This window comes from Phyllostomus discolor, chromosome 14 (assembly GCF_004126475.2).
Source record: "Phyllostomus discolor isolate MPI-MPIP mPhyDis1 chromosome 14, mPhyDis1.pri.v3, whole genome shotgun sequence".
Lineage (NCBI taxonomy): Eukaryota > Metazoa > Chordata > Mammalia > Chiroptera > Phyllostomidae > Phyllostomus > Phyllostomus discolor.
The window spans coordinates 26766139-26835185 of NC_040916.2; the positions used below are offsets into that span (position 1 = coordinate 26766139).

Below are 69047 nucleotides of genomic sequence, written 5' to 3' on the forward strand. Positions count from 1 at the left end.
CGTCCCCTTGGGTGGGTCTCCTCTGGCAAGGGCAAGGAAGGACGAACAGACAGATGGGACCATGACCAACTAACAAGTGTTTGCACAGCACGGGAACCATCAACAAATGAAAAGACAATTTACTAAATGAAGAAGATGTTTGCCAATAATGCAATTAAAAATGTTTAACCCTGCCTGGTGTGGCTCAGTGTGTTGAGCGATCTAGAAGGTTGCCGGTTTGATCCCCAGTCAGCACACAAGCCTGGATTGTGGGCCAGGTTCCAGCTGGGCCCTGTGACAGGCAACCGGCTGATGTTTCTTCTGAACTTCAGTGTCTCTCTCCTTCTCTTTCTCCCTCCTTCTCCCTTTCTCTACAGATAAGTAAATGGATACTTGAAATAAATAAATAAAATAAAATGCAGATAGTGATTAGACCTACTTTCTAAAAAAGGCCTTCATATGCAAAATGTATACAGAACTCATATAACTAAACACCAATAAAAATGACCAACCTGATTTAGAAAATGAGCAGTGGACCTGAATAGACGGTTTTCCAAAGAGTCAGTGCAGACACCCGGGGATTGGAACCCCCTCTGTGGTCAGACAGTGTGTGTGGATTCTTTCTCCAACTGTCCTGTATGTGGGGGGTTCAGATTTTTCATTTTACAAGTAATTTTGTAATGAACCTATTTACATATAAATCTCTGTCTTCTAATCCTCACCCGAAGGCATTTTTTTCATTGCTTTTTGAGAAAGAAGAAAGAGGGGGAGAAAGTAGGAGATGAATACAGAAAGACAGTGGGAGAGAGAGAAACATTGATTGGTTGCCTCTCATAGGCTGCCTAACCCATGGTTGTAACCCAAGATGTAGGTTTGTGCCCTGAATAGGAACCAAACCCCATCCTTTTGATGTGTGGGATGATGCTCCAACCAACTAAGCCGCGCTGGCCAGAGTTTTACAATGAATCTTTAAGACACACACCTGGTAACCCACCCCACTATTCTCTCCACATTATTTCTGTAAATGATGACTGGCTAACTTATACGTAACTCAGATAAACAGCCGGTTTGCTGAAGAATTCCAGACACTGACTTCAGAAGGAGCTCACTCCACCCTCAGACATTCAGCTCTGGGAGGTTTGCTGACCTGACCAGTCCCCTGAACAGATTGTGCTGTTGGCACATTGTCCCCTCAACACAGAACTGTCAACACCCTCCTTTCCGTGTCTTTGCTGTGTTTTTGTTTTCCTCCTTCTCCCTCCTTACAAAAACCCCTGCCTGTGTCCATTGTTCAGATGGTCTTTGAGCTGAGACCCCCATCAACTCAAGGAGCAGGACCTTGAATGGACCTACTTTCCTCCCCCTAGTCCCTGTCTCTCCACTATTGGCTTTCAAACAGCAGGAAGGTGAACCTGGTTTGATGTCAACCTCTCTTCTAGAATCTCCTAGAACAGGTTCCCCGAGACAAGCAGGAAAGACTGTGAGGGGCCTTGCCCCTCTCTGACCACAGGAAGTTCCCAGGGATGGGCAGGCATCCAGCTCCCTGGTTCCCATTGTCTCTCTCCCACAGGTGTCCCATGCAGACCTTACCTGCCCTGCTCCACGCTCCCCCTGTGCCCTCACCTGCAGGCTCACAGCCCCACACTCCTTCTCTAGGTGAGGGACACCCTGCAGGCTCCTCCAGCTCCTCAGCCTCTCTCCCAAGGGGCCCTGGGGCACTGGCCTTCACCAGTTCCCCGTAATTAACCTTTGAACTCTCAACTGAAAATCACAGAGCAAAGGTATTCCAGGGCTCTTTATCATAGGTGCATCTATGATCTGGAAGGAAGGGTGGGGAGGAAGAAAGGGTGTTCACCAAGGGAAACAGGGCAAAAGTCTCTCTATGAAAACACTTGTTCTCTGATTGGCTCAGAGCCTTGTGTCTCATCAGTGCCTGGGCAGAAACCAGTAGGCAAGGTTGGCATGAACAGGGACCCCGAGATGGATGGGGCAGTGCAGACCAGCTCCAGCTCTGACTCCCTCCCTCTGTGTCTCTGTGTGCTCACCTGCATGAATCAGTCCTGGGTGTGGGGGGGTGTGAGCAGTATCTCACTGTACACACCTGCTTCATGTCACTTGTGTCACAGTGTGTTTAGCAGAGGAACCAGGACAGAGCAGCAGAGGGCAGTGTGGGAGGAGAGGAGGGTGCAGGATTACAGGGTCACTGTGGTCGTTGGCTAACGTCTTTGACAGCAGAGCCCAGTGCAGGTGGGACAGAGAGAGGGCAGGCCCACACCACCTGTCCTGGCCCCTGTGACACTCAGGTCTCAGATCCACTCCCAAGCAGCACCGTGTTCAGGTTCCCACGGGCGGTGCTGTCAGGGACCGATGGGCAGGTTCCAGGTTTTCCAGGGAAGGTTCATGGGGGCGTTGCTGAGAGGGTCCATCCACCCTCTGCCCCTCACCTGAGCTGCACCTGGGTTTCAGGTGTGCTCACCTCTCCTCTGCTGCAGGGTCTGTGTTCTCTGAGGCTGGACAGGAGAGGCTGTGAGTGTGTCTGTCAGGGGACTTGGGGACCAACAGGGTCCACCTGTGGCCTGGGGCCTCCAGAGACACTGTGTTTAGGTCTCAAGGGCATGAGTTGAGCTCCCAGGGCAGAGTGTGACTGTGGCTGATGGACTGTGATGCATCCCATCGTGTGAATGTGGGTTCTGGGGTGGAGGAGGCTGCTCCCTTGTGCCCCATCTGTTCCCTGCTGCTTCTCAGTGAACAAACCTTGTTTCTGGGAGGAAGGTACTTCGTGTGTCCATCCCTGTCAATGACGGGAGTATCTAGGGCACAGGAGGCAAGCACAAGGCCCGACGACCAAAACCGACCCTCTGCTTCGTTTTATCCCGCCCAGCAGCTAGTTTCTCCCCAGCAGCAGTGCCGAGCTCCTTGCCCCTAATAAGGCGCAGTTACATTTATAAGGTCCTAAAATTACATTCCACCCTTTGAAGGCAACCGTGAGGCTGATGTTGTCTCCAGTGAAAATGAGTTTGACACCCCTGAATTCTAGGGACTGAGTTTGAGCTGATGGTTTCCAGGTGGGTGCTGTGTTGTGTTTCTCCAGAGAGTTCCATGCTGCCCCCACTTCTTCCTTTCTCTTGGGTGGACACCATCTCTGGAGCTGGAGCTCAGCAGCCATCCTGTCACCAAGAGGCCACCTGGGGATGGAAGCCACACACTGGGAGGGCAGAGAATGGAGACAGGTGGAGGCTGGGGCGTGGATGCCTCTCTGAGCTCTATGACAGCTTTGGACCGCCGTCCTCTGGGGTCATCTCACGTGAGAGGAACGTGAACCGTGTTTAGTTGAACCCCCGGGCACCTCTGGTCTCTGTTACCAGCAGCAGAACATGGTTCTTCCCGCCCCACGTCCATCTGTCAGCGGTTTGTCGGGGAATATTACAAACACAGAACATAGTTTAGAGAATGTTTCAATGAACACTGAATATACCTACTGCTTGTTTTTAATAGTTTCTCTTTTTCCTTTTATAAACTGCACTATAATTTTAAAAATTTGAATGTATTGGGGTGATATTGATTCACAAACTCATAGTTTTGGAGTGTGGAACCCAATAAAACTTCATCTGCTCACTGCTTTGTGCACCTGTTGTTGCAAGGAAAGTCCCTTTCTGTCCCCATTTTTTGCCCCTTTCCCCACCTCCATCCACCCCCAACACCCTTTCCTTCTGGCTTTCACCACACAGGTGTGTGCGTGTGTGTGTGTGTGTGTGTGTTTCTGGCTCATGCCTTCACCTTCTCCCACTCAGCCCCCCACCCCTCCCTTCTGACGGCTGTCAGTGTGCCCTGTGCCTCCAGGCCTCTGCACACCTGCTGTTGAGAGTCCACAGTGCACGTTTATAACACACGCTTACTTCATAGTCATCCATCCTTCTGCTGATGCCCCTATGCTTACTCATCTGCAGCCTTTTAAAGTAAGCTGGGAGCGTCAGCACACCTTCCCCTGGGAGCGTCCACACACCTGTCACGCAGAACAGGGTGCTGAAATCTGTGAAGCACCAAAGCTGTGTTTAAAGCGTGGATGTAGGAGTAATTTTCTGTCGTAATTTCAAAACACTCAGTGGGTATCCCTCGCTTCTAAATGTCTAGTCTCCCTCCTTTCACGGACAGTCTGACCCAGGTCCCTGGCCCCTCCTGCTAAGGTCAAGGCCACCTCCAATGACCTGTCAGCAGGATGCTCCCCACAGCCTGACACAGGACAAGCACCAACTCAGGCCCCTTCCCTTGGTCCCCTGGCATCTGATGACAGAGGTTCTGGCTTCTCCGCTGATGCCACAGCAGGGGACTGTCGTTCCTGGGGACCTGTAGGATGCGGGGCCCCATGAATCCCTTCAAGATGGCAGTGTGAACCCTCAGAAAAAAAGACACCCCTAACAGGGGGTCTTGGTGGGTACCTGGGCTCACACATCGAAGAACAGAGCCTGGTGGCCATTTCTGCTCAGGGTCCCTCCCACAAACTGGACGTCACAGAGAGGCCTGCACTGGGCTGCGGGCCCCGCACTGACCCTTCCCGCACCTGATTCTTCCCGCGGAGCCCGCCCTTCCCGGAATCCCGCTTCAAGCAACAGGACCCCGGCTTCCAATTCCAGTCACAGGAGTGCAGCCCCGGCCAATCACAGCGGCTCAAACAGGACAGTGGCCTTCGGACCAATCAAATTGTAGATCTGGAGTCCTGGTTTGCTTGACGGCGGACCAATGAGGGACGAGGAATGGAATTTCTGTCCAGGTATCCAGCTCCCCTCAGTGTGAGAGATGCAGTTTCTCTTCCCACCTGGGACTGAACCTGGGGCAGAGGGGGCACATCTCTCCCGGGGCAGAGCAGGGGCGCAGAGCTGACTGGGGGCAGCTGTCCAGTCACTCAGTGGTCTGGTCCCTGGGCCTCCTGTCCCCAGGACAGTCCCGCAGCCCCGTTCCCACGTCCCTGCTCCGTCCCAGTGGAGCCGGTTTGCACGGAGCAGATCCCTTCCCTGCCCCCCAGTCCGGGGGTCACTGTTGCTGTTGAATCGGCCGGGACCGTGGGCGCCGGCAGGGAGCTGCGGACAGGCCCGCGGTTGGCTCAGAGGGTAAATCCAGCGGGAGCCGGGCCCTGCGGCGCAGAGCACCGGGGCTGCACGCGAACTCTCCCTGCCCGTGGTCAGGCGGGGCGACAGGCGCGTCCCTCCCAGCCAACCCCGCGGGGGACAGGGCGTGACTTTCCTGCCCAGGTCAGGCTGCAGCCACAGAGTGGGGGGAGCCCCTTCTCTGAGGGCCCCCTGCTGTCTCACCCACAGATTCATCCACCGAAAGCTTTGCTGCTAGAAGTCGTATCAGTAAGCGGGACACATGCCAGTCTTGTCGGGAGCACCCCGGTTTCTCTGACACAGAGAAGCCGCCTCGTCCCCACCTGGACGGGAGCTTCTGGGCAGATGGTTTCTCACCTCTTTAGAGTTTCCCGGGATCCAGGGCCCCAGGTGCAGTTCTCTCCCAGACCTGTGGGTGGCGCTGGGAGGGGAATGGGTGTGAAATGGGTCAATATACTCAGGAAGGTCCATTTTCACTAGAGAAAACTGGGCTGTAGGTGAGGCCCCCTGCTCTGCACGTGGGTGTGTGTGTGAGGGTGTTGTCAGCCCACGGGGAGGGGCCGCCCAGCAACGCTCGTCCCCACGGCGGCGAGGACAACGTCCCACTGAGTCGGGCACCGGGAAGGCCGGTCCGGGCCCGGAAACAGAGAAGCAGGTGCCTTCCGATCCGACCCGACATGACGAGGAGGAGCAGAGCGGGGGGAGGACCGCCAGGGCCACCGTCCAGGCAGGGGGGCTGGGGATGAAGACTCCTTCTGGAACGAAGACTAGCAAAGTCCCAGTCAGTGAGACCAGGGAGACCCAGGCGAGAGCACCCCTGGGTGCACCTCTGAGGAGCTCGCCCAGGTCCCTGCTCTGTCCTCTTCCCTCTCAGGAGCCACAGCGGGGGCCACGGCTGGGGCTGATGCAGACAACTCGCACACGTGGACCCACAGAGCAGAGGCCGCCCCAGTGGCCCACACAACGCACCCTCGCTGACGTCTGCTGGGCGCGCTGGAAACACCCCGTTGTCAGGGAAACGGACAGACGCCCAGGGCAACCCTCCCGGTAGCTCAGCCACTCACCTGCCCCCCCCCCCCCCGCCCCACACACAGGAGCAGCTGCCTCACCAGGACAACCTGCCCCCCGAGACAGGCCCCTTTCTGCCTCTGCATCCCTTCCTGTCACCCCAAATCTCTCGGGGGGAGGCTCCCCTCCGGGTGAGGCCCTGCAGCCCCCAGTCCATGGACGGTTTCCCTCAAACAGAAGCCGTCAGCTGGTCACCAAGTAGTTCTAGGTGTGTCACCTGTCAGGGCTGAGGAGACAAGAGCAGCAGCACCTGCAGTCCCCGTGGGAAGGACCAGACGAATGAAAACCCACAACCGTCACCGTCCCCGCTGAGCCGCCCTCACTGTGGCCTGGTCACTGCAACGCCCTCCTTCCGGCTTCTGCTCCTGTCCCTGCCATGGCTCCTGTCTCACCGAGACTCCACCACAGGCCCCCTGGGACCTGCTTTGCCCCATCTGGTCTGGGCCCCTTCCAGGTCCACACTCCTCTCCTCCCCTTGTCCCTGCACTCAGTCCCTCCACCCACACCTGCCTCCCGGGTTCCTGGAAACTGCCAGACGTGCTGCTGCCTCAGGCCCCAGGCACCTGCCCCTCCTGCTCCCTGGTGCTCACCCCCCACGTGCCCTCTTGCCCCCTTCTCACAGGAGCCTCCCCTCACCTTTCCGGTTCCATCACCGCTCCCATGCTTTGAGCCCCCCCCCCTCATATATCCTTTCCCAATTAATTTTTCTATAGCATGTCTCACCCTATAATATATTAGTTTAATTAATTATTTTACTCCAGGCTTTAGTTGTTTTATAGATTACTCTCTGCTTTTGTAGAGGGGGAGCCCCATGAGGGAAGGGATCTTTATGTATTTTCTTTACTGATTTATTTCCTGTTTCTAGAACTGAGCCTCAAACATACGTGATCCTTGTTAGGTGTTTGTTGAGTGACTTTATGAATGTTTGTTGGTGCATCTTTCCCAGCTAGGTCCCTGGAAAACCCCACGGAGGGGAGGGGAGGCTTCAGCATCAGCACCACCAGCTGCAGACAGCCCCCTGCCCCCACCGCTCTCCATGGCGTGTGATTGTCCTGAACACACAACCGTAGCTGCAGCATCAGAACCACAACAGGGAAAATGAGCAGATTTACCCTCAGAGACGAGACTCCTCCTCCTGGGATGGGAGACCCTCTGATGCCCCCTGTGAGGAGGGGAGAGGCCTCAGCTCAGCTGCAGCCTCAGCTCCTCAGGGCCCAGGACCCTCCCAGCCCCGCCCCTCCCCCAGCCCCACTCAGGCTCCCAACTGTCTGCTGAGGGTCCTGTGTCCACGGGCCGGGCCCCCAGAGGGCAGGGAGCTGACCTGGAAAAGAGACCCCAGAGCCCCTCTCCTGGCCCAGCAGGTGTTACTGACGGAGCAGGGCTGGTCCTCACAGAGCTGTCCCTGATGGTCATGGCCATGGTGACCCTGCAGAGGCCGTCTGTGTCCTCGGTGTGAGTGTCCTCTAGGGTGGGCATGAGCTCACTATAGGGGTCCCCCACACTGCATGGGGCTCTGGGTACCACCCTATGGAGGTGCCCTCCAGCCAGATGCCCCCATCTTCATGGCCCTTCATTTCAGTGACGGGCTTGGACCCCAGGTCTGTGACAGAAAAAACATGTCTAAAATGTCTGATCCTAACGCATGTTACTGACAAGGACCCTTAGAGATCTCTGAGCAGCAGCAGGGGCTACTCCGTGGGGTTCCACCTTCTGCCCTGCTCACGGCCCTACTGAGCTCACTGTGCTTCTCAAACTCATGCCCACAGCTCAGCAGGACACACCCCCTCACTGGGCCCTCGGGCAGGAGGAAGCCCCCCCTGCCAGGGTAGACAGGACCTTAGACAAACACCTGCTGGTCTGTGGGGGCCTGAAGTGCTGAGAGAAACTATCCCCAAGGGTCACACTGTGAAAAAGTCACCAAAGAGAAACAAGGGACCTGCCACCCTCAGGCACATGATGGCCTCATCTCAGGATGAGGCTGGTTGGGAATGACAGCGGTGGATGGCACTGTCCTGGGCTGTGACACCGTGAAGGAGCAGGGCCACCCTCCCCTGCTCACAAAGGTTGTTCGTCCTCGGCACCGTCTCCACTGGACACTGCAGGTAGCTCACGAGCAAGGGCCCCACCAGCAGTGACTCCGCTCCTGGGACTCTGTCCTCATGTCATTCCCTTCACCTGACTTGTCCCCTCACGTCTGTCCCTGCGAGAACGACCCCAGGTGTTCCCAGCCTGGAGGGTCTCAGCTCCTCTGACAGCAGCAAGAGGGGCCCCCTGGGTCCCGTCACTGCAGGGAACTCAGCTCTGCCAGCAGCCAGAGTCAGCAACGCAGACTCGTCCCTGGGTCACCCCCAAAACAACAACAAACAAACAAACAAGAGAAATGGCAGCCTGCAGACACTTTAAACACAGTCTGGCGAGAGCCGTGCTGGTTCTGACCCAGAGAATTGCGAGATAACAGATTTCTATTGCATTAGGTCCTGAAATTTATACTATTACAGCAAAATAGAAAATTAATCCAATAAAGATTGGGAAACAATGTGCCCAGGAGGTAAACTGTGAACCTGGTGAGTTATCCATGGGGTTAGATCCAGAAAGAGCTCTGTCAAAGGGTGACAATGATTGACACATTTATTTACACATGTGACATGACACCCACATGTGGGGTGAGGGGACACATGGTGAATAGTCACAGGGACGATGATGATGATGAGGAAGAGCGGCCTTTCCCCAGGACCCACAGGTGACAGGGACCTCGGGAACCTCAGTGGGTGGTCAGCAGTGGGCGTCCCTGTCCTGGACGTGGGTCCCACCGTGTGATGAACCTTCCACTGACGTCCGTCTGCCCCCTCCCCCCACCCTCCTGCTCACAGAGGACCTCCAGGTGGGAGGTGGGGGGGTGGGTCTGCTCTGTGCCCACGAGTCACAGGCTGCTTCAGAAAGTGGCCGCTGGTCCCTTCTCAGCCTGTGTGATGGGGTCACTGTGAGTTCATCCCCTGGACCACGGCGTCCTGCAGAGCCTGTCAGTGAAGGGTGGACCATGGCTCTGACAGTTGACCTTGAAGGATCCAAGTGGGTGTGGCCTTCACAGTCACCTGCAGTGACCTTTACCCTTGGTGCCCTGGGAGGGACCCTGAGGGCTGCCCATGACCCTGCCCAACAGGACAATCAGCTGCAAAGGTGCAGACGAGAGGGAGGGGGAGGGGCAGGGGATGGACATCATTCGGCACTAAAATCTGTGTGAATTATGTACCTCAGTGAACTTGATCCTGCCTCAGTTTCCACACTTTCATAATGAGGCTGTTTCACAGGGTGGTTGTGAGGATGACTGAGATTCACCTGAAGCATTTAGCACAGCACCCAGCACATGCGAAGTCACCTATAGGTGTCAGCTCTGGTTGTTCGAAGCCCCTGACTCACCTTTGGAAAGTTAACTCACTGTCTGCACCCTGGTCTCCTTGTCTCTCGTGTGGAAAAATTGAGTGAATGTTAGTGAAGTCCGTCACTCAGTGTGGTTTCAGTGAGTGCCTTCCTGCTGAGAGGTTTGCTGTCCAGGGGGCCCTCGGCTCCAGGCTGGGCAGCAGGAAGCAGAGACGTTTCTTCAGCCTGAGGGTCCCCACTCCCACCAGCTGAGCCCGGGGCCACTGGGGTCTCCAGGGAAGGGTCAGTTCCTGGGTCAGGCACAAGGGTTGTCCTCCCTGTATTCTGTGCTGGGCAAATGGTCAGGGGAGTGGGCTCAGTTTTCCAAATGAAGAAAACAGGCCTCAGAGGCCCAGAGAAGGAGGTGGGTGGGAAGGTGAAGATGCGAGACCCGTCGAGGGCATTGTAGAACGAGACCTGCCCCAGCTCACAGTCCAGGAAAACTGCCACCTTCTCAGGGGGGCTCACATTGGTCAGTGGGATCTGCGGGTCTGTGAGAGCCACGCATTCATTCCCAGGTTTCAGCCCCATTATCCAGAATCCATTCTCGGGGGCTATTTTAACCCACTCTTTTCTCATCACGTCCTCCCTGCACACCCCAACACGCCAATCTTTTCTGTCCCCCACCTCCAGCTCCCAGAAGTGTCTCCCTGAGGTGAAGCTCTCACAGCCCAGCACACAGTGACACCCATAAAATCTCTCGGGGTTTTCTGGCAGGTTCTGCCATGTGTCTGTCCACTGCAGGCTCCTCTTGTCCTCAGACACAAGGAGGTTGGGGTGCGCCGTGTCTGGGTCCAGAGACACATCCGCTGCAGGGGGGTCAGAGGGCGTGGGGTCAGCCATGGTTCCTGGACCTCAGAGCCTCAGCCTTCCAGGCCTGGGTCTGGGCAGGAGGCCAAGCCCACAGTCTGGGGTCCCCAGCCCACCCTGGACATGACCCTCGGCCGTGCCAGGGACGCTGTGGGGGTCTCGTAATTGGTGAGGAAGGGGAGGGTGAGGAGGGCTGGGATCTACCATTTTCCTGTTTCTGCCCCAGAATGTCCGAGCCCACCTGTGCTGTATAGTCACATGGGTTAAACGTCAGCCCTGGCTCTGCCCCCTGAGCTGGGGGACGTCCTTTCCTGCACAGTCTCTCTTTCCTCAGACACCAGCTATGGAACATCTCAAGTTCAATATCATGTCTGAGAACTGGGGGTAAAACACTGGTCTCTGGGGAGGAAGAGGACAAATGGGTGGTAGACTGAGCCCCAGGCTGGGCACAGAGGAAGCCCCTGGTGTGACGACAGACACCGTGTCCCTCCTGTGCTCGGGGCCAGGCTGGGGCCCCATGTGCTCTGGGGTCCACTCCCCACCTGTCCCCCCACTCTGGCCCAGGACTTAGTCCTCCATGGACAGCACCCCTGGGTCCCTGGCCTCTGGTTACTGTGGGGTTTGGCCAAGGGGAGGCTCAGGCTGCACACAGGAAGGAGGGAGGAGAGGGGACACAGCGCTGACCCCCACATCCCCCGGGGAGATGCTCTACCCCAGCACCTCCCCCGGGAGCTCCCGTGAGCCCCTGCTGCCTCCTCCAGGTCCCAGTGAGTCCTCCCTGTCCCTCTGCCCTCGGCCCAGGGGGGTCACAGCTCCCACTGCTGGGAGACCTGGGGCCCAGTCATCCTTGTTGGTCTCCCTAACGTTACCCCACCTGTCACTGTGAACACACCCAACCCCGTCTCTGTGTCAGGGATTTCCTTCACCTCTTCCTGCTGTGACCTTTGACCTGCCTCACTGTCCTCAGCCAGCACACCAAAGCCTCCAGGTGATGGTCATCCGTGTCCCTTAAACACAGCCATGAGCACTTTTGTCACCAACAGCCAGAGTGACAGGACCACCGGGGGGTGTGGCTGGTGCTGCCCCATTCTCTGTCCCTGTTCCTGTCAGTCATCAGTGCCCGAGTCACAGTGTGAGAAAGTGCTGTCAGGGGTGTGCTGTCAGGGAATGATCTGTGCAGGTTGTGGGGTCCTCTGTCCTCTCCGATTCTGCACCCCTGGGAGTGCATCAGCCTATAACACTGTTTGTTGTAGTTTGAGGAGTTGTCGGCGATGCCTTTAGAACTTAAGATATTTTCTCCTCACCATGGTCATTACTGTCAGACAAACACCCCCTTCAAACAGGCCGTCTGGTTCCTGTGGGTGCTCTGACAACACACAGTCACCACCTCACTCAGCCCTTGTCCCAGCCCTCACAGAGCAGCAGTGACTGTGGAACACGGCAGAACTCGGGGACACACGGGGGCAGGAGGGGAGGAGCTTGGTCGGGTCCCCCCTCCCTCTCCCTGCAGCCCCTCCCTCCAGCCCCGCCCTTCCTGCCTCTTCCTCCCACAGAGACCTGTGGACCCCAGGACAGCTGCTGTCCCTGGTCCCTGGGCTCTGGGCAGCAGGTGGGCACACCTTTGAGACCACGACCTCAGGTCACCTCCCTCAGGAAAGAGTTGGAGAGGAAAGAGGGAGAAGGGGCCCTCGGGGTTGTCCTGGGGACACAGAGGGACCCACTCACCAGGCTGGAAGAGGGCCGTCTTCCACTCTGGAAGGAAGGAGACACAGACAAGGAAAGGTCATTCTCTGTCCCCCCCTCCCCACTGTCCTCACTGAGCCTCTTCTCTCTCCTCTCCTCAGTCCCCTCCAACGTCCACTCCCCTCATCTGCAGCTCTGCAGACCAGGCTGAACCCTCTCCCAGTGCTGGGCTTCCCTCCATCACGCTGGGGCAGTGAGGACACGACCAGGCTGTGCCAGGTGTGGGCGTGGGTGCCAGCAGGGTGAGGGGACACTGGGTCTGGAAGGTCCTGTCTGAGTGACCAGACAGGAGGGGGTGGTGCAGACACAGAGAATGAGCCTCTGAGCTGGATGGGATGGCTCCTCCCCCAGCAGGAAAGGCTGCACGTGCTTCCCCCACAGGAGCCGGGAAACCTGAGAGCCTCAGGCTCACTCACCTGTATAGACCTGAGACTGCTCCCAACCTGCAATGGAGACAGACAGTCACCTGAACTGTCCTTTCTGAGTCGTTTCCTTTCTTTCCCTTGTGCCCCCCTGTCATCTTCCTATGTGCCCCCCACCCTCCCCACCTCCCCCTCTGCCTGTTCCCTCCCTGGCTCCCCCTCCTCTTTCCATCAGCTGCAGCTCAGGACCCCCAGGTGCCCTGCACGGGCTGTCCCAGGGTCACCGCACAGCTGTCCTGTCCGTGTCTGTGCAGCCGTCACCTCTCATCCCTGCTTTAGCTTCTGAAGTTTCAGTGACCTTCTGTCACCCACGGTTGGGGATGGTGAATAAAAGTTGCAGAAACAAACAATTCACAAGTTTTAAACTGCACATCAGTCTCAGCAGCGTGATGAGGTCCCCTGCTGTCTGCTCCGACCTGTCCCCTCCCGAATCCCCTCTGGAGTCCAGCAGGTCCACCCTGGGGATCCCCCCTGCCCTTAGTCCCTGAGGAGCATCTCTGTGACAGACGGATGATCACAGTGTCACAGCACTGGTGATCAGTCACCCGTATTTTACCTATTAATGTCCCCAACGTGCAGGAACAGTGATGCTGTGATGCTGCTGTGCCAACAAGAAGCCTTCTTTACGTGAAAAGGAAAAGCCTCGTGTATTCAGGGTTTGGGACTATCTGTGGTCAGACAGCCCCTGGGGGACCTGGACTGTGACCCTGTCATATAAGTGATGACCAGGTCATCATCTCATATAAATGATGACAGGACCTGAGTGTGCCTGTGCATGAGCTGCCCTGTGTGCACACGCGTGTACCTGTGTGCTGGAATTCATTCACCTCAATCCGTATTATTTCCTGCCTACTCCGGAAACAGGAAGCAACCTAATGAGAAAATTTCAGATACTATTTTTTCAGTAATAACGGTAAGTCTGTGACAACTGACACGGCCACTCCTGTTTTTAAGACACTTTTTGCTCCTTCTGCCTTTCTTTTGGTGGGCTACAGAGTTTGTGAACCAACCAGGGAGGAAAGGACTCACACACTGAGCCCACCTACTCCCCTTTCTGGGGTTCCCAGGGTGTCCTGCAGGAGCGCCCCCTGGTGGAGAGAGACCCCAGCCCCTTCCCCACTGAGAAGACCACTGCCTGGTCCCCTCATCAGCGTCCTCATTCCTGCCCCTAGGAGGTTGGCGGGGAGGGAAGGGGCTGAAATATGGAAGAAGAGAGGCAGAGATGCGGATCCAGGTACTCATGTGGTAGGTAGGGTATCTTTGTCCATCCTGCAGGGAACAACGTGAGGGGTCAGTGACACGTGTAATGCAGGGACCCCAGGATGTGTGGGCCGGTTCCACCACTTACTGAGTTTCTCCTGCAGCTTCTCTGGAAATAAACAGAAAAAGAAACTCCTTTAAAGGGGATCGAATACAGGATCCACCTTGTGGGTGCGGGGTGTGGACAGAAGGTGTTGACCACCTGCAGAGGAGCCTCACCTTTGGCGCCTCGCTCCCGCCGCTCCTCGGCCTGAGCTGCTTCTTTCTCCTCTCGCTCCCTCTCCTTTTCCTTGGACAGGGCCTGGATCTTCTTCTGCTGTCGCCACAGGAAGAACCCCGTCCCAGCCAGGAGCCCCAGCAGAGCCGGCAGGGTCACGCCCAGGGCCACCACCCAGGGCTGCGCGTTCCGGAAAAAGGGGCCTGCGGAGGGTGAGCCTCAGCTGATGGCCACCTCGGGTCTCAGAGTATCTGGGGACTGAAAACAATCGTTCTCTCCCCACAAAGTGCCCAGAACTTTCACTGGCACATAACACCGTTGTCTTGCAGTAACTGCCTCTCATGTGGGAATATTTTTAATATAAAAGAACGTATACAAAGTCATTGGAATCTCTCCACTGCTCCTCCCTCTGCCACTTATTATCTCCTTCTGAGTCACTTTGATCTGGGGATTAAGAATGTGAACTTTGGGACTGGAGGACCTGGGTTCCAATTCTGGGTCTTCCACCTGACTAGCTCTGTGACCTTGAACTAATGACTTAACCACCTGTTCCTGATGGGTAAGAGATGGGCACTCTCCCAGGGTGAGGGCCATGCAAGTTTTATTAAGGTGTAAAAACACAGATACAGTTTTATTTCATCTTGTTCACACCGCAGACGGCACTCCACACCAGCGGGTCCACAGGTGGTTCCCTCTGCTCCCCCGGGTCTGGGCGGCCTTCCCGCCTCAGCACAGGGGGCAGGTCTGTGTCTGCTCTCACAGGGCAGCGCCCCCTGCACACACGGCCCCTCGGGGGCACTTGCACCGTCTCTGGCTCTTTGTTGTTACAGTTAACGGTGCAGGAAATAACCTTTTATATGAATCATTACACAGAAATGTGAGCTGATCTGTCAGATAATTTCCCAGAAGTGGGTCTTGCGTAACTGAGTGAGTACTCTGGATGCAGTGGCTCTGGTGTTCCCAGTGGAAGTTGTGCTCACTGACACCAAAACTACACCAAACAGTAGCCACAAACCTCTAAGAGTCACCATCTCCCCACAATGCTGCCACCAGAATGTCTTACCAACCACCTCGTTTTTTCCTCTGTTGCCAGTCTCACAGGTGGAAATCACCTCCCTAGTCAGTGAGATTGGACACCTTTTCCTGAGTCATTTCCTGTTCTGTGAACTGATAATTCCTGTTCTCTGCTCATTGTTCTACTTGGTTGTTTGATATTTTAAGGAGATCAGCCATTTTTTCTAAGATCTGTGTTGTACATATTTTCCACCTTTTCTCATGTCTTTGCTCATCGTGACCTTTGTCCCCAGTCCCCATCCCCTGGCACTGTGTGTGGCCCCAGGAAGTGCTCAGAAGGTGTCTGTGACACAAACAGCTTCATGGGGAAGGAGCAGCAGGTCCCTGCTCTGTCCCTTCTGTTCCCTGCAGAGACCCAGGTCAGCAGCAGACAACCACACCTTCCCCCAGGGGCCACCCAGGAGTCCAGGGCAGTGGGCAGGGCACTCACCTGCAATGGAAACCATGGATGATGACCTCTCCTGGCCCAGCAGGGGGTTTCTGATGACACAGGAGACCCCCTCCCCAGAGCTGTCCTCCAGGATCACAGAGGCTGAGGCTGCATAAAGGCCCTGGGGGTCTGCAGCCTCTGTGGCCCCCTCAGCAGACAAGCTGTGTCCCCTGGCATCTCTCCACTGGATCTGGGGCTGCGGGTACCAGCCGGCAGACGTGCACTCCACACGGATCCCTCCAGCCTCGTAGCCCTTCATGTCAACCTGGGGCTCAGAGCCCAGCGCTGGGGAGGAACAGTGAGCCTGAATCCTGGGGAGCCCTCTGCACTGGTGAGGGTCCCCACAGCAGGGAGGGGCACACCCACCCTGGATGAGCCCCGCAGGGATTCCCCAGGAGCTGTTCCCAGAGTGTGCTGTGCAGGAGAGACTGACCCACGGTGTGACCCCTGCCTGACCATGGCTGGACCCTCCTGCTGGATCCAGGGGGATCTGGGCCAGACCAGAGGTTGTTTCCCCTCAGTCTCCATGGAGACTGCTGGACCCTCCCCCCCCATCTGCAAGCAGATAAATTCCCTGCTATTTGAAGATCACACCCCATTGCCTCTATTCATCCCATCTGTCCCTTGTAAGTCCTTTGCCCTGCCTGCCGTGTGGGGAAGGACATACACTTGTCTTCCCGCTTCCCCAGGTGTGGAGACCCCCCAGGTGTGCGTTATATGTAAGTCCCCTCAGCAAACACTTGCTGTGATTCATGCTGCAGGTGTCAGCCTCCTTTCGGGCCCCTCCACTGTGGGAAGTTTGTGTCACGTGACTGTGGAGAGGGGACACTTCTCCACAGAGGAGCGCTGACCCAGGCAGGAACTGTGGGGTTTTTCCTACTGACACTGAATCCCTAAACACAAGGGCAGCAGGGGGGAAGCCCCTTACAGACCTGAGAGGACAGAGTCCTGTGGGGAGGACTCTCTTCAAAGGACCTGTGATCTACAGGGAGGGACAGTGTCTGGCTGAGGAGGCCCTGCAGGGACAAAGCCAGGACCCCCTACAGTCCATCCCCTGCCGGCTCCCCAGGGACCCACCAGGCAGAAGCCCAGGGCGGGGCTGTGTCCTGAGAAGGTGAAGTGCAGCCCCGACACCCGGACACGAGCACTTTCACGGGGCAGCACCTCAGACAAGGTCACCTTGTCCCTGGGACGGGGCAGGACAAGGTCAAGACCACTCAGCAGTCGGTCTGAGCACAGAGGAAGCAGGAACAGTGTGCAGACCTCAGCAGTGACCACCCTCCCCTGTCCTGGCTGGGAGTGACCCACGACACCCCTGCACCTTCCTGACAGCACCCAGCCCAGAGCAGAGCCCTGCTTCCACATCCCCCCAAGTCCCCTGACAGCCCAGAGGTCACACCGAGTCCTCCCTCACACCCCCTCTCTGATCACCCCTGTTTCCTCCCCTGTGCACCCCCCCTCCCTGCTCCAGGGATGGACACACCCTGTTCAACTGCACGTGTGTCCCGGGGCCTTTGGTTGGAGGGTGTGGGCACCACAGGTGCTGTCCCTGTAGCTCAGCCCCCTGGACCCACAGCAGCGGGCACCTGGGGGGCCCACGGCCACTGTCTGGGACACGCTGAACCCAAACACCTGTGTGCCACCCACTGTGGGGGGGTGTCCTCCTCCTTCCCATCCCTGACCTCCACTTCCCTGCTGAGAACCGGTGGGCAGCGTGAGGAACTCTTCACTGGATGCAGCAGGAGCCCTTCCTGGGGGAAGACCTGGGTCTGTCAGGGGCCTCAGAGAAGCAGGGAGGGAGTTGGAGTTGGGGGTCTGGGGAACCACTGGTGGTGAGGAGCCCCGAGTGCTCTCTGGTGGGCATGGACCCTCTGCCCTTGACTCCAGGGAAATGAGCTCAGATCAAACCTGAGTCTCACCTGCAACCTTCAGCTCCACCAGGGCATTTTCAAAGAAGTCTCCATCTTGGAAATAACACAGGTAGTATCCTCTGTCAGAGGCTCTGAGGTTGAGAATCCGGAGAGCAGCCTTCCCCGCAGTGATGTCCTCTCTTGAAATCAAAGTTCTCCCTCGATACTCTGCTGCCGGCGTGTCCTCCTGCCTGTGTGCATACGTGTGCACGACCTGCCTGGGGCTGGACCGCACCCACATCAGCTCCATGGTCTCAGCGCTCATCTCCGGGGACAGGTGACAGGGCAGCTCAGCGTCTTCACCCACCATGGCCAGGATGGGCTCACGGGGTCCAAGTACAGCAAACTGAGCTGGTCATCAGAAGGGGGGGCTCCGTCAGAGGGAGCTGGGGCCCGAGGACCAGGGGGTGCCCCAGCAGGGAGGGCGAGGGGAGAGACACCTAGACAGGAACTCAGTCCTCACACAGGTGGGTCTGGACGGTCCTGCAGGGGTGGGGGGAGTCCAGGGTTCTGACTGGGCCCCAAGGCAAAGGCTTCAGATGCACAAATGCAGAGCAGGTCCTACCTGAGCAGGGGCTGAGCAGCTGGACCACGGCGAGGCAGACAGGGAGGGCAGGCAGACGGGGGACCAGATGCCTCACCATCGTTCCCTGCTGGGCAGAGAGACAGGGAGACACCAGCAGGGGCTGGATAGCAGTGACGACCTGGGAGAAGGTGGAGAATTCCACATGGAGACGCTGCCTCCCCAGGGCAGACCAGGTACAACCAGGATCCCATCTGACCAGAGAGCCTCCTCTCTAGATGTTGCTCAGGAATCTCCTAACCTTGGACTCCAACATGGAAACCACCCAGGAAACATGGAACGGTAGTGCACATACCTGAACCCTCTCCACCAGGGAGTGCGGGGCCCTCCTGTGTGAACGTGCTCAGAATCCCTCCACTCGCCCACACTTCCCTGCCACAGCCAGGTTCCCGCCCCAGCAGCACCCTCTGAGGAAGGCAGGCCCTTCTGCTCTGAGTCCCTTATCTCTCTGCTGCCCCCTGAAGGCCGTGCTCTGCACAGCAGCCAGGACGTCCTGACCCCTCACCTCCCTCCTGCTCAGCCCCTCCCAGGGGCTCCCCTTCCACTCTGCTCCATACAAGCCGAGTCCTTTGCACCCTGTACTTTTACAATTACCTGAGTCTTTTAAATTAAAAGTTTTCACAGTGTGGGGTGTATTTTCACTTATTTCTGGAGATATTTGTTGTTTTTTAATCCCGATCACATACAAGCTTAAAATAACCGAAATAATATTAATACTGATAACAATAATAGAATAAAGTATTTATAACTTATAATGGAAATCATATACTTTCTTCATATGAATGTAAATATTTCTGGATGTATTTTGAATACACACACACACAGTCACACACACTGGCTTAAGAATGTTTTCCCTTTGCAAGAATGAATCTGAAAGGAAAAAAATTAGGCATTATCACAAAGGCTTATATTTAAGTGTGTTCATCATGGTAAAATCTGTAATAGCACAGTGTAGATACAATATAAATACCCAAACTGCAACCAATTTTGTTACGAATATATAGAAAGCCTCTTCCTTAAAAACATGATTCCTAAACCAACAACCCACACAGTCTCAGTGGTGCAAAGCTGAAGGCTGTTCCTGTGGACCAGGAAGGAGAAACAGATGCCCACAGTGACCACTCTCATTCAGTACAGTGTTGGGAGTCCTGGCCACACTGATCAGACAGGACAGAGAAATAAAAATGATACGAATTAGAGAGGAAAAAGTAAAATTCTCACCATTTTCAGATGACATGATACAAAATAGAGAAAAGCCTGAGAACTCCACCAAAAAAAAATGAAACAACTGTTAGAACTACTATGAATGTAGTCACACTGCAGGATATAAAAGCAGAAACCTGCTGCCTGTCTACACAGCAACATTGAATATTCAGAATGAGACAGTCCTCAAATCCCACTTTCAATATCATCCAAAAGGACAAAGTCCCTAGGATTCAATGTAAGTGAAGAGTGGCAGACCTGCACAGTGACGACTGTAGGACAGTGAGGACAGAAACTGAGGAGACACAAATGAGTGGGGACATGCAGTGTGCTGGTGTTGGGAAGGGTTCATATTGTCCCAATGTCCGCACTGCCTAAGGCAACACACAGACTCAGTGCAATCCCTACTACAGTACCAACCACCTACTTCTCAGAAGCACAGCAACTAACCCTAAAAAGTATGTGGAAACACAAAAACTCTGAACAGCCAGAGAAACCCTGAGACAGAAGGAAGTCGGTGGTGCCACACTCCCTCACAGGACAGGACGTCACACGTCTGCCCTGAAGAGACAGCAGGACCTGGCAGGACAGCAGTCACCAAAGTCAAAGGGACAGACCAGAGAGCCAGCAACGAGTCCTCACTTCTGTGGGCAATCGGTCTGAGGTGAAGGGACCCTCTTCTAAATGCTGTTGACAACCCTGGACGGATACATGCAAAAGGGTGTGACTGCATCCCTTTCCTAAACCAAGTACAAGAAAACACACAGAATAAAATGAAAGATTTAAATGTAAAATCTGAAACCATAAAACTGGATGGAAACGTAGGCAGTGAATTCTCTAACATCACTCTGAGCAATATCATTTTGGGCATGTCTCCTTGGGCAAGGGCAGAAGTGAACAAATAAATGAATGAGACCATCTTAAAGTAACAACAGTTTTCCCAGCACAGGAAACCATCACAAAATGTAAACACCATGTAGTCAATGAAGAATGTATTTGCCAGCAATACAATTAAAAAGTGTTCAACCCTGAGTGGTGTGGCTCAGTGTGTTGAGTGCCAGCCCGAGAACCCAAAGGTTGCCAGTCAGATTCCCAGGGAGGGCACAGGCCTGGGGTGCTGGCCTGGTCCCTGGTAGGGAGCATGTGAGAGGCAACCGACCAATGTTTCTCTTGCCTTTCAGTGTCTCTCTCCCTCCCTTTCCCTCTCTCTAAACATAAATAAATGGAATCTTAAACTAAACAAATAAATAAAATAAAAAGCAGTTAGTAATAGGACCCACTTTTTAAACTGTGTTTAATATTCAAAATTCAGAAATAACTCAGACAACTAAACAAACCAAAGAATTCGATTTAGAAAATGAGCTGTGGGCCTGATCAGACTTTTCTCCAAAGAGGAGATACAGACGGCCCACAGACACACGGACTGGACCCCCCTCTGTGGGCAGACACTGTGTAGTCATGCATTCCTCTACCGTTGTGTGTGTGGATGCTTCAGATTGTTCTATGTCACAAGTATTTCTTTAACAATCTTCTTTACACAGACATCTTTATTATATCCTCACACAGGGATATTTTTCTTCATTACTTCTAGAGGGAGCGGAAGGGTGGAGGAGAGAGTAGGAGATAAACAGATGAACAGAGTGGGCAGGAGAGAGAAACATGGACATGAGAGAGAAACATCAGTTGGCTGACTCTGCTAGGCTGCATAATCCAGGGATGGAACCCAACACCTAGGTCTGTGCCCTGACCGGGAATCGAACCCCCAGCCTTTGGTGTGTGGGATGATGCTCCAACCAACTAAGCTGCACTGGCCAGGGTTTTACAATTAATCTTTAAGACACACCTGGTAACTCACCCCACTATTCCCTCCACATTATTTCTGTAAATGATGACCTGCTAACTTATATGTGACTCAGATAAACAGCCAGTTTCCTGAAGAATTCCAGACACTGACTTCAGAAGGAGCTCACTCCACCCTCAGACATTCAGCTCTGGGAGGTTTGCTGACCTCGAACAGTCACCCGAACAGACTGTGTTGCTTGCACGTTGTCCCCTCGACACAGAACTCTCAACACCCTCCTTTCTGTGTCGTCTTTGTTGTGTTTTTTTTTTTTTTGTTTTCCTCCTTCTCTCTGTTTACAAGACCCCTGACAGTGTCCATTGTTCAGATGGTCTTTGTCAGGAGAGACCCCCATCTTCTCCAGTTGCGGGCCCTTGAATGGACCTGCTTTCCTCCCACCAGTCCCTGTCTCTCCATTATTGGCTTTCAAACAGCAGGCAGCTAAACCTGGGTTTGGTGTCAATCTCTCTTCTAGAATCTCCTAGAACACGCTCCCAGAGACGAGCAGGAGAGACTTGAGGGGCCTTGCCCCTCTCTGACCACAGGAAGTTCCCAGGGACGGGCAGGTGTCCAGCTACCTGGTTCCCGTTGTCTCCCTCCCACAGGTGTCCCAGTGCAGACCTTACCTGCCCTGCTCCACGCTCCCCCTGTGCCCTCACCTGCAGGCTCACAGCACCACACTCCTTCTCTGGGTGAGGGACACCCTGCAGGCTCCCCCGGCTCCTCAGCCTTTCTCCCAAGGGGCTCTGGGCCCTGTCTTTCACCAACTGCCCACAATTAACCTTGACACTCCCAGATGAAAATCACAGAGCAAAGGTACTTCAGGGCTCGTTATTATAGGTGCACTCTGATCTGATAGAAAGGGTGGGGAAGGAGAAAGGGTGCTCAGCAAGGGAAATGCACAAAGTCCCTCTTTGAAAACACTTGTTTTATGATTGTCTCAGAGCCTTGTGTCTCATCAGTTGCTGGGCAGAAACCAGTGGGCAAGGTTGGCATGAACTGGGACCCCGTGTTTGATGCAGACTAGCTCCAGCTCTGACTCCCTCCCTCTGGGTCTCTCTGTGTGCTCACCTGCGTGAATCAGTCCTGGGTGTGGGGGGGTGTGAGCAGCACCTCCCTGCACACACCTGCTTCATGTCACTTGTGTCACAGTGTGTTTAGCAGAGGAACCAGGACAGAGCAGCAGGGCAGTGTGGGAGGAGAGGAGGGTGCAGGAATTACTGTGGTCGTTGGCTAACGTCTTTGACAGCAGAGCCCAGGGCAGGTGTGACAGAGAGAGGGCAGGCCCACGCCACCTGTCCTGGTCCCTGTGACACTCAGGTCTCAGATCCACTCCCAAGCAGCACCGTGTTCAGGTTCCCACAGGCGGTGCCGTCAGGGACCAATGGGCAGGTTCCAGGTTTTCCAGGGAAGGTTCATGGGGGCGTTGCTGAGAGGGTCCATCCACCCTCTGCCCCTCATCTGAGCTGCACCTGGGTTTCAGGTGTGCTCACTTCTCCTCTGCTGCAGGGTCTGTGTTCTCTGAGGTTGGACGGGAGAGGCTGTGAGTGTGTCTGTCAGGGGACTTGGGGGCCAGCAGGGTCTACCTGTGGCCTGGGGCCTCCAGAGACACTGTGTTTAGGTCTCAAGGGCATGAGTTGAGCTCCCAGGGCAGAGTGTGGCTGTGGCTGATGGACTGTGATGCATTCCATCGTGCGAATGTGGGTTCTGGGGTGGAGGTGGCTGCTCCCTGTGCCCCATCTGTTCCCTGCTGCTTCTCAGTGAACAGACCTTGTTTCTGGGGAGAAGGTACTGCATGTGTCCATCCCTCTTGATGCCGGGAGTATCTAGGGCACAGGAGGCAAACACAAGGCCCGAGGACCAAAAGGGACCCTCTGCTTCGTTTTATCCAGCCCAGGAGCTAGTTTCTCCCCAGCGGCAGCGCCAAGCTCCTTGCCCCTAATAAGGAGTACTTACATTTATATGGTCCTAAAATTACATTCTGTCCTTTGCCTTGTCCTCACAAGGCAACCGTGAGGCTGATGTTGTCTCCAATGAAAATGAGTTTGACAAACCTGAATTCTAGGGACTAATTTTGAGCTGATGGTTTGCAGGTTGAAGTTGTTGGTTGTGTTTCTCCAGAGACCCAACTCCTCCCAGTTCTTCCTTCCTCTTGTGTGGACACCGTCTCTGGACCTGGAGCTCAGCAGCCATCTCATCACCAAGAGGCCACCTGGGGATGGAAGCCACACACTGAGAGGGCAGAGAATGGAGACAGATGGAGGCTGGTGGGTGGACGCCTCTCTGAGCTCTCAGACCAGCTCCGGACCGCCACCCTCTGGGGTCATCTCACGTGAGAGGAGCGTGGACCGTGTTTAGTTGAAGCCCCTGGCACCTCTGGTCTCTGTTACCAGCAGCAGAACACGGTTCTTCCCGCCCCACCCCCTCTGTCAGCAGTTTGTGCGGAAAACCACAAAGACAGAGCACAGCTGAGAGAATGTTTCAATGAACACTGAATATACCTACTGCTTGTTTTTCACTAGTTTCTCTTTTTCCTTTTTTAAATTGTACTATAGTTTTAAAATTTGAATGTGTTGGGTGATATTGGTTCACGAAGCCACACAGATGTGAAGTGTACAGCCCAGTAAAACTTCATCTGCTCACTGCTTTGTGCACCTGTCGTTGCAAGGAAAGTCCCTTTCTGTCCCCATTTTTTGCCCCTTTGCCCACCTCCACCCACCTCCAACACCCTTTCCTTCTGGCTGTCACCACACAGTTGTGTGTGTGTGTGTGTGTGTGTGTGTGTTTCTGGCTCATTCCTTCACCTTCTTCCACTCAGCCCCCCACCCCCTTCCTTCTGACGGCTGTCAGTCTGTCCTGTGCATCCAGGCCTCTGCAAACCTACCGTTGAGGGTTCACAGTGCACGTTTTTAACACACGCTTATTTCATAATCATCCATCCTTCTGTTGATGCCTTATGCTTATTTATCTGCAGCCTTTTAAAGCTGGGAGCATCAGCACACCTTCCCCTGGGAACTTGCACACACACCTGTCACGCAGAACTCAGTCCTGAAATCTGTGAAGCACCGAAGCTGTGTTTAAAACGTAGATGTAGGAGTAATTTTGAGTCATAATTTCAAAACACTCAGTGGGTATCCCTCGCCTCTAAATGTCTAGTCTCCCTCCTTTCACGAACGGTCTGACCCAGGTCCCTGGCCCCTCCTCCTAAGATCAAGGCCACCTCCAATGACCTGTCAGCTGGATGCTCCCCACAGCCTGACACAGGACAAGCACCAACTCAGGCCCCTTCCCTTGGTCCCCTGGCATCTGATGACAGAGGTTCTTGCTTCCCCGCTGATGCCACAGCAGGGGACTGTCGTTCCTGGGGACCTGTAGGATGTGGGATTCCATCAATACCTTCAAGATGGCAGTGTGAACCCTGAGAAAAAAAGACACCCCTAACAAGGTGTTGGTGGGTACCTGGGCTCACATTTTGAAACACACAGCCCAGGAGCCATTTCTGCACAGGGGTCCCTCCCACAAACTGGACTTCACGGAGAGGCCTGCACTGGTCTGCCCACCTTTGCACTGACCCTTCCCACCCGATATTTTTCCCAGCGAGCCCACCCTTCTGCAGAAACATCCCAGAAGTACACTTCAAGCAATGACTCAGGCTTTAGCCTTCCAGGCACAGGTGTGCAGCTTGGGCCAATCAGAGCAGCTCAAACAAGAAAGTGACTTTTGAACCAATCAAACAGTAAGAATTTGGAGTCCTCATTTGCATGAGGCTGGGCCAATCAGGTCTAGAGTCTAGGGACAGGGGCTCCCGGACTTGTAAGGCCCCTCCCCTCTGTGTCGGAGACGCAGGTTCTCTTCCCACCTGGGACTGAACCTGGAGCACAGGGGGCACATTTCTCCCAGGGCAGAGCAGGGGCGCAGAGCTGACTGGGGGCAGCTGTCCAGTCACTCAGTGGTCTGGTCCCTGGGCCTCGTGTCTCCAGGACAGTCCCACAGCCCGGTTCCCACGTCGCTGCTCCGTCCCAGTGGAGCTGATTTGCAGGGAGCAGGTCCCTTCCCTGCCCCCCAGTCTGGGGGTCACTGTTGCTGTTGAATCGGCCGGGACCGTGGGCGCCGGCAGGGAGCTGCGGAAAGGCCCGCGGTTGGCTCCGAGGGTAAATCCAGCGGGAGCCGGGCCCTGCGGCGCAGAGTACCGGGGCTGCACGAGAACTCTCCCTGCCCGTGGTCAGGCGGGGGCGACAGGCGCGTCCCTCCCAGCCAACCCCGCGGGGGACGGGGCGTGACTTTCCTGCCCAGGTCAGGCTGCAGCCACAGAGTGGGGGGAGCCCCTTCTCTGAGGCCCCCCTGCTGTCTCACCCACAGTTTCATCCACCGAAAGCTTTGCTGCTAGAAGTCGTATCAGCAAGAGGGACGCGTCCGAAATTCGTCGGGAGCACCCCGGTTTCTCTGACACAGAGAAGCCGCCTCGTTCCCAACCTGGATGGGAGCTTCTGGGCAGATGGTTTCTCACCTCTTTAGAGTTTCCCGGGATCCAGCGTCCCAGGTGCAGTTCTCTCCCAGACCTGTGGGCGGCGCTGGGAGGGGAATGGGTGTGACGTGGGCCAACAAACAGAGACATATCCAGTTTTCACCTGGGCATTGCAGATAAGCTGTTCTGCTCCGTGTGTGACGGGCGTGGCGGGTGAGGAGTGTGGTGGGGCGGTTTTGTGAGCCAAGGTCAATGCCCTCCAGAGATGTCGTCTCAGCTGCAGGGAGGGCAGTGTCTCACTGAGTCAGGGCACCGGTAAAGGCTGGTCGGGGCCCTGAAATAAGGAGCACGTGCCTTCCGATCCGAGTCTGTGTGTTTCATAATTGCACTGCCCCTGAGGCCAATTTGTGGAAAGTGTCCCCAGTTGCAGATGCCCAGGGCCTGCTGAATGTTTGACGCTATCTGCCCACAAGTCCTGTACCTGTTTCACTTTTGCACACTTGAAGAAATGGAGTTAGAGACACAGGCAGCTGCCCAAGCCTCTGGTTAAATACAGAGAAAGATGTAAAGACACACGGAGAGACATTTCCATCGTTGTGTATCCTAAAACTCACCTGATCCATTCCGTTACATTGCATCTGACGTCTGTTACTTCCACTGTGGGATAAGACGCTGTCTCCTCACTGCACTAGACTTCAGGGAAAGCCCGCTGTTGGAAACGCATTTTCCGGCGCAGGGGCGTCTTCTCACCCCTGGGGCCCTTCCTCCAAGTCAAGCCCCAGAGTTCACCCGGTCTCTGACACCCTCCCTGGGGAGGATCAGCGGGAGCGCTTCCTCCTCCTGATCCTCCCCCACGGTCGTGCTCAGCAAGGCGAGTCAGCTGCCGGGATCCACAGACCAGCCTGAATCGACCCCCGAATAATCAGTGGCGAGGAGTTACGGTCATTAGAGGAAGAATAACTGGACTAATCCTTGCTCTGCACTGGGCGCATGTGTATCGGACAAGTTGCTGATGCAATCGCGTCATAAAGCAAACACCGAAATCTCAGGGGATTCTACGGACGTTTCTTTTTCTCTGTCGTGGGTCTGCAGCGCACGTGGTGCAGCTGGGTCGGCGGGCTCGCTGGGGCCTGGCTGATGGGGGGCTGCAGGTGGGTCCCGTCAGCTCCGTGGGTGTCTCCACTCCGGGGCCGGAGCTACAGGACACGTGCGCCATCTCTCTCCCCAGTTCTTGCCCCCTCTCCATCCGATCAGTGTCCCCCAGCTCCTCCTCCCCACCCAAGTTCCTCCAACTTCTCAGACCAGGATCTTGAGGCTCCTGCGCCCCCTAGTGGTCGCGGCGCTTCACTGCAGTCCGTGCTCCTGGGAACTGCGTGCGCGCTCCATCCACCAGGGAGTCCCGCCAGGTTCCCAAAGTTTGTGTAATATAAATGCAAATCGTTTTTTAAAACTGCGATACACGGTGAGAAGTACAGTTTATATTGGAACTGAGGAGACTCACTCAGATGTATATATATATACACACACGCTTTATGGTCTCATAGTTCAGCTCGAGTTTCTCACGTAAACGTCGGTCACTGCGCAGTGTGTGCGTGTCCCCCACCGGCGGCGCAGGCCCTGCAGGTGGCGCTGCTCCGGGAGGACCGTCTGTCCGCGGGAACGCGGCGCCCCAGGCCCGCGGGGCTCTGCTCTGCTTGTCCAAGGGACCGACTTTGAAACTCAAAAATTGAACTTCAAATTCTAGGCTTTGACATGGGTTTTTAAAAATAATTCTGAAAGCTAAAAATCCACATATTTCTCTTCATGTTAATGCTGTCTCCCTCCCGTTTCCCGTGGAGACAGAAGCGGGTCAGTCCCGTGTTCTGGCCAAATGCACGGGCGACGGAAGCTCCACTTGCGTGTCTGCGGGAAGGCCCTCCGCTGATTTGCCTGCGCGGTGACGCCGTCTCCTCTGACGGCCTCTCCTCCGAGCTCTTTCATTCCGTGTTTCAACCGCACACGGAGAGGGGCGGAGAAGGACCCCCGTTACTTAATGAGGGCCGCAGGGTGGGAGCCCGGGCTCGCCACCACACCCTGCGGGGTCAGACCGTGTTATTGGGGGAAACAACTGTCCAGGCCTCACACCCTGCAGACAGAGTAACTGCTGGGGAGGCGGAGAGGCCGGGGCCGCTGCAGCCACAGCAGAGGGTGCTGGTGGAGGGCCGGGGGCGGGGGGAGGTTGGGAACAAAGGCTCCTGTGGCCCTGGGCGGCTGCTCCAGGTTCCTCCTGGTTGAGCTGTGCTGTCACTTGTGTAGAAAGGGGCTTATCTGTCACCTGGAGGCAGACTCCCCTCCATGGATCGCGGGGGTGAGCCCCTCTCTCCCTCCAACTGCTGAGCACCAACCGTCTCAGGCAGACACAAGTTAAATCACTGCCACCAACTGGTTTCACAAACTGCCCCTGGAGAAGAGGCTGCTCTCACTGGGGGAGCTTTGACTCGGGTCAGGGGAAGACCAGGGTTGGCGGTGAGGGCTTCCAGGGAAGCAACAGACAGGACACAGGGACAGTCCCTGGACGTGGGTGTGATAATGAGAAGGGACTGACAGTGACAAAAGAAGAAAGAAGGGAATTCTCACACAGTAAATTCCCCTAAGCAGAAATTGAAACCAGAATTATCTATTTATCCAGACTTTGAATTTTAAGATGCCTCTCCCTCTGTTTTACTCTCAAGACTCTGGTGCTGCAAGTGAAGAAGTTTGTGGAACAAATCAGTGACCTCAGTGACCTCACAGGGTGATCTGACCACAGACCCTTCACTGGGCAGGTCAGGGTGGGAGTCAGGCCCCAGGCCAATTCGTCTTCAGTAAGAGGTTTTCTTCACCTTCAGCAAACCCTGTCCACTGTCCTCGGGCCCCTGGATTAACCTGCATTTGAGGGGCAGAGGTCAACCTGTTCCTCAGCCCCTGGGAGAGTGGCCGCCCTCCAAGGAGCTCGGGGTCTTGGTCTCTCTCCTTCCTCCCTCCTCCCTGGCCCCCTCACGTCCCCCTCAGTGCACACACAGAGAGAAGCTGCCCACCCGCCATTCCCCAGAGCAGTCAGGTCCTCCCCACAACGACGGCAGTCAGCCTCAGATTAACTCTCATGAAAACTCTCTGCAGGATTCCACGTTCCCACGTCAATAGACACGAGCATCCAGGCTTCTGTTAAGCCAGACGTAACAAACTGAACAATGGCACAGCATTAATTTTGTTTCCCAAAGAAGTTATTTTTCACAAAACATGTTATTTACATTAGCATGTGATCAGTTAATCTCTATATTTAAATACATATATAAGTAAATATGTCTTCAAAGCTTTTTCAGTCCAGTATAGTAAATACTGTCAGATGTAAGTGAAATGAGCAAAACCTCTTCAGGGTGCTCAGTAATTCTCAAGTTTTTAATGTATCCTGAGAGCAAGAAGCTGCAAACTGCTGGCCTCCCCACTGACCCTGACCTTGAATGAACGTGGTTCACACTCAGCTGCTCAGCCAGGACCTTAAACCTGGGGCCATCCTCACTGACCCAGAGGATTTACTGCAGGGACACCTGAGCCAGCTCAGATCCAGGATGTCCTTGTCCATTATCCTTCTGTCCTTGTCTGTCATCTGTCTGAACCTGGAGATTTGCTGTGAGGCCTGGAACTCTAGGGGACAGTGGGGATGGACCTTCTGGTGCTGGACCCCTGGCTGTCATGGGGAGGCCACCACCCCAACAGCCAGGGCCCTCCCAGCTCTCAGTCCCCATTCTTCCACCTCTGACCTCCAGTGGTGGCTCCTCACACCTCAGGTCCTGGTGCATCCTGCTATCCTCACCCGAGTCCACAATGTCTGGTGTCACCTCAGGTCCCATGCTGACAGGTCACCCTGATGTCAGAGCAGCAGGCAGTCAGCTTGTCACTGTCCCATATTGTCCTTGGTTGGGAGCCACGTGCAAGCACTGGCTCCCCTGAGACTGGCCCCTGCCCCATGGGGACAAGCTCACCAGCTGCTAGAGCAACAGCCTGAGTGGGGGATGGGCTGGGACGGGAGAGGGGTCCTGGGCCTGTGGGGCAGGTTCTCTGATGTGCCCAGAGGGAGGGGCCGAGTCCTCTGGGTGCTGTGCTGTGTGAGCAGAGACAGCCAGGGCTTCTCTCCTGGGCTCTGAGACCAGGGTGCTGGCCTTGGTGGCTGCGGTGGGTCCCTGCTCCATGGAGAACCAGGCCACCCTCAGGCACAGTGACCCCCTGGGCCCCCGTGAATGCTGGGCAGAGGAAGAGGGGGCTGTCATCAGACCCCAGCCTGAAGAAGGGCCTCAGGGGCCCAGAGAAGAGTGAACGGGGGCATGTGTAGATGAGTGATCTGCCCTCCTGTCACAAAAGGAGACGTCTCCAGATCGTAGTCCAGGAAGATGGCCACCCGGCGAAGGCGCTCCCTCAGGGAGAGGGTCTTCTTCAGAGAGGACAGGACCCGGCACTGGTGTCCAAACAGCTCCAGGGTCCAGAAGCCATTCTGAGGGACCAGCAGGGCCTCCCCTTCCCTCTGCACACGGTCTGCACAGACCCCCACGGCCCACACCATCACATTTCCTACCTCCACCTCCCAGTAGTGTCTCCCCGAGGAGAAACCCTGCACACCCAAGACGCATGGCCGGCAGTCGAATCTCTCGGGGTTGTCGGGCAGGCTCTGCCTGGAGGGGCCCCGCCACACCCTCCTCTGGTCCTGGGACAGGAGGAGCTCGGGGTGGGCGGTGTCTGGGTCCAGGAGCACGTCAGCTGCACAGGAAGTGTCAGCGTGAGGCCTGGGTGCTCAGGGGGACCCAGGAAGCCGGGGGGGACATACCCACAGGGTGTGACCTCCATGAAGGCCCCGTGATCCCAGACCCCAGGCAGCTCACAGAGGAGAGCCCTGAGGCTGCATGTCCACCTGCTGAGTGAGGGGGCGGGGCCTCAGGGAGAGCACACCTGGGCACTGAGTGAGCAGAGAGCTTACCAAAGGGGCTGAAGTTAATGTCTCCTACTTTCTCTCCACGTCCTGACATGTGCCCCCTTTTCTATCACAAACAGATGGTCTCTGGGACTCTGTTTGGTTGCAGACGTCCCAAACTGGCTTCATACACGGGGGACCCTGTCCCCTCCACCTCCCAGTGAAGCACTTCGGGCCACTCACCTGCCCCCAGAACACGGGACCTGCTGCCTCACAAGGAGACCCCGACCCCCTAGTCAGTGACGTCTGTTCCCTCCTCTGTGCCCCTTGTTCTTGCCCCAAACCCCTCAGGGAGAGGGTCCCCTGTGGGTGAGGCCCTACAGCCCCCCAGTTCATGGGTGGTTTTCTTTTGAACAAAGGATGTCAGACTCATTAACAAATACTTTCATTTTTGTTACTTGACAGGGAGACAAAAGAGCAGAAGCACCTGCCGTCACCGTTGGAAGGACCAGGTGAATAAAAACCAAAAACTGTCACTGTCCCTGCTGAGCGGCCTTCACTGTGGCCTGGTTAGTGCAACCACCTCCCTCATCTTCTTCCAACATCTGTGCAGTCTGTCCTCACACAGCTCCCTCCTCCAGGTCACCTTGCTGCTCTGCTCCAGTCCCTGCCCTGGCTCCTGTCTCACTGAGACTCCACCACAGGCTCCCTGTGACCTGCTTTGCCCCGTCTGGTCTGGGCCCCTTCCAGGTCCGCACCCCCTCCTCCCATTCTCCCTGCACTCAGTCCCTCCACCCACACTTGCCCCCCGGGTTCCTTGAAACTGCCACACGTGCTGCTGCCTCAGGCCCCGGGGCACCTGCCCCTCCTGCTCCCTGGTGCTCACCCCCATGTGCCCTGTTGCCCCTTCTCACAGGAGCCTCCTCACCTTTCCAGTTCCATGACTGCTCCCTTGCCTCTAGCCTCCACACACTCTCCCCGGATTAATTTTTCTACAGCACTTATCACCGTCTGATATAATTGTTGAAGTATTTTACTCAATGGGTTAAGTGTTTTATAGGTTACTTTCTGCTTCTGTACAATATGAGCCCCTTGATGGTAGGGATGTTTATGCATTTTCTTCCCTGATTTATCTCCTGTTTCTAGAACTGAGCCTAGAACATATGTGATCCTTGCTAAGTGTTTGTTGAGTGACTTTATGAGTGTCTATAGATACTGACTGTCCCAGGTCCATCCTTGGAAAACCCCACGGGCAGGAAGGGAGGCTTCAGCATCAGCACCACCAGGAGCAGACAGCCCCCTGCCCCCACCTCTCTCCATGGTGTGTGATTGTCCTGAACACACAATCGCAGCTGCAGCATCAGAACCACAACAGGGAAAATGAGAAGATTTACCCTCAGAGGCGAGGCTCCTCCTCCTGGGAGGGGAGACTCTGTGATGCCCCCTGTGAGGAAGGGAGAGGCCTTAGCTCAGCTGCAGCCTGAGCTCCTCAGGGCCCAGGACCCTCTCAGCCCCGCCCCTCCCTCAGCCCCACTCAGGCTCCCAACTGTCTGCTGAGGGTCCTGCATTCACTGGCCGGGCCCCCAGAGGGCAGGGAGCTGACCTGGAAGGGAGACCCCAGAGCCCCTCTCCTGGCCCAGCAGGTGTTGTTGACGGAGCAGAGCTGGTCCTCCCAGAGCTGTCCCTGATGGTCACGGCCATGGTGACCCTGTAGAGGCCGTCTGTGTCCTCAGTGTGAGCCTCCTCCAGGGCGGGCATGAGCTCACCATAGGGGTCCCCACACTGCTCGGGGCTCTGGGAACCACCCTGTGGAGGTGCACTCCAGCCAGACACCCCATCCTCATGGCCCTTGATCTCAATGAGGGGCTTGGATCCCAGGGCTGTGACAAACATGTCTAAAATGTCTAATCCTAATTCATGTGACAGACAAAGACCCTTAGAGATCTCTGAGCAGTAGCCTGAGCACACTCTGTGGGGTTCCACCGTCTCCCCTGCTCACGGCCCCACTGAGCTCCCTGTGCTTCTCAGGACTCGGTGCCCACAGCTCAGCAGGACACACCCCCTCACTGGGCCCTCGGGCAGGAGGAGGCCCCCTGCCAGGGCAGAGGGGTCCTCGACAAACACCTGCTGGTCTGTGGGGGCCTGAGGCTCAGAGAGAAACTTTCTCCAGGAGTCACAGTGCAAAAGAGCCACCAAATGAAATGCCACACCTGCCACCACCAGGCACATGATGGCCTCCTGTAGGGCCTGCCTTGTGGAAATGACAGTGGTGGATGCCATTGTCCTGGGCTGTGATGTTGTGAATGACCAGGGCCACCCTCCTCTTGCTCACAAACGTTGTTTGTCCTTGTTACTGCCTCAACTGGACGCTGCACTTACCCCCAGCAATGGCCCCAAAACAATCGTTCTAGGACTGGGACTCTGTCCTCATGTCCTTCCTTTCACCTGACTTGTTCCGCCAGATCTGTCCCTGTGAGAAATGACCCGAGACAGTGCCCAGCCTGGAGGGTCTCAGCTCCTCTGACAGCAGCAAGAAGGGCCTCTGGGTCCCGCCACTGAGGGAAGCGCAGCTCTGCCAGCAGCCAGAGTCAGGAAGATGCACTGGTCCCTGGGTCCTCAGTGAGCCCCCAGTCGGTGACTCCTGGACTTGAGGTCAGTGACAGCCCTGCTGGACCTCTGACCTACAGAGTCCAGGGGTAGTAAATGGGTGCTGTGTTAGGTCAGGAAATGCGTGGGTATGTATCACAGCAGCAACACAAAACCAATACAATTGGGGTTTTGTGAAAATGTTGCAAGGAGCTAAACCATGAATCTGGTGAGTTGTCTCTGAGAGCTTAATCTAGAAGTGCATTGAACAGTGAAGATTACTGACAATTTTTTTAAAAAGATTTTATTTATTTATTTTCAGAGAGGGGAAGGGAGGGAGAAAGAGAGGGAGAGAACATCAATGTGGGTTGCTTCTCATGCGCCCCCTACTGGAGACCTGGCCAACAACCCAGGCACGTGCCCTGACTGGGAATTGAACCTGTGGCTTTTTGGTTCACAAGTTGGCACTCAATGCACTGAGCTACACCAGCTACAGTGATTACTGACAAGTGCATTTAACAAATGACACATGACAACCATATGCTAGTGGAGGGGACACCCGGTGAACAATCACAGTGATGATGACATGACCTTTACCCTTGGTGCCCTGGGAAGGGACCCTCAGGGCTCTGTGGCCCTGCCCAGCAGGGACACTCAGCTGCTGCAGAGGGACAGACGAGAGGCAGAGGGAGGGGCAGAGGCCACGTGTCTCTCAGGTGCACTGAACTCTGCACGAATCGCGTGTTAGTGAACTTGGCCCCGTCTCAGTTTTCACCCTTTCAAAATGCGGCTGCCTCCCAGGGCTGTTGCGAGGGTCAGTGAGGTTCCCACAAAGCCTCTGGCACGACTCCAGGACATGGGATGTCACTTGTGAGTGTCAGCTGCTGCCGTTCGAGGGCAGCTCCTTCGCCGGTGGCCTGTGACCTCACCCCCTGCCCCTTGTCTCTGCTTGTGTGTAGGAACTGAGGGAGTGTTAGTGAAGTCCGTCACTCAACACGGTTTCAGTGAGTGTTTTCCTGCTGAGAGGTTTGTGTCCAGGAGGCCCTCAGCTCCAGGCGGGGCAGCAGGAAGCAGAGACGTTTCTTCAGCCTGAGGGTCCCCATTCCCACCAGCTGAGCCCGGGGACACTGGGGTCTCCAGGGAAGGGTCAGGCCCTGGGTCAGGCACAAGGGACCGCCCCACTGTTTTCTGTGCTGGGCAAATGGTCAAGGGAGTGGGATCCTTTTTCCAAATCCCCAAAACAGGCCTCAGAGGCCCAGAGAAGCGGGTGTGCGGGAAGGTGAAGATGTGAGACCCGTCGAGGGCATTGTAGAACGAGACCTCCCCCAGCTCACAGTCCAGGAACACCCCCACCCTCCCAGGGGGGCTCACATCGGTCAGTGGGGTCTGTGGGTCTGTGAGAGCCCTGTAACCCTTCCTAGGGCACAGCTCCACTGTCCAGAATCCATTCTCGGGGACCATTTTATCGCCATCTTTCCTCCTCACATTCTCCCTGCACACCCCAATACGCCACGGCACCCTGTACCCCACCTCCACCTCCCAGAAGTGTCTCCCTGACGTGAAGCTCTCACAGCCCAGCACACACTCATTCTTGCGAAATCTCTCGGGGTTTTCTGGCAGGTTCTGCCATGTGTCTGCCCACTGCAGGCTCCTCTTGTCCTCAGAAACATGGAGGTTGGGATGCGCCGTGTCTGGATCCAGAAACACATCCGCTGCAGGGGGTCAGAGGGCGTGGGGTCAGCCGTGGTTCCTGGACCTCAGAGCCTCAGCCTTCAAGACCAGGCTCTGGGCAGGAGGCCAAACTTCAGCAAGTGGGGGCCCCGACCTGCCCTGAAGGGGACCATCAGCAAAGCCATGGAACCACAGTGGTCGTGCCCTCACTGAGCAGCCTCCTGCCGTCCCCCCTAGTCCCTTCCTTCAGGACCCCGGTCAACCTGAGCCTGGTCAGGTCCCCCCTCCCTCTCCCTGCAGCCCCTTCCTCCAGCCCCGCCCCTCCTGCCTCTGCCTCCCACAGAGACCTGTGGACCCCAGGACAACACCTGTCCCTGGTCCCTGGGCTCTTGGAAAGTGGGTACACCTTTGAGACCATGACCTCAGGTCACCCCCCAGAACTGTCCCAGTCAACAGTTGGAAGGAAAGAGGGAGCAGGGGCCCTTGGGGGTTGTCCTGGGGACACAGAGGGACCCACTCACCAGGCTGGAAGAGGGCCGTCTTCCACTCTGGAAGGAAGGAGACACAGACAAGGAAAGGTCACTCTTTCTGTCCCCCCCCACCCACTGTCCTCACTGAGCCTCCTCTCTCTCCTCTCCTCAGTCCCCTCCAGCGTCCACTCCCCTCTTCTGCAGCTCTGCGGACCAGGCTGAACCCTCTCCCAGTGCTGGGCTTCCCCCCATCACGCTGGGGCCGTGGGGACAGGACCAGGCTGTGCCGGGTGTGGGCGTGGGTGTCAGCAGGGTGAGGGGACACTGGGTCTGGAAGGTCCTCTCTGAGTGACCAGACAGGAGGGGGTGGTGCAGACACAGAGAATGAGCCTCTGAGCTGGATGGGATGGCTCCTCCCCCAGCAGGAAAGGCTGCACGTGCTTCCCACACAGGAGCCGGGAAACCAGAGAGCCTCAGGCTCACTCACCTGCATAGACCTGAGACTGCTCCCAACCTGCAATGGAGACAGACGGTCACCTGAGCTGTCCTTTCTGAATCAGTTCCATTCTGTCTCTTGAGCCGCCACTGTCTTCCTGTGTGTCCCCCACCCTCCCCACCTCTCCCTCTGCCTGTTCCCTCCTCGGCTCCCCCTCCTCTTTCCATCAGCTGCAGCTCAGGACCCCCAGGCGCCCTGCACGGGCTGTCCCAGGGTCACCGCACAGCTGTCCTGTCCGTGTCTGTGCAGCAGTCACCTCTCATCCCTGCTTTAGCTTCTGAAGTTTCAGTGACCTTCTGTCAACCACGGTTGGGAATAGTGAATAAAAGTTGCAGAAACAAACAATTCACAAGTTTTAAACTGCACATCACTCTGAGCAGTGTGATGAGGTCCCCTGCTGTCTACGACCTGCCGCCTCACAAATCCCCCTCCCCGGAGTCCAGCATGTCTACCCTGGGGCCCCCCCCTCCTCTTAGTCCCTAAGGAGCGTCTCTGTGATATACGGATGATCACAGTGTCACAGCGCTGGTGTTCAGTCACCCGTACTTTACCAGGAATGACCCCAACGTGCAAGAACAGTGATGCTGTGATGCTGCTGTGCCAAGGAGAAGCCTTCCTTTATGTGAAAAGGAAAAGCCTCGTGTATTCAGGGTTTGGTACCATCTCTGGTCAGACACCCCCCCCCCCCCAGCACCTGGACCAAGACCCTGTCATATGAGCTATGACCAGGTTCTCCAGGACCTGGGTGTGTCTGCGCACATGGTGCCCTGTGACACACGTGTGTACCTGTGTGCTGGGATTCATTCCCCTCAATCTGCATTATTTCCTGCCTACTCCGGAAACAATGGACCAACCTAATGGGAAAATTTCAGATACTACTTTTTCAGCAGTGACGGTAAGTCTGTGACAACTGACACGGCCACTCCTGTTTTTAAGACACTTTTCGCTCCTTCTGACTTTCTTTTCCGTGCGCTACAGAGTTTGTGAGCAAACCAGGGAAGCAAGAATTCCCACACTGAGTCACCTCCCCCTCCCCCGCCCACTGTCCTTTCCGGGGTTCCTGGGGTGTCCCTCGCGAGCACCCCCTGGTGAAGGGAGGCCAAAGACCCTTCCCCCTGAGACAGACCACTGCCTGGTGCCCCCATCAGCATCCCCATTTCTTCCCTGGGAGGTTAGCGGGGAGAGAAGTGGATGAGCTATCTGGGCAGAGAGGCAGAGATGTAGGTCCAGGTACTCACGTGGTAGGTATGGGATCCTTGTCCACCCTGCAGGGAACAACGTGAGGGGTCAGTGACTCGTGTAATGCAGGGACCCCAGGACGTGTGAGCTAGGGACCACCACTTACTGAGTTCACCCTGTAGCTTCTCTGGAAATAAAAAAGAAAAGAAACTCCTTTAAAGGCGATTGAATAGAGCACCTGCGAGGTGGGTGCGGGGTGGGGCCGGGAGGTGGCGACCACCTTGCAGCTGGGCCTCACCTTTGGTGCCTCGCTCCCGCTGCTCCTTGGCCTGAGCTGCTGCTTTCTCCTCCTGAGCTTTTTCTTTCTCTGCCTGAGCAGCTTCTTTCTCCAACTGAGCTGCTCCTTTCTCCACCTGAGCTGCTTCTTTCTCCAACTGAGCTGCTTCTTTCTCAGCCTGAGCCTTTTCTTTCTCCTCCTGAGCTGCTCTTTTCTCCGCCTGAGCTGCTTCTTTCTCCCACTGAGCTGCTTCTTTCTCCACCTGGGCTGCTTCTTTCTCCAAATGAGCTGCTGCTTTCTCCGCCTGAGCTACTTCTTTCTCCAACTGAGCTTTTTCTTTCTCCGCCTGAGCTGCTTCTTTCTCCATCTGAGCTGCTTCTTTTTCCGCCTGAGCTGCTTCTTTCTCCAACTGAGCTGCTTCTTTTTCCGCCTGAGCTGCTTCTTTTTCCGCCTGAGCTCCTTCTTTCTCTGCTCGCTCCCTTTCCCTCTCCCTAGACAGGGCTTGGATCTTCTTGTGCTGTCTCCACAGGAGGTACCACAAACCCACCAGGAACACCAACAGAGCTGGCAGGGCCACACTCAGGGTCATCCACAGGGCCACCATCCAGGGCTGCGCATCCTGGAAGAAGGGGCCTGCAAAGAATTGCCCACAGCCGATCACCACCTTGGGTCTCAAAGTATCTGGGGACTGAAAACAATCGTTCTCTCCCCAAAGTGCCCAGAACTTTCACTGGCACATAACACCGTTGTCTTGAAGTAACTGCCTCTCACAAGGGAATATTTTGAATATAAAAGAACGTATACAAAGTCACTGAAATCTCTCCACTGCTCCTCCCTCTGCCACTTATTATCTTCTTCTGAGTCAATTTAATCTGGGGATTAACAACATGAACTTTGGGACTGGAGGACCTAAGTTTTAATTCTGGGTCTTCCACCTGACTAGCTCTGTGACCTTGAACTAATGACTTAACCACCTGTTCCTGGTGTCCTGATGGGTAAGAGATTAAGTTAATGTTTATACAGTGTCTGAGACATAGTGAGTGCCATGCAAGTGTTTGTTAAATTTTAAAAACATTAATATAGTTTTATTTCATTTTCTTTACAGTGAAGACAGCACTGTACACCAGCGGGTCCACAGGTGGTTCCCTCTGCTCCCCCGGGTCTGGGCGGCCTTCCCGCCTCAGCACAGGGGGCAGGTCTGTGTCTGCTCTCACAGGGCAGCGCCCCCTGCACACACGGCCCCTCGGGGGCACTTGCACCGTCTCTGACTCTTAGTTAAAATGGTTAATGATACAGGAAATAACCTTTTATGTGGGTCATTTCACACAAATGCAGGCTGATCTGCCAGACTCCAGAAGCTGGAGTTTGGACCAATGATTAAGTATGTTGAATAACAAATGCTTTATTACCCCTACAGAAGGTGTGAAAATGTATTCCAAATTATACCCAATAATAGCAACAGACATTTGAGAGTGACTGTCTCCCCACAATCCCACCATCAGGGGCCTTGTTTTGTGTTTTGCAGCCAGTCTCAAAGTGAGATTCCACATTGTTTCCACAGTCATTTCCTTTTCTGAACTGATAATTCCTGTTCTTTGCTTCTTTTTCTACTGGGTTGTTTTATAGATTAAGGAGATCACCCTTTCCTAAGATTTGCATGGTACATATTTTTCCCCTCCTCTCACTTCTTTGCTGATCTTGACCCTTTGCCCCCAGTTCCCATCCCCTGGCACCAGGTGTGGCCGCAGGAAGTGCTCAGAAGGTGTCTGTGACATAAACAGCTTCATGGGGAAGGAGCAGCAGGTCCCTGCTCTGTCCCTTCTGCTCCCTGCACAGACCCAGGTCAGCAGCAGACAACCACACCTTCCCCCAGGGGCCACCCAGGAGCCCAGGGCAGTGGGCAGGGCACTCACCTGGGATGGAAACCCTGGCTGACCTCTCCTGGCCCAGCAGGGGGTTTCTGATGACACAGGAGACCCCCTCCCCAGAGCCACCTCCCAGGATCACAGAGGCTGAGGCTGCATAAAGGCCCTGGGGGTCTGCAGCCCCTGTGGCCACCTCAGCAGACAAGCTGTGTCCCCTGGCGTCTCTCCACTGGATCTGGGGCTGCGGGTACCAGCCGGCAGACGTGCACTCCACACGGATCCCTCCAGCCTCGTAGCCCTTCATTTCAATGTGGGGGTCTCAGCCCAGCATTGGCAAGAAAAGTGAGTCTGAATCCTGGGGAGCCCTCTGCACTGGTGGGGGTCTCCACAGCAGGGAGGGGCACACCCACCCTGGATGAGCCCAGCAGGGATTCCCCAGGAGCTGGTCCCAGAGTGTGCTGTGCAGGAGAGACTGACCCACGGTGTGACCCCTGCCTGACCATCGCTGGACCCTCCTGCTGGATCCAGGGGAATCTGGGCTGGAAGTAACATTGTTTCCCCTAAACCCCCTTTAGAGACTGCTGGACCCTCCCCTCCCCCATGGCCCAGACATGCTGGTTCCTGGAACAGCCCCTCACCCCACCCTGGGCAAGCATGGAGGTGGATCCCCCTTATCTGAAGCAGGTCCCACCCCAGTGCCCCTATCCTTCCCGCCTGTCCTGTGTGAGCCTCTGCCCTGCCCTGCCCTGTGTGTGGGGGAAAGATAGGCGCTTGTCTTGCTGCCGCCCAAGCTCTGCATTGCATGTAGGTCCCCTCAGTAAGGTCTTGCCGTAATTAATGCTACTGTTGTCAGCCTCTTTTTGGGTCTCCCAACCAGGGAAGTTGCTGGGATGTGGTTGTGAAAAGGAGACAACTTCTTCAAAGAACAGAGCTGACCCAGGCCCTGGGGCAGTAGAGCTGTTACTGCCTGTTCCTAGCCCTCAGCACCCAAGGGGCGGGGGGAGCAGCCTGTGCGAGACCTGAAAGAGCAGAGTCTCTCGGGGAGGGGTTCCCTAAGGGGAGCTGTGGTCTCCAGGGAGGGACAGAGTCTGCCTGACGAGGCCCTGCAGGGACAAAGCCAGGACCCCCACCTCCCATCACCTGCTGGGCTCCCAATGCACCATCCAAGGCCAAGGCCACATGGAAAGAGTGCAGTGCAGCCCTGACACCCGGACACGAGCACTTTCATGGGGCAGCACCTCAGACAAGGTCACTCTGTCACTGGGACGGGTTAGGACAAGGTCAAGACCACTCAGCAGTCGGGCTGAGCACAGAGGAAGCAGGAACAGTGTGCAGACCACAGCAGTGACCACCCTCCCCTGTCCTGGCTGGGAGTGACCCATGACACCCCTGCACCTTCCTGACAGCACCCAGCCCAGAGCAGAGCCCTGCTTCCACATCCCCCAAGTCCCCTGACAGCCCAGAGGTCACACCCAGTCCTCCCTGACACCCCCTCTCTGAGACACCCCAGTTTCCTCACATGCGCGTCCCCCTCACTGCTCCAGGGATGGACACACCCTGTTCAACTGCACGAGTGTCCCGGGGCCTTTGGGTGGAGGGTGTGGGCACCACAGGTGTTGTCCCTGCAGCTCAGCCCCCTGGACCCACAGCAGCGGGCAACTGGGGGCCCACGGCCACTGTCTGGGACACAATGAACCCAAACACCTGTGTGCCACCCACTGTGGGGAGGTGTCCTCCTCCTTCCCATCCCCGACGTCCATTTCCTGCTGAGACCTGGTGGGCAGCGTGAGGGACTCTTTACTGGATGCAGGAGGAGCCCTTCCTGGGGGACAACCTGGGTCCGTCTCGGGCGTCAGAGAAGCAGGGAGGGAGGTGGGGGGGCAGGTGCTGGTGAGGAGCAGGGAGAGCTCTCAGGTGGGCCTGGAGTCTGTGTCCCTTTCCCCACAGAAATGAGCCAAGAACAAACCTGAGACTCACCTCCAACCTTTAGCTCCACCAGGGCATTTTCAATGACATCTCCATGTTGGAAATAACACAGGTAGGTTCCTCTGTCAGAGGCTCTGAGGTCCTGAATCTGGAGAACAGACTTCCCCACAGTGATGCCCTCTCTTAAAATCGAAGTTCTCCCTCGAAACTCTGCTGCCGGCGTGTCCTCCTGCCCGTGTGCGTACGTGTGCACTACCTGCTTGGAGCTGAATTGCACCCACTTCAACTGCATGGTCTCAGCGCTCATGTTCGGGAACAGGTTGCAGGGCAGCTCAACCACTTCACCCACCATGGCCAGGATGGGCGCACGGGGTCCAACCACAGCAAAATGAGCTGGTCATCAAAAGGGGGGGCTCCGTCAGAGGGAGCTGGGGCCAGAGGACCAGGGGGTGACCCAGTAGGGCGGGTGAGATGAGAGACACCTCGACAGTCCTCACACAGGTGTGTCTGGACGGGCCTTGCAGGGGTGGGGGGCGGGGAGTCCAGGGTTCTGACTGGGCCCCAAGGGAAGGGTTCAGATGCATAAACGCAGAGCAGGTCCTACCTGAGCAGGGGCTGAGCAGCTGGACCACGGCGAGGCAGACAGGGAGGGCAGGCAGACGGAGGACCAGGCGCCTCACCATCGTTCCCTGCTGTGCAGAGAGAGACTCCAGGAGGGGCTGGGTAGCAGTGACGACCTGGGAGAAGGCGGAGAATTTCACATGGAGACGCGGCCTCCCCAGGGCCGGCAGGGGCACAACCAGGATCCCTGCTGACCCGAGAGCCTCCTCTGCAAATGTCTCCTGGGGAGTCTCTTCACCTTGGATCCCAACACGGAAATCACCCAGGAAACAGGGAACGGTAGTGCACATACCGTAACCGTCTCCACCAGGGAGTGCGGGGCTCTCCTGTGCGAACGTGCTCACAATCCCTCCACTCGCCCACACTTCCCTGCCACAGCCAGGTGCCCGCCCCCAGCATCACCCTCTGAGGAAGGCAGGCCCCTCCCCTCTGAGTCCCCGATCTCTCTGCTGCCCCCTGCAGGCCGTGCTCTGCACAGCAGCCAGCTCTTCCTGACCCCTCCCCTCCCTCCTGCTCAGCCCCTCCCAGGGGCCCCCATTCCATCCAGAGCAGAAGCTGAAGTCCTTGGCACCCTATGATTTTTAAATTAACTGTATGTTTTTTAATTAAAACATTTCCAAGTGTAGTATGTATTTTCACATATTTTGAAGAATATGTATCGTTTTTCTATTTCTGATTATAGACAAATTTAAAATGAAAAAATACATAAATAGGTAATACATCAATAATTTATAATAGTGATCACATATGTTGCTTAATATGAATGTAAATACTTCTGGATATGTTCGGTCACATAATGTACCAAGTGCCTTAAAAATGTTTCATCCTTTTACCACACATTCCACATGCAGGAATTACTCTCAAAACACACATAAAAAATGAGGCATTAACACAAAGGTTTATGTTTAAGGCTGTTCAACATAGAGAAATCTACAATAGCAAGATACAGACACAGTTTAAATGCCTACATTGCATTCAATTTTGTTACAAACAAAAAGAAAAACTTTTTAAAAAAACATGATTACTTAGCCAACAACCAACATAATGCTCAGTGGTGAAAAGCTGAAAGCTTTTCTGGTGGGATCAGGAACAGGAAAGCCATGCCCACCGTGGCCACTTCCACTGAGGACGGTACTGGGGGTGTAGCCCCCAGTGAGACTGGACAAAGAAACGAAAGGCATACAAACCAGACAGGAGGAAGTTAGACCTTCACTACATGCAGATCACATGACACAATGTACAGACAAGCCCGAGGACTCCACCAAAAAGATAAACTACTGGAACTACCAAGTGAACTCAATAACGTTGCAGGAAAATCAGAAACTTGTTGCATTTCCAACAGCAACACTGAATAATCAGAAGGAAAAAAGTTATCCATCCTGTGACAGGACATAGCTGAGCAGTAGCTATTCTTAGGTAGGAGCTGACCAGCAGCCGTTTCTAGGCAACAGCCGTTATCAAGGTCGTACCCTAACCCCGCATTTGGCTTCTGTAACTTCGCTTCCCCACGTAGGCAGGAAGCCCGGGGCTATTTAAACCCCGGGAAAACAAAGCTCATTGCTCAGAATTTGGGATGGATTCCCCTCTGAGCCCGAGCGCGTAATAAAGGATCGTGCTCCGCAATCTCACCCGCGTGTGAGGGATTTTCCGCAACATTTTGGTTCCCTGACCGGGAAACACTCACTCGAGCAGGCATTTTGCCTCCGGTGAAGGCGACCACGGGGGGAGGGTGGCGTGGGGGTCGGCGGGGGAGCTCTGCTGCAAGGGAAGGAGCACGTGCCCCGGTTGTTTCAGGCTTCCCTGGCGGAGACTCCCGTGCTGCGTCCCCAACCGCTCTAAGACCCGGGCGGAGGGGGAGAGGCGAACCACGAACTGTTGGAGGCTCCAATTGGAATTGGTAAGTGCCCCTGGGGACCGGACCTAAGACCAGAGAGAGAGGCTGATCACCTTTCAACCAGAAAAATTCAGGAGTCTGGGCCAAGGCTCAAAGCATCGGACTCCTGCTCAGGGGAGGAAAAGTTGTAAACTCTGTGTGACTGAGAGTGTGAGTGTGAATGTATCTGTGACTCCACCAGCCGGCCAGGCTTACAGAGTCTGATGGGCCCTCACCTGCGGTGGGCGTGCAAAAGATCCCCTTTTCCTTTGTTTGTCTGCGCCCATCGGGAGAATTCATCACGGGGGGCGGGTTTCTGCCACAGTACTATATTGCATGTATGTTGGAGATCGGACAGCAAGCCATGTGGGTGCGCCACCATTTTGGGTAAAATGGAGGAGAGCCACGTGAGTGCCCCACTGTGGAGGGTGGAGCGTGGGTGATTGTCATCATCTAGGATGACGGGTCATGTGAGAGCACCTCCATGTTGGAACTGGGCAAGGTGCCAGGCTAAGGGCTCTCTTCAGATTATAGGCTGTGTGCTGCTGCTGTGCGGGCACTGCCTCAGTCTGGTTCTCTGTGTAACTGGTTCTGATGGGGATGGCTCTGGTTCTGAAGGACATGAACTGAGGTTCAAGGGTGACCACCTGACCTATAGGGTGTTTGCAGGGTTTGAACTTCAGAAAACTGCAGAATGTCCCTGCAAATCTAGGGAATTTTAGTGGAAGGTACCTGCAGTGCCAGGGACTTTCGGCTGCCAGAAGCTGAGTTTAAGTACAATCCTTCCCAGAGTGGGAAAGGAACCAGGATTAAAAGAGAATGATGGTTAAATCTGAATGAGTAAAATTATATATAAAGAATGTAAAGTTTTAAGCCTGGGGTAAAGGAAACCTCAACCATGTGTTCTCTGGTTTTGTGGGAAAAGAGCAAATTTCTAACATTGGTGTTGTTTCTGATCAGAAACCCTCTGTACTTGAAAACCTATTTAAGGTCACCTGTAAGACCTAGGAAAAGTCGCCTGTAACTGGTCGGGGAGAGTGCCTTTGCCACTCGGGACCCAGGAAGGGTCATTTGGGGGTGATGAGTGCTTCAGCCAGAGGCAAAGCAGCATGTCTCTGCCAAAAGACTGGGCCTGAAGGAGCATGTCTCTGTGAGGCACTGATGGACGCATTGTTGCAAGAAAATGCCCCTACCTGTGTATTGTTCTGGAACTCTGTGTTTTAAGAAGGAATCACGTGGTGTTAGTTAGTAATAGAAGGTATAAGGCATGGAGATACAACCTTGGTGGATATCAGAAGCTGTATAAAAGAAAGAATAGAGGGTTTGTAAGTGTTGCAAAATGTCTGGAAGTGAAGGTTTTGAGAAGCCTGGTGGATATCAGAAGGAAAAAGATTTTCCTTCATGCTTTGTATTTTTCTCCCTACCTGATCCCTCCAGAATTTGGCATTCCGAAGGAGTGAGTGAAGACATAAGGTTTCTTTGCATAAAACCAGTAAGACCAGTCGTTAATAGTGGTTTTGTTAACCAAGACTTTGACTGGAATATCATGCCTGAAGGAGGCATGTATGGGTTCTGGTCATCACCGGAAAGCCCTGAGGAACTGGGATTGACTTGTGAAGCTAGTGCAAGCCCACAAGAAAAGCCTGGTACTTTGGTTGGTTGTGCAGTTCATGGCAGTCTTTCCAGGGAAGGAACAAAAGTTGCTTTCCTAAAAGATGGCCAAAAAGGAACCTGTGGGCACAATGGAAGCCTCAAGGATCTGAGTGAAACAACTGGTACAGGCAAAGCCAGATGGCGGATGTGCGGCTCTGCTTCTGTGCCCCGAGGGGCAGACTGAGGAGTCAATCTAAAGTTTCCCTGTGTGAGTTCCAGCAAAGCAGACTTAAAGATCATTAGTGATCCAGGCTGCTCTTGGTGTGTTTATGCAAATGAACAGTCAAAATGAAAAGCGGAACTCAAAATGGTCCCTTTTAAAACAGTGAGGGTGATCTTAAGGAGAAAAATTGTGGTTCAATGAAAATCACAGTGCTCAGTATTAAATATCAAAATGATGCAGTTAACTGTCTTAAAAGCATCTTTTGTTTGAAAGTTAAAACTGGTTTTATAATATCATCAAAGATGTACAATTTACAGGTACAGAGGACCTGTCAAATTGCCATTGCTGAATGTCATTGCAGGAAAGAGCTCGTAACTGAATGTCTTCCCAAAAGACAGTCTCACAGGCACAGAGACTGGTTTGGGGACTATTGTGTGAATTAACCTGTGTGTTCCTCCTCCTGTTTTCACAGGACGTATGCCTATGACTTCATTACCTGAGTGGTTGGTTGCAATACAGGCCTCACTTAAGGAGCCCATCTTCATTATTGCCCCCTGGAGCTCAATGGTTTGGCTGAACTACGTGGTTGGGTTGGCGAGCAGTTTGGGCGATCTGTGGGCTTCACTTTAAAATTGATTTTCCCTTTTCTGTCTTGATGGCTTGTACAGGAAGGGTTCAGATATCTGGAAAGAGGGAAATCCTAATATATTCCCCTGAGCCCGAGTGAAGTATAATGGGCCACAAGAGTTTTGGATAGGTGTAGCATGCCTTGTACACCTTCCTCCAGATAAGCCATTCTTCACTTAAGTTCCTGCCTTTGTCATTTAGTGGTTATGATTTAATTGTGCCTTCCAACTCTTTCTAAATCTGTCACCTCCAGAATATGACCAGGATGCCAATGGTCCAGTAATGCCAGCCCTTGGACACCAAGCCTGTGACTTTCTGGTGACAGCCAACTGACCAGGATTCTGTAAGGTCCTTCCCTTTACAGGAAGGACTCCCTCCATGCTGCACGCCCCCTCTTCAGGGCACCCCTGACCCACGGGTAGATAAAACAACATCCATTTCCAGCCGGAAGCAACAGAAGAAGATAAGATCTTCATCCATTGTCCTTTAAAGGAATTTAAAGTGGGTGTATATCTGAAATGAGAGATTGTTGCAGGGTGCAGCCAAGAAGGGGAACCCCAAATGGGCATTTTAAATGGGGTCCAGAACTCAAGGCATCCAGGAGATTTTAAGATGTCGTCACCCCTTCCCCCACAGGTGTGAGTTGGGGGAGGGACACACGGAGCAAGAACATGCAGGGCAGCTTTGCAGCTAATCCATGGCATGGTCATTTGACATACCTATAGCCTTCAGCTGGTCACTTAGATATGCTGAGTAGCTGTGGCCTTGATCTGGTGCAGGGAGATAAAGAAAGACTCCCCCGCCCAAGATGTAACTGGGAGGCAGGTCCCCAAGTTACAGCACCTGCGTGGGAGCTTGGAGAAGATTGGCTCCATAACATGGGGCCACACCTGCCCAGACCCATGATGGCAGCCCGACGGGAGCAGGTTCCGGCCAGTCCAGGATCTGTGGGCCGTCAACAAAGCAGCCATCAGCCTCCACCGGTCATCCCGAATCCATACACACTCCTGAGCCAGCTTCCCCCAACAGCAATGTGGTTTACCTGCTTTGATCTGAAGGATGCCTTCTCCTGCATTCCTGTGGCACCTTCCAGCCAACCCATTTTTGCCTTTGAATGAAAAAGATCCGCACCCAGCGGTCAAGACTCAGTTGACCTGGACTGGACTGCCCCAGGGGTTTAAGAACTCCCCAACCTTATTTGAGGAAGCCCTAGCAGGAGACCTGAAGCCCCTCGCTAAGGGGGGCCAGACCTGACGATTCTGCAGGACATGGGTGACCTGCTCCTGGCGGCCCCTCCCAGGAGCGGTGCCGGCAGGGAACGCACAGGCTGCGGAAGCACCTGGCTGGATTAAGGAAGAACACCAGAAGCACATCCTGAACACACGCCTGCTCTTCACGTCGCGTTGCAGAGGGCACGCACTGTGTGTCTGAAGTGCCCCCCCCCCCCCACAGCCGTCCGCGCAGTCCTCTGTCATGGCCCTTCACGGTGCTCCCTCAGGTTCGCCTGCCCCAGCAGCCTACGAGCTCCCTCGGGGTTCTGGTGCGTCACCCAGCCCAACGCTCAGCCAACAGGCTTGCTGGAAGTGCTCTCGGTGTGATCAGGGGCGCGGACCGAAAATGGAACCTTAGCTAAATTCCGCCAGGAGACTGGACTACCCTGGACAGACTTGCTGCCGCTAGCATGGCCTAGGTTGCAGGAGTCACCCCTTGGATCCACCACAGCCGGGCCAGGACAGCAGCAGATCCCGAGGACCCAAGGACCCGAGGACTAGGCCTGCGACTAGAATACCCACGCTGAGGCTCCGGAGGATGCCAGCCAGTAAAGGAGACACCAAGGAATGGACCATTGTTCCCCAGGGCACCTGACTTTGATTGGCACCTTCGCAGGAGCATTGGGAACTGGACTAGTGACTGTGACCCCTGCAGAATGGAATCCTGCAGAGCGGATCACCCTAGGAATAGTTTCTCTCTGTTTGGTCTCTGCATGTGGGTTTATTGTATGCTGTGGCCCCTGTCTCAGCCCCAGCCTGCAAATGTAATACCCCCGGGCACAGGATTATGGTCAGTGGTAGAGTGTTCTCTTACTGTCACCCAGGGTCAGCTTTCAGCTCCTCCATTGACATGCCATCGGGTTGGGTTCAGGCACAGCAGTCCCTCTGCACCTGGGGAGGGAAGGTACACTGGACTGGAGTGACATGCAGGACTATGAAGTACCAGACCCGGAGGTGTCAGACATACGGGACCTTGCATCCTCCGGACGTTGGTCCAACACCTGGGGCCACAGTGACCCCGTAGGGCAGCTGCCAAACTGCTAGCCCTCCAGCGGTACCAACACCAGTATCAGCAGTTGCAACCCTCCCCAGCACCTCAGCCGTATAGCCACGTATATGCCGATGCTAAAGGGGTAAAACACCTTATGGCATCAAAGGGGGAACTGTGACAGGACGTAGCTGAGCAGCAGCCATTGTTCGGTAGGAGCTGACCAGCAGCTGTTCCCAGACAGCAGCCTTTCCCGGGTAAACAGTTGTCTCAAGGCCAAAACACTGACCTTCGCTTCTGCTTCTGTGTGCTTGCTTTTAGCACTTGTTCCGCCGCCCCTCTGCCCATGTAACAAGCACGTGAAGGAAACTCCAGCTTGAGCTCATTGACTCAGGGTTTGGGAATGTAACCCCTCTGAGCCCGAGTGCGTGAAGGATCATGCTTCACCACCTCCCCCGTGTGTGGGTTATTTTCCGCAACACTGGACGGAAGACCCCAGAGCCCCTCTCCTGGCCCAGCAGGTGTTGTTGACAGAGCACGTCCTGTTCCTCACAGAGCTGTCCCTGATGGTCATGGCCATGGTGACCCTGTAGAGGCCGTCTGTGTCCTCAGTGTGAGCCTCCTCCAGGGCGGGCATGAGCTCACCATAGGGGTCCCCACACTGCTCGGGGCTCTGGGTACCACCCTGTGGAGAGGCACTCCAGCTGGACACCACCATCCTTGTAGCCCTTCATACCAGTGAGGGGCTTGGACCCCAGGCCTGTGACAGACAAACTTGTCTAAAATGTCTATTCCTAATGCATGTGACAGTCAAGAACCCTTAGAGATCTCTGAGCAGCAGCAGGGGCTACTCCGTGGGGCTCCACCGTCTCCCCTGCTCATGGCCCCACTGAGCTCACTGTGCTTCTCAGGACTTGATCCGCTCACTCAGCCTCATGCGGGGGAGGCCACCCTGCCAGGTTACACGGGACCCTCGACAAACACCTGCTGGTCTGTGGGGGCCTGAAGTGCAGAGAGAAACTATCCCCAAGGGTCACACTGTGAAAAAGTCACCAAAGAGAAACAAGGGACCTGCCACCCTCAGGCACATGATGGCCTCATCTCAGGACGGGGCTGGTTGGGAATGACAGTGGTGGATGGCGCTGTCCTGGGCTGTGACACCGTGAAGGAGCAGGGCCACCCTCCCCTGCTCACAAAGGTCGTTCGTCCTCGGCACTGTCTCCACTGGACACTGCAGGTAGCTCACGAGCAAGGGCCCCACCAGCAGTGACTCCACTCCTGGGACCCTGTCCCCATGTCGTTCCCTTCACCTGGCTTGTTCCCTCACGTCTGTCCCTGCGAGAACGACCCCAGGTGTTCCCAGCCTGGAGGGTCTCAGCTCTTCCAAATACAGCAGGAAGGGCCACTGGGATCCCGACACTGCAGCTCTGCCAGCAGTCAGAGTCAGCAACTCAGACTCGTCCCTGGGTCACCCCCAAAACAACAACAAACAAACAAGAAATGGCAGCCTGCAGACACCTTAAACAAAGTCTGGCGAGAGCCGTGCTGGATTCTGACCCAGAGAATTGTGAGATAACAGATTTGTGTTGTATTAGGTCATGAAATTTATACTATTACAGCAAAATAGAAAGTTAACCCAATAAGGATTGGGTAACACGTGCCAAGGAGGTAAACTGTGACCCTGGTGAGTTATCCATGGGGTTAGATCCAGAAAGAGCTCTGTCAAAGGGTGACAATTATTGACACATTTATTTACACATGTGACATGACACCCACATGTGGGCGGAGGGGACACAAGGTGAACACTCACAGTGATGATGAGGAGGAGGAGGAAGAGCGGCCTTTCCCCAGGACCCACAGGTGACAGGGACCTCAGGAACCTCAGTGGGTGGTCAGCAGTGGGCATCCCTGTCCTGGACGTGGGTCCCACCGTGTGATGGAACTTCCACTGACGTCCGTCTGCCCCCTCCCCCCCACCGTCCTGCTCACAGAGGACCTTCAGGTGGGAGGTGGGAGGGTGAGTCTGCTCTGTGCCCACGGGTCACAGGCTGGTTCAGAAAGTGGCCGCTGGTCCCTTCTCAGCCTGTGTGATGGGGTCACTGTGAGTTCATCCCCTGGACCATGTCGTCCTGGAGAGCCCGTCAGTGAAGGGTGGGCCATGGCTCTGACAGTTGACCTTGGAGGATCCAAGTGGGCGTGGCCTTCATAGTCACCTGCAGTGACCTTTACCCTTGGTGCCCTGGGAGGGACCCTCAGGGCTGCCCATGGCCCTGCCCAACAGGACAATCAGCTGCAAAGGTGCAGACGAGAGAGAGGGGGAGGGGCAGGGGATGGACATCATTCAGCGCTAAAATCTGAGTGAATTATGTACCTCAGTGAACTTGGCCCTGCCTCAGTTTCCACACTTTCTAAATGAGGCTGCCTCACCGGGTTTGTGGGGATGAGGTATATTCACCTGAAGCAGGTAGCACAGCACTAGTACATGGGAAGTTACCTATAAATCTCAGCTCTGGTTGTTCGAAGCCCCTGACTCACCTTTGGAAAGTTAACCCACTGTCTGCACCCTGGTCTCCTTGTCTCTCATGTGGAAAAACTGAGTGAATGTTAGTGAAGTCCGTCACTCAGTGTGTTTAGTGTTTTCCTGCTGAGAGGTTTGCTGTCCAGGAGGCCCTCAGCTCCAGGCGGGGCAGCAGGAAGCAGAGACGTTTCTTCAGCCTGAGGGTCCCCATTCCCACCTGCTGAGCCTGGGGTCACCGGGGTCTCCAGGGAAGGGTCAGGCCCTGGGTCAGGCAGAAGGGTTGTCCTCACTGTTTTTTGTGCTGGGCAAATGGTCAAGAGAGTGGGCTCCTTTTTGAAGATCCTGAAAACAGGCCTCAGAGGCCCAGAGAAGCGGGTGTGCGGGAAGGTGAAGATGTGAGACCCGTCGAGGGCATTGTAGAACGAGACCTTGCCCAGCTCATAGTCCAGGAAAACCCCCACCCTCTCAGGGGGGCTCACGTTGGTCAGTGGGGTCTCTGGGTCTGTGAGAGCGCTGTAACCCTTCCCAGGCCACAGCTCCACTGTCCAGAATCCATTCTTGGGGGCCATTTTAACATCCCCTTTTCTGATCACATTCTCCCTGCACACCCCAACACGCCAATTTTTTCTTGACCTCGCGATCACCTCCCAGAAGTGTCTCCCTGACGTGAAGCTCTCACAGCCCAGCACACACTCATTCCCGCAAAATCTCTCAGGGTTTTCTGGCAGGTTCTGCCGTGCGGCTGCCAACTCCAGGCTCCTCTTGTCCTCAGAAACACGGAGGGCAGTGTGCGCCGTGTCTGGATCCAGAAACACATCCGCTGCAGGGGGTCAGAGGGCGTGGGGTCAGAGGGCCTGGACCTCAGAGCCTCAGCCTTCCAGGCCTGGGTCTGGGCAGGAGGCCAAGCCCATAGTTTGGGATCCCCAGCCCACCCTGGACGTGACCCTCAGCCATGCCAGGGAAACTGCAGGGGTCTTGTGATTGGTGAGAGAGGGGAGGGTGTGGAGGGCTGGGATCTACCATTTTACTGTTTCTGCCCCAAAATGTGCCCACCTGTATTGTACGGTCACAAAGATTAAATGTCAGCCCTGGCCCTGCTCCCTGAGCTGGGTGACATCCTTCCCTGCACAGTCTCTCTTTCCCTACACACAATCTACACAGTATCTCGAGTTCAATATGATATCTGTGAAGTGGGGGTAAAACACTGATCTCTGGGGAGGAAGAGGACAAATGGGTGGTAGACTGAGCCCCAGGCTGGGCACAGAGGAAGTGCCTGGTGTGACAACAGACACCGTGTCCCTCCTGTACTCGGGGCCAGGCTGGGCTCCATGTGCTCTGGGGTCCACTCCCCACCTGTCCCACCCCCTCTGGTCCAGGACTCAGTCCTCCATGGACAGCACCGCTGGCCCCTGGGCTCTGGTTACTGTGGGGTTGGCCAAGGGGAGGATCGGGCTGGACACGGAAAGGAGGGAGGAGAAGGGGCACAGTGCTGACCCCCACTTCCCCCGGGGAGATGCTCCACCCCAGCACCTCCCCCAGGAGTCCCCCCCCCTGAGCCCCAGCTGCCTCACTGTCCTCAGCCAGCACACCAAAGCCTCCAGGTGACGGTCATCCATGTTCCTTAAACACGGCCATGAGCACTTTTGTCACTAACAGCCAGAGTGACAGGAGCATCGAGGTCAACGCCACACTGGAGACCGTGTGGATGATAAAGGGTCACCTGTCACAGGACCACCGGGACGTGTGGCTGGTGCTGCCGCATTCTCTGTCCCTGTTCCTGTCAGTCATCAGTGCCCGAGTCACAGTGTGAGAAAGTGCTGTGAGGGGTGTGTTGTCAGGGGATGATCTGTGCGGGTTGTGGGGTCCTCTGTCCTCTCTGACCCTGCACCCCTGGGAGTGAGTCACCCTACAACACAGTCTGTTACAGTCTGAGGAGTTGCCTGCATCGTTTTTAGGTCTCATGACACCTCCTCCTCACTGTGGTCATTACCGTCAGACAAACACCCCCTTCAAACAGGCGTCTGTTTCCTGTGGGTGCTCTGACAACACACGGTCACCACCTCACTCGGTCCTTGTCCCAGCCCTCACAGAGCAGCAGTGACTGTGGAACACGGCAGAACTCGGGGACACACGGGGGCAGGAGGGGAGGAGCTTGGTTAGGTCCCCCCTCCCCCTCCCTGCAGCCCCTCCCTCCAGCCCCGCCCCTCCTGCCTCTGCCTCCCACAGAGACCTGTGGACCCCAGGACAGCTGCTGTCCCTGGTCCCTGGGCTCTGGGCAGCAGGTGGGCACACCTTTGAGACCACGACCTGAGGTCACCCCCTCAGGCAAGAGTGGGAGAGGAAAGAGGGAGCAGGGGCCCTCAGGGGTTGTCCTGGGGACACAGAGGGACCCACTCACCAGGCTGGAAGAGGGCCGTCTTCCACTCTGGAAGGAAGGAGACACAGACAAGGGAAGGTCACTCTTTCTGTCCCCCCCCACCCACTGTCCTCACTGAGCCTCTTCTCTCTCCTCTCCTCAGTCCCCTCCAGCGTCCACTCCCCTCATCTGCAGCTCTGCGGGCCAGGCTGAACCCTCTCCCAGTGCTGGGCTTCCCTCTGTCATGCTGGGGCCGTGGGGACATGACCAGGCTGTGCCGGGTGTGGGCTGTGGGTGTCAGCAGGGTGAGGGGACACTGGGTCTGGAAGGTCCTCTCTGAGTGACCAGACAGGAGGGGAGGGTGCAGACACAGAGAATGAGCCTCTGAGATGGATGGGATGGCCCCTCCCTCAGCAGGAAAGGCTGCACGTGCTCCCCACACAGGAGCCGGGAAACCAGAGAGCCTCAGGCTCACTCACCTGCATAGACCTGAGACTGCTCCTCACCTGCAATGGAGACAGACAGTCACCTGAACTGTCATTTCTGAGTCAGTTCCTTTCTCTCCCTTGTGCCCCCTGTCACCTTCCTGTGTGCCCCCCACCCTCCCCACCTCCCCCTCTGCCTGGTCCCTCCCCGGCGCCCCCTCCTCTTTCCATCAGCTGCAGCTCAGGACCCCCAGGCACCCTGCACGGGCTGTCCCAGGGTCACCCCACAGCTGTCCTGTCCCTGTCTGTGCAGCAGTCACCTCTCATCCCTGCTTTAGCTTCTGAAGTTTCAGTGACCTTCTGACAACCACGGTTGGGGACAGTGAATAAAAGTTGCAGAAACAAACAATTTATAAGTTTTAAATTGCACATCAGTGTGAGCAGCGTGATGAGGTCCCCTGCTGTCTGCTCCGACCTGCCTGCCCCCGAGTCCAGCATGTCCACCCTGGGGGTCCTTCCCCCCCTTAGTCACTAAGGAGCGTCTCTGTGTCAGACGGGTGATCACAGTGTCACAGCGCTGGTATTCTGTCATCCATATTTTACTTAATCACGACTCCAACGTGCAAGGACAGTGATGCTGTGATGCTGCTGTGCCAACAAGAAACCTTCCTTTACATGAGAGGGAAAAGCGTCGTGTATTCAGGCTTTGGTACCATCTGTGGTCAGACAGCCCCTGGGGGACCTGGACTGTGACCCTGTCATATAAGCGATGACCAGGTTCTCCAGGACCTGGGTGTGTCTGCACACACGCTGCCGTGTGTACACACGTGTGTACCCGTGTGCTGGGATTCATTCCCCTCAATCTGCATTATTTCCTGCCTACTCCGGAAACAGTGGACCAACCTAATGGGAAAATTTCAGATACTACTCTTTCAGCAGTGACGGTAAGTCTGTGACAACTGACACGGCCACTCCTGTTTTTAAGACACTTTTCGCTCCTTCTGCCTTTCTTTTCGGCGGGCTACAGAGTTTGTGAACCAAGCAGGGCGGGAAGGACTCACACACTGAGTCACCTCCCCCTCCCCCACCCACTGTCCTTTGTGGGGTTCCCGGGGTGTCCTGCGCGCGCGCCCCCTAGTGGAGGGAGGCCAAAGACCCTTCCCCCTGAGACAGACCACTGCCTGGTCCCCCATCAGCGTCCTCATTTCTTCCCCAGGGAGTTTAGAGGGGAGGGAAGGGGCTGAGCTATCTGAGCAGAGAGGCAGAGATGCGGGTCCGGGTACTCACGTGGTAGGTACGGGATCCTTGTCCACCCTGCAGGGAACAATGTGAGGGGTCAGTGACTCCTGTAACGCAGGGACCCCAGGACGTGTGGGCCGGGGATCGCCACTTACTGAGTTCTCCCTGCAGCTTCTCTGGAAATAAGCAGAAAAAGAAACTCCTTTAAAGCGGATCGAATAGAGGACCCGTGTGGTGGGTGCGGGGTGGGGCCGGGAGGTGGTGACCACCTTGCAGAGGGGCCTCACCTTTGGCGCCTCGCTCCCGCCGCTCCTCGGCCTGAGCTGCTTCTTTCTCCAACTGAGCTGCTTCTTTCTCCGCCTGAGCTGCTGCTTTCTCCTCTCGCTCCCTCTCCTTCTCCTGGGACAGGGCCTGGATCTTCTTCTGCTGTCGCCACAGGAAGTAGCACGCCCCCACCAGCAGCCCCAGCAGAGCCGGCAGGGTCACGCCCAGGGCCACCACCCAGGGCTGCGCGTTCCGGAAGAAGGGGCCTGCGAAGGGTGAGCCTCAGCTGAAGGCCACCTTGGGTCTCAGAGTATCTGGGGACTGAAAACGATCGTTCTCCCCCCAAAGTGCCCAGAACTTTCACTGGCACATAACACCGTTGTCTTGCAGTAACTGCCTCTCACAAGGGAATATTTTGAATATAAAAGAACATATACAAAGTCACTGAAATCTTTCCACTGCTCCTCCCTCTGCCACTTATTATCTCCTGAGTCACTTTAATCTGGGGATTAAGGATGTGAACTTTGGAGCAGGAGGGCCGGGGCTCCAATTCTGGGTCTTCCAGGTGACTAGCTCTGTGACTAATGACTTAACCACCTGTTCCTGGTGTCTTCATTGGTAAGAGATTAATTTAATGCTTATAAACTGCCTGACAAATAGTTGAGTGCCTTGCAAGTGTTTGTTAAATTTTAAAAACATAGATATAGTTTTATTTTATCTTCTTTAAGGTGAAAACAGCACTCCACACCAGCGGGTCCACAGGTGGTTCCCTCTGCTCCCCCGGGTCTGGGCGACCTTCCCGCCTCAGCACAGGGAGCAGGTCTGTGTCTGCTCTTACAGGGCAGCGCCCCCTGCACACACGGCCCCTCGGGGGCACTTGCACCGTCTCTGACTCTTTGTTACAATGATTAATGTACAGGAGATAACCTTTTACATGGGTTATTACACGCAAACCTGATCTGTCAGATAGAATCCCAGAAGTGGTATCTGGATCAATAAATAATTATGTTGGGTAAAAAATGTTCTATTGCCCTATAGAAATTGTGAAAGTTTATGCCAATATACACCAAATAATAGCCACAAACCCCTAAGAGTGACCGTCTCCTCACCACCTGGCCATCACAACATGTTGTCCACCACCTGGTTTTTGTCTTGTTGCCAGTCTCCCAGCTTAAACACGATTCTTGTCAGTGAAATTGGACATACTTTGCAGTCATTTCCTTTTCTGTGAACTGATAATTCCTGTTCTTTGCTCATTTTTCTACTGCACTGTTTTGTGTTTTAAGATTAGCCCTTTTCCTAAAATTTAACTTGTACATATTTTTCCCCTTTTCTCATATCTTTGCTGACCTTGACCCTTTGTCCCCAGTTCCCATCCCCTGGCACCGTGTGTGGCTGCAGGAAGTGCTCAGAAGGTGTCTGTGACATGAACAGCTTCATGGGGAAGGAGCAGCAGGTCCCTGCTCTGTCCCTTCTGTCCCCTGCACAGACCCAGGTCAGCAGCAGACAACCACACCTTCCCCCAGGGGCACCCAGGAGCCCAGGGCAGTGGGCAGGGCACTCACCTGCAATGGAAACCATGGATGATGACCTCTCCTGGCCCAGCAGGGGGTTTCTGATGACACAGGAGACCCCCTCCCCAGAGCTGTCCTCCAGGATCACAGAGGCTGAGGCTGCATAAAGGCCCTGGGGGTCTGCAGCCTCTGTGGCCACCTCAGCAGACAAGCTGTGTCCCCTGGCGTCTCTCCACTGGATCTGGGGCTGCGGGTACCAGCCGGCAGACGTGCACTCCACACGGATCCCTCCAGCCTCGTAGCCCTTCATTTCAACGTGGGGGTCAGAGCCCAGCGCTGGGGAGGGACAGTGAGCCTGAATCCTGGGGAGCCCTCTGCACTGGTGGGGGTCCCCACAGCAGGGAGGGGCTCACGCACCCTGGATGAGCCCAGCAGGGATTCCCCAGGAGCTGGTCCCAGAGTGTGCTGTGCAGGAGAGACTGACCCACAGTGTGACCACTGCCTGACCATCGCTGGACCCTCGTGCCGGATCCAGGGGGATCTGGGTCAGAACAGACATTGTTTCCCCTGAATCCCCTTAGAGACTGCTGGACCCTCCCCCTCCCCCATGGCCCAGACATGCTGGTTCCTGGAACAGCCCCTCACCCCACCCTGGACAAGCATGGAAGTGGTTCCCCCTTATCTGAAACAGGTCCCACCCCAGTGCCCCCATCCATCCCCCCTGTCCTGTGTGAGCCTCTGCCCTGCCGTGTGTGTGGGAAGGATCTGCACCTCGTCTTGCTGCCGCCCCAGCTGTGCTCTGTGTGCTTGTCCCCGTGGGAAACTCTGATGTAATTAATGCTGCAGGTGTCAGCCTCATTTGGGGCCCCTCCACCATGGGAAGTTTCTGTCACGTGACTGTGGAGAGGGGAACACTTCTCCACAGAGGAGCGCTGACCCAGGCAGGAACTGTGGGGTATTTCCTACTGACACTGAATCCCTAAACACAAGGGCAGCAGGGAGGGAGCCCCTTACAGACCTGGAAGAACAGAGTCCTGTGGGGAGGACTCTCTTCAAAGGACCTGTGATCTACAGGGAGGGACAGTGTCTGGCTCAGGAGGCCCTGCAGGGACAAACACGGGACCCCCCACAGCCCATCCCCTGCCGGGCTCCCCAGGGACCCACCAGGCAGAAGCCCAGGGCGGGGCTGTGTCCTGAGAAGGTGAAGTGCAGCCCTGACACCCGGACACGAGCACTTTCACGGGACAGCACCTCAGACAAGGTCACTCTGTCACTGGGACGGGGCAAGACAAAGTCAAGACCACTCAGCAGTTAGTCTGAGCACAGAGGAAGCAGGAACAGTGTGCAGACCTCAGCAGTGACCACCCTCCCCTGTCCTGGCTGGGAGTGACCCATGACACCCTGCACCTTCCTGACAGCATCCAGCCCAGAGCAGAGCCCTGCTTCCACATCCCCCAAGTCCCCTGACATCCCAGGGGTCACACCGAGTCCCCCCTGACACCCCCTCTCCGAGACACCCCGGTTAACTCACATGTGTGTCCCCCCTCACTGCTCTAGGGATGGACACACCCTGTTCAACTGCACGAGTGTTCTGGGGCCTTTGGTTGGAGGGTGTGGGCACCACAGGTGTTGTCCCTGCAGCTCAGCCCCCTGGACCCACAGCAGCGGGCACCTGGGGGCCCACGGCCACTGGCTGGAACACACTGAACCCAAACACCTGTGTGCCACCCACTGTGGGGGGGTGTCCTCCTCCTTCCCGTCCCCGACCTCCACTTCCCTGCTGAGGCCTGGAGGGCGGCGTGAGGGACTCTTTACTGGATGCAGGAGGAGCCCTTCCTGGGGGACGACCTGGGTCTGTCACAGGCCTCAGAAGAGCAGGGAGGGAGGTGGGGGGGCCCTGGGAGACCCTTGGTGGTGAGGAGCCCTCAGTGCTCCCTGGTGAGCATGGACCCTCTGCCCTTGACTCCAGGGAAATGACCTCAGATCAAACCTGAGGCTCACCTGCAACCTTCAGCTGCACCTCTGCATTTTCAAAGAAGTCTCCATCTTGGAAATAACACAGGTAGGTTCCTCTGTCAGAGATGCTGACATTGCGAATCCAGAGAGCAGCCTTCCCCACAGTGATGTCCTCTCTTAAAATCCAAGTTCTCCCTCGAAACTCTGCTGCCGGCGTGTCCTCCTGCCCGTGTGCGTACGTGTGCACGACCTGCCTGGGGCTGGATCGCTCCCACCTCAGCTCCATGGTCTCAGCGCTCATCTCCGGGGACAGGTGACAGGGCAGCTCAGCGTCTTCACGCACCATGGCCAGGATGGGCTTGGGGGGTCCAACCACAGCAAACTGAGCTGGTCATCAGAAGGGGGGGCTCTGTCAGAGGGAGCTGGGGCCCGAGGGCCAGGGGGCGACCCAAGAGGGAGGGCGAGGAGAGAGACACCTAGACAGGAACTCAGTCCTCACACAGGTGTGTCTGGACGGTCCTGCAGGGGTGGGGGGCGGGGAGTCCAGGGTCCTGACTGGGCCCCAAGGTAAAGGTTCAGATGCACAAACGCAGAGCAGGTCCTACCTGAGCAGGGGCTGAGCAGCTGGACCACGGCGAGGCAGACAGGGAGGGCCGGCAGACGGGGGACCAGGCGCCTCACCATTGTTCCCTGCTGGGCAGAGAGAGACTCCAGGAGGGGCTGGGTAGCAGTGACGACCTGGAAGAAGGCAGAGAATTCCACTGGAGACTCGGCCTCCTTGGGGCTGACCCTGGGTGCAACTGGGATCCCTACTGACAGGAGAGCCTCCTCTGGAAATATCCTCTGGAGAGTCTCTTCACCTTGGATCCCAACATGGAAATCACCCAGGAAACATGGCACAGTAATGCAAGCACCTTCACCCTCACCAGCAGAGAGTCCTTGGGTCTCCTTTCAGAAAGGTGCTCAGAATCCCTACACTCGCCCACACTTCCCTGCCCCCGACAGCTGCCCACCCCCAGCATCACCCTCTGAGGAAGACAGGCCCCACTGCTCTGAGTCCCTGTTCCCACTGCTGCCCCCTGCAGGCCATGCCCCGCACAGCAGCCAGGATGTCCTGACCCCTCCCCTCCCTGCTGCTCAGCCCCTCCCAGGGGCCCCCATTCCATCCAGAGCAGAAGCTGAGTCCTTCGCACCCTGTGCTTTCACAATTACCTGAATGTTTTAAATTAAAAGTTTTCACAGTGTGGGATGTATTTCCACTTATTTCTGGAGATATTTATTGTTTTTTAATCCTGATCATATACAAGTTTAAAATAACCCAAATAATATTAATAGTAATAACAATAATAAAATAAAAATTTATGTTATAACAGAAATCATATACTTTGCTTCACATGAATGTAAATATTACTGAATGTGATATATATATACACACACACACACACACACACAGTCACACACACTGGCTTAAGAATGTTTTCATTTGCAAGAATTAATCTCAAAGAAGACAAATCAGGCATTATGACAAAGGCTTATATTTAAGTGTGTTCATCATAGTAAAATATGCAATAGCAAAGTGTAGATACAATTTAAATACTCAAACTGCAACTAATTTTGTTACAAATACATACAAAACTCTTCCTTATAAAAACATGATTCCTAAACCAACAACCCACACAATCTCAGTGGTGCAAAGCTGAAGGCTGTTCCTGTGGACCAGGAAGGAGAAACAGGTGCCCACAGTGACCACTGTCATTCAGTACAGTGTGGGAGTCCTGGCCACACTGATTGGACAAGACAGAGAAATAAATATCATACAAATCAGAGAGGAAAAAGTAAAATTCTCACCATTTTCAGATGACATGATATAAAATAGAGAAAAGCCTGAAGACTCCACCGCTCCCCCCCCAAAAAGAACCTATTAGAACTACTATGAATTGAGTAACATTCAGGATATAAAAGCAGAAACCTGCTGCATTTCTACACAGCAACATTGAATATTCAGAATCAGATATTCTTTAAATCCCATTTTCAATATCACCCAAAAGGACAAAGTCCCTAGGGCTAAATGTAAGTAAAGAGTGATGTACCTGCACAGTGACGACTGTAGGACAATGAGGACAGAAACTGAGGAAACACAAATGAGTGGGGACATGCAGTGTGCTGGTGTTGGGAAGGGTTCACATTGTCCCAATGTCCGCACTGCCTAAGGCAACACACAGACTCAGTGCAATCCCTACTACAGTACCAACCACCTACTTCTCAGAAGCACAGCAACTAACCCTAAAATGTATGTGGAAACACAAAAACTCTGAACAGCCAGAGAAACCCTGAGACAGAACAAAGTCGGTGGTGTCACGCTCCCTGACAAGACAGGACGTCACACGTCTGCACTGAAGACACAGCAGGACCTGGCAGGACAGCAGTCACCAAAGTCAAAGGGACAGACCAGAGAGCCAGCAACGAGTCTTGGCTTCTGTGGGCAATAAGTCTGAGGTGAAGAGAATCTCTCCAAAATGCTGTTGACAGACCTGGACGGATACGTGCAAAAGGGTGTGACTGCATCCCTTTCCTAAACCAAGTACAAAGAAGAACACAGAATAAAATTAGAGATTTAAATGTAAAATCTGAAACCATAAAACTGGATGAAAACATGGGCAATTAATTCTCTAACATCACTGTTCACAATATCATTTTGGGCATGTCCCCTTGGGCAAGGACAAAAAGTGAAAAAATAAATGAATGAGACCATTTCAAAGTAACAAGTGTTTGCCCAGCACAGGAAACCATCAACAAAATGTAAACACCATGCAATAAATGAAGAAGATATTTGCCAATAATACAATTTAAAAAGTGTTTAGCCCTGAATGATGTCACTCAGTGTGTTGAGTGCCAACCTGTGAACCCAAATGTTGCCAGTTCGATTCCCAGGGAGGGCACAGGCCTGGGGTGCAGGCCAGGTCCCTGGTAGGGAGCATGTGAGAGGCAACCAACCAATGTTTCTCTTGTAGTTCAATGTCTCTCTCCCTCTCTTTCCCCCTCTCTAAAAATAAATAAATAAATAAAATCTTCTAAAAAAGATTCCATTTATTTATTTTTAGAGAGGGAAGGGAAGGAGAAAGACAGAGAGAAAGAGAAACATCAATATGGGGTTGCTGGGGGCCGTGGCCTGCAACCTAGGCACCAGCCCTGACTGGGAATCGAAACTGCGATGCCTGGTTCCCAGCTCGTCCTCAATCCACTGAGCTATTCCAGCCAGGGTAATAAATGGAATCTTAAACTAAACAAATAAATAAAATAAAAAGCAGATAGTAATAGTACTCACTTTTTAAACCGTGTTTAATATTCAGAATTTATAAAGAACTCATACAACTAAACACCAAAAAACCAAACAATCTGATTTAGAAGATGAGCTGTGGACCAGAATGGACATTTCTCCAAAAAGGAGGTACAGACACACGGACTGGACCCCCTCTGTGGTCAGACACTGTGTAGTCATGCATCCCTCAACCGTTGTGTGTGTGGATGCTGCAGATTGTTCCATATCACAAATATTTCTTTAACAACCTTCTTTACACATGCATCTTTTTATGTCCTCACACAAGGCCATTTTTCTCCATTACTTTCAGAGGGAGCAGAAGGATGAAGGAGAGAGAAGGAGATAAATAGATGAAGAGAGTGGGCAGGAGAGAGAAATATGGACATAAAGGAGACACATCAGTTGGCTGTCTCTCCTAGGCTGCGTAATCTGGGGATGGAACCCAACACCTAGGTCTGTGCCCTGACCAGGAATCGAACCCCCAGCCTATTGGTGTGTGGGATGATGCTCCAACCAACTAACCCACACTGGCCAGGGTTTTACAATTAATCTTTAAGACACACACCTGGTAACCCACCCCACTGTTCTTTCCACATTATTTCTGTAAATGATGATCTGCTAACTTGTATGTGACTCAGATAAACAGCCGGTTTGCTGAATAATTCCAGATACTAACTTCAGAAGGAGCTCAGTCCACCCTCAGACATTCAGCTCTGGGAGGTTTGCTGACCTGACCAGGCACCTGAACAGACTGTGTTGCTTGCACATTGTCCCCTCCATGCAGAACTCTCAACACTCTCCTTTCTGTGTCGCCTTTGTTGTGTTTTTTTGTTTCCTTCCTTCTCTCTCCTTACAAAATCCCCTGTCTGTGTCCATTGTTCAGATTTGTCAGGACAGACCCCTGTCTTCTCCAGCTGTGGGTCCTTGAATGGACCTACTTTCCTCCCTAGGCCTTGTCTCTCAATTACTGGCTTTTGAGCAGCAGGCAGGTGAACCTGGGTTTGGTGTCCACGTCTGTTCTAGAATCTCCTAGAACACGTCCCCAGAGACGAGCAGGAGAGACTGTAGGGGCCTTGCTCCTCTCTGACCACAGGAAGTTCCCAGGGATGGGCAGGTGTCCAGCTCCCTGGTTCCCATTGTCTCCCTCCCACAGGTGTCCCAGGGAAGACCTTACCTGCCCTGCTCCACACTCCCCTGTGCCCTCACCTGCAGGCTCACAGCCCCACACTCCCTCTCCAGGTGAGGGACACCCTGCAGGCTCCCCCAGCTCCTCAGCTTCTCTCCCAAAGTGGCTGGCACCCTGGCTTTCACCAACTGCCCCCAATTAACCTTGACACTCCCAGATGAAAATCACAGAGCAAAGGTACTCCAGAGCTCTTTATTATAGGTGAGTCTCTGACATGGATGAAAGGGTGGGGAAGGAGAAAGGGTGTTCACCAAGGGAAACAGGGCAAAAGTCTCTCTTTGAAAACACTTGTTCTCTGATTGGCTCAGAGCCTTGTGTGTCATCAGTTGCTGGGCAGAAACCAGCGGGCAAGGTTGGCATGAACAGGGACCCCGAGTTGGATGGGGCAGTGCAGACCAGCTCCAGCCCTGACTCCCTCCCTCTGGGTCTCACTGTGTGCTCACCTGCGTGAATCAGTCCTGGGTGTGGGTGTGTGTGAGCAGTACCTCACTGTACACACCTGCTTCATGTCACTTGTGTCACAGTGTGTTTAGCAGAGGAACCAGGACAGAGCAGCAGAGGGCAGTGTGGGAGGAGAGGAGGGTGCAGGAATTACAGGGTCACTGTGGTCGTTGGCTAACGTCTTTGACAGCAGAGCCCAGTGCAGGTGGGACAGAGAGAGGGCAGGCCCCCACCACCTGTCCTGGCCCCTGTGACACTCAGGTCTCAGATCCACTCCCAGGCAGCACCGTGTTCAGGTTCCCACGGGCGGTGCTGGCAGGGACCGATGGGCAGGTTCCAGGTTTTCCAGGGAAGGTTCTTGGGGGCGTTGCTGAGAGGGTCCATCCACCCTCTGCCCCTCACCTGAGCTGCACCTGGGTTTCAGGTGTGCTCACCTCTCCTCTGCTGCAGGGTCTGTGTTCTCTGAGGTTGGACGGGAGAGGCTGTGAATGTGTCTGTCAGGGGACTTGGGGGCCAGCAGGGTCTACCTGTGGCCTGCGGCCTCCAGAGGCACTGTTTTTAGGTCTCAAGGCTGTGAGTTGAGCCCCAGGGCAGAGTGTGACTGTGGCTGATGGACTGTGATGCATTCCATCGTGTGAATGTGGGTTCTGGGGTGGAGGTGGCTGCTCCCTGTGCCCCATCTGTTCCCTGCTGCCTCTCAGTGAATAGACCTTGTTTCTGGGGGGAAGGTACTTCGTGTGTCCATCCCTGTCAATGACGGGAGCATCTAGGGCACAGGAGACAAACACAAGGCCCAACGACCAAAACCGACCCTCTGCTTCGTTTTATCCGGCCCAGCAGCTAGTTTCTACCTGGCATCAGTGCCGAGCTCCTTGTCCCTAATAAGGAGCAGTTACATTTATACGGTCCTAAAATTACATTCCGCCCTTTGAAGGCAACCGTGAGGCTGATGTTGTCTCTGGTGAAAATGATTTTGACAAACCTGAATTCTAGGGACTAATTTTGAGGTGATGGTTTGCAGGTTGAAGTTGTTGGTTGTGTTTCTCAAGAGACCCACACTCCCCCACTTCTTCCTTCCTCTTGGGTGGACACCGTCTCTGGACTTGGAGCTCAGCAGCCATCTCGTCACCAAGAGGCCACCTGGGGATGGAAGCCACACACTGGGAGGGCAGAGAATGGAGACAGGTGGAGGCTGGGGTGTGGATGCTTCTCTGAGCTCTCAGACCAGCTCCGGACCGCCGCCCTCTGGGGTCATCTCACATGAGAGGAACATGGACCGTGTTTAGTTGAAGCCCCGGGCACCTCTGGTCTCTGTTACCAGCAGCAGAACACGGGTCTTCCTGCCCCACCCCCTCTGTCAGCAGTTTGTCAGGAAAACTACAAAGATAGAGCACAGTTGAGAGAATGTTTCAATGAACACTGAATATACCTACTGCTTGTTTTTTAATAGTTTCACTTTTTCCTTTTATAAACTGCACTATAATTTTAAAATTGAATGTATTCAGGTGATATGGATTCACAAACTCAGTTTTGAAGTGTAGAACCCAATAAAACTTCATCTGCTCACTGCTTTGTGCACCTGTTGTTGCAAGGAAAGTCCCTTTCTGTCCCCATTTTTTGTCCCTTTGCCCACCTCCACCCACCCCTCCCCCCTGGCTGTCACCACACACCCAGGTGTGCGTGCGTGTGTGTGTGTGTGTGTGTGTGTTTATGGCTCATTCTTTCACCTTCTTCCACACAGCCCCCCACCCCTCCCTTCTGACGGCTGTCAGTCTGTCCTGTGCATCCAGGCCTCTGCACACCTGCTGTTGAGAATCCACAGTGCACGTTTATAACACACGCTTACTTCATAGTCATGCATCCTTCTGCTGATGTCCCTGCACTTAGTTATCTGCAGCCTTTTAAAGTAAGCTGGGAGCGTCAGCACACCTTCCCCTGGGAACTTGCACACACCTGTCACACAGAACTCAGTGCTGAAATGCTCAAGGCACCGAAGCTGTGCTTAAAACATGGATGTAGGAGTAATTTTCAGTTGTAATTTGAAAACACTCAGTGGGTATCCCTCACTTCTAAATGTCTAGTCTCCCTCCTTTTTACGGACGGTCTGACCAGGGTCCCTGGCCCCTCCTGCTAAGGTCAAGGCCACCTCCAAAGGCCTGTCAGCAGGATGCTCCCCACAGCCTGACACAGGACAAGCTCCAACTCAGGCCCCTTCCCTTGGTCCCCTGGCATCTGATGACAGAGGTTCTGGCTTCACCGCTGATGCCACAGCAGGGGACTGTCGTTCCTGGGGACCTGTAGGATGTGGGATTCCATGAATCCCCTGAAGAATGGCAGTGTGAAGCCTGAGAAAAAAAGACACCCACTAACAAGGGGTCTTGGTGGCTACCTGGGCTCACACATTGAAGAACAGAGCCTGGCGGCCATTTCTGCTCAGGGCCCCTCCCACAAACTGGACGTCACGGAGAGGCCTGCACTGGGCTGTCGGCCCCCACGCTGACCCTTCCCGCAGGTGATTCTTCCCGCGGAGCCCGCCCTTCTGCGGAAACCTCCCGGAATCCCACTTCAAGCAATAGGACCCCGGCTTCCAATTCCAGTCATAGGAGTGCAGCCCCGGCCAATCACAGAGGCTCAAACAGGACAGTGGCCTTCGGACCAATCAAATTGTAGATCTGGAGTCCTTGTTTGCTTGACAGCGGACCAATGAGGGACTAGGAATGGAATTTCTGTTCAGGTAACCAGCTCTCCTCTGTGTTGGAGACGCAGGTTCTCTTCCCAGCTGGGACTGAACCTGGGGCAGAGGGGGCACATCTCTCCCGGGGCAGAGCAGGGGCGCAGAGCTGACTGGGGGCAGCTGTCCAGTCACTCAGTGGACTGGTCCCTGGGCCTCTTGTCCCCCGGACAGTCCCACAGCCCGGTTCCCACGTCGCTGCTCCATTCCAGTGGAGCTGATTTGCACGGAGCAGATCCCTTCCCTGCCCCCCAGTCTGGGGGTCACTGTTGCTGTTGAATCGGCCGGGCCCGTGGGCGCCGGCAGGGAGCTGCAGACAGGCCCGCGGTTGGCCCAGAGGGTAAATCCAGCGGGAGCCGGGCCCTGCGGCGCAGAGCACCGGGGCTGCACGAGAACTCTCCCTGCCCGTGGTCAGGCGGGGGCGACAGGCGCGTCCCTCCCAGCCAACCCCGCGGGGGACAGGGCGTGACTTTCCTGCCCAGGTCAGGCTGCAGCCACAGAGTCGGGGGGAGCCCCTTCTCTGAGGCCCCTGCTGTCTCACCCACAGATTCATCCACCGAAAGCTTTGCCGCTAGAAGTCGTATCAGTAAGCGGGACACATGCCAGTCTTGTCTGGAGCACCCCGGTTTCCCTGACACAGAGAAGCCGCCTCGTCCCCACCTGGACGGGAGCTTCTGGGCAGATGGTTTCTCACCTCTTTAGAGTTTCCCGGGATCCAGCGTCCCAGGCGCAGTTCTCTCCCAGACCTGTGGGCGGCGCTGGGAGGGAAATGTGCGTGACATGGGCCAACAAACAGAGACATATCCAGTTTTCACCTGGGCATTGCAGATAATCTGGTCTGCTCCGTGTGTGACGGGCGTGGGGGGTGAGGAGTGTGGATGGGGCGGTTTTGTGAGCCAAGGTCAATGCCCTCCAGAGATGTCGTCTCAGCTGCAGGGAGGGCAGTGTCTCACTGAGTCAGGGCACCGGTAAAGGCTGGTCGGGGCCCTGAAATAAGGAGCGCGGGCCTTCCAATCCGAGTCTGTGTGTTTCATAATTACACTGCCCCTGAGGCCAATTTGTGGAAAGTGTCCCCAGTTTCAGATGCTCAGGGCCTGCTGAATGTTTGACCTTATCTGCCCACAAGTCCTGTACCTGTTTCACATTTGCACACTTGAAGAAATGGAGTTAGAGACACAGGCAGCTGCCCAAGCCTCTGGTTAAATAAAGAGAAAGATATAAAGACACACGGAGAGACATTACCATGGTTGTGTATCCTAAAACTCACCTGATCCATTCCGTTACATTGCATCTGACGTCTGTTATTTCCACTGTGGGATAAGACGCTGTCTCCTCACTGCACTAGACTTCAGGGAAAGCCCGCAGATTGGAAACGGATTTTCCGGTGCAGGGGCGTCTTCTCACTCCTGGGGCCTGTTGGGAATACGGAAATTAAGAACTAAATTTCACCTTAGTAAACAAGAACCACATTGTAGCTAAAAAGAAATGATAAAAGAGACAAAGTGCAGTTAAGCAAACATGCTGTGTCGAGCAGATGCTCTCCCCTGGGTAGGCTAGATAAGCAATGCTTTGTAGTTTTAATGAGAAAATAAGAACCTAGCTAGCTAGAGCCAGGAGATAGATTACTAGGTTAATGAACAAACATCCTGCCTTCCCGCCTGATGCAAGAATGCTTGGTTTGAAATTCACGCGCGGTCTTTGTAAGCGAATTGCTAAGTGCCACGTCTGCTTCTGTATAACGCTTGCTTGCCCGCCCCTATATAAGAACGTAGTTGTAAGCGCTCGGCGCGTCTCTCGTTTGCAGCTCCTTGTGGGCACTGTGTCGCTGGACACTTTGAGAGTTCGCCCCTGTGCAGGTTAAACTTGGCCAATAAAGTAATATCTTTGATACCCTGAAAGTCTCCGATATTTGTTCTCATGTTTGCTGGATGCTACAGGGCCCTTCCTCCAAGTCAAGCCCCAGAGTTCACCCTGTCTCCGACACCCTCCCTAGGGAGGATCAGTGGGAGCCATTCCTCCTCCGGGTCCCCCCCCCCCCCCCCACCACCGTCGTGCTCAGCAAGGCGAGTCAGCTGCCGGGATCCACAGACCAGCCTGAATCGACCCCCGAATAATCAGTGGCGAGGAGTTACCGTCATTAGAGGAAGAACAACTGGACTAATGCTTACTCTGCGCTGGGCGCATGCGTATTAGACAAGTTGCTGTTGCAATCGCGTCGTAAAGCAAACACCGAAATCTCAGGGGATTCTACGGACGTTTCTTTTTCTCTGTCGTGGGTCTGCAGCACACGTGGTGCAGCTGGGTCGGCGGGCTCGCTGGGGCCTGGCTGATGGGGGGCTGCAGGTCTGGTCCCGTCAGCTCCGTGGGTGTCTCCATTCCGGGGCAGGAGCTACAGGACACGTGTGCCATCTCTCTCCCCAGTTCTTGACCCCTCTCCATCCGATCAGTGTCCCCCAGCTCCTCCACCCGACCCCTGTTCCTCCAACTTCTCAGATGAGGATCTTGAGGCTCCTCCGCCCCCAGGTGGTCGAGGCACTTCACTGCAGTCCGGGCGCCTGGGAACTGCCTGCGCGCTCCGTCCAGCGGGGAGTCCCGCCAGGTTCCCAAGTTTGTGTAATATAAATGCAAATCGTTTTTTAAAAGTGCGAAACACGGTGAGAAATACAGTTTATATTGGAACTGAGGAGACACACTCAGATGTATATATATATATACACACGCTTTATGGTCTCATAGTTCAGCTCGAGTTTCTCACTTAAACGTCGCTCACTGCGCAGTGTGTGCGTGTCCCCCACCAGCGGCGCAGGCCCTGCAGGTGGCGCTGCTCCGGGAGGACCGTCTGTCCGCGGGAACGCGGCGCCCCCAGGCCCGCGGGGCTCTGCTCCTCCAAGGGACCGACTTTGAAACTCAAAAATTAAACTTCAAATTCTAGGTTTTGATATGGGTTTTTAAAAATAATTCTGAAAGCTAAAAATCCACATATTTCTC

At 54.9% G+C, this 69047-nt stretch overlaps 3 protein-coding genes and 1 pseudogene across 3 annotated transcripts; all 4 read right to left on the reverse strand.

Moving 5' to 3' along the window:
- Nucleotides 1-9089: 9089 nt before the first annotated feature.
- On the reverse strand, nucleotides 9090-18076 carry LOC114489472 (butyrophilin subfamily 3 member A1-like). Its single transcript, XM_028503442.2, has 9 exons — nucleotides 17998-18076; nucleotides 17442-17783; nucleotides 15523-15807; nucleotides 14021-14221; nucleotides 13890-13910; nucleotides 13781-13810; nucleotides 12536-12559; nucleotides 12102-12128; nucleotides 9090-10375 (listed from the first exon to the last, which is right to left on the reverse strand). The coding sequence occupies exons 1-9, from the start codon at nucleotides 18074-18076 to the stop codon at nucleotides 9636-9638; spliced, it is 1749 nt and encodes a 582-aa protein (XP_028359243.2). The 3' UTR covers nucleotides 9090-9635.
- Nucleotides 18077-29378: 11302 nt separating this feature from the next.
- Nucleotides 29379-33888, reverse strand: LOC114489473 (annotated as a pseudogene).
- A 132-nt stretch (nucleotides 33889-34020) lies between these two features.
- LOC114489474 (butyrophilin subfamily 3 member A3-like) lies at nucleotides 34021-59125 on the reverse strand. Its single transcript, XM_028503444.2, has 10 exons — nucleotides 58988-59125; nucleotides 58428-58769; nucleotides 56478-56762; nucleotides 54976-55178; nucleotides 54804-54822; nucleotides 54697-54723; nucleotides 53464-53490; nucleotides 53027-53053; nucleotides 51273-51448; nucleotides 34021-34566 (listed from the first exon to the last, which is right to left on the reverse strand). Exons 1-10 carry the CDS (start codon nucleotides 59064-59066, stop codon nucleotides 34021-34023), a joined length of 1731 nt encoding a protein of 576 aa, XP_028359245.2. The 5' UTR covers nucleotides 59067-59125.
- LOC114489430 (butyrophilin subfamily 3 member A2-like) lies at nucleotides 36902-41778 on the reverse strand. The gene is made up of 6 exons (XM_036015737.1): nucleotides 41519-41778; nucleotides 40966-41307; nucleotides 39495-39506; nucleotides 39037-39306; nucleotides 37600-37756; nucleotides 36902-36932 (listed from the first exon to the last, which is right to left on the reverse strand). Exons 1-6 carry the CDS (start codon nucleotides 41595-41597, stop codon nucleotides 36902-36904), a joined length of 891 nt encoding a protein of 296 aa, XP_035871630.1. The 5' UTR covers nucleotides 41598-41778.
- Nucleotides 59126-69047: the final 9922 nt, after the last annotated feature.

What these genes read in the sequence shown, in the direction of transcription:
- LOC114489472 (XM_028503442.2), bottom strand. Translation starts at nt 18,076, where the DNA reads ATGGTGAGGCATCTGGTCCCCCGTCTGCCTGCCCTCCCTGTCTGCCTC. An exon ending in GGTGGAGCTGAAGGTTGCAG is followed by an intron (nt 15,808 to 17,441) that starts GTGAGACTCAGG and finishes GTTCCTCCCCAG; the next exon opens with CGCTGGGCTCTGAGCCCCAG. An exon ending in ATCCATGGTTTCCATTGCAG is followed by an intron (nt 14,222 to 15,522) that starts GTGAGTGCCCTG and finishes CACCCTCCGCAG; the next exon opens with GCCCCTTTTTCCGGAACGCG.
- LOC114489430 (XM_036015737.1), bottom strand. Translation starts at nt 41,597, where the DNA reads ATGGTGAGGCGCCTGGTCCTCCGTCTGCCTGCCCTCCCTGTCTGCCTC. An exon ending in GCTGCTCAGCCCCTGCTCAG is followed by an intron (nt 41,308 to 41,518) that starts GTAGGACCTGCT and finishes TTTGATGACCAG; the next exon opens with CTCATTTTGCTGTGGTTGGA. An exon ending in TCTAGGGAGAGGGAAAGGGA is followed by an intron (nt 36,933 to 37,599) that starts GCGAGCAGAGAA and finishes TGTTCCCTGCAG; the next exon opens with GGTGGACAAGGATCCCATAC.
- LOC114489474 (XM_028503444.2), bottom strand. Translation starts at nt 59,066, where the DNA reads ATGGTGAGGCGCCTGGTCCCCCGTCTGCCGGCCCTCCCTGTCTGCCTC. An exon ending in ATCCATGGTTTCCATTGCAG is followed by an intron (nt 55,179 to 56,477) that starts GTGAGTGCCCTG and finishes CACCCTTCGCAG; the next exon opens with GCCCCTTCTTCCGGAACGCG. An exon ending in GCAGTCTCAGGTCTATGCAG is followed by an intron (nt 53,054 to 53,463) that starts GTGAGTGAGCCT and finishes CCTTCCTTCCAG; the next exon opens with AGTGGAAGACGGCCCTCTTC.